This window comes from Carex rostrata, chromosome 7 (genome assembly GCF_964058835.1).
Source record: "Carex rostrata chromosome 7, lpCarRost1.2, whole genome shotgun sequence".
NCBI lineage: Eukaryota > Viridiplantae > Streptophyta > Magnoliopsida > Poales > Cyperaceae > Carex > Carex rostrata.
This window is the reverse complement of record NC_135924.1, coordinates 7,388,672-7,460,760: the sequence shown is the minus strand read 5'-3', so window position 1 is coordinate 7,460,760 and position 72,089 is coordinate 7,388,672. Positions and strand designations below refer to the sequence as shown.

At 33.5% G+C, this 72,089-nt stretch overlaps 5 protein-coding genes across 7 annotated transcripts; 1 reads left to right on the top strand and 4 right to left on the bottom strand.

Moving 5' to 3' along the window:
• Positions 1–13,016: 13,016 nt before the first annotated feature.
• On the top strand, positions 13,017–17,049 carry LOC144557406 (cytokinin dehydrogenase 3-like). Its single transcript, XM_078305973.1, has 5 exons — positions 13,017–13,733; positions 13,835–13,962; positions 14,058–14,318; positions 14,456–14,718; positions 16,519–17,049. Exons 1-5 carry the CDS (start codon positions 13,157–13,159, stop codon positions 16,850–16,852), a joined length of 1,563 nt encoding a protein of 520 aa, XP_078162099.1. The 5' UTR covers positions 13,017–13,156; the 3' UTR covers positions 16,853–17,049.
• A 5,650-nt stretch (positions 17,050–22,699) lies between these two features.
• LOC144556698 (uncharacterized) lies at positions 22,700–23,645 on the bottom strand. The gene has a single exon (XM_078305094.1). It carries the CDS (start codon positions 23,508–23,510, stop codon positions 22,938–22,940), a length of 573 nt encoding a protein of 190 aa, XP_078161220.1. The 5' UTR covers positions 23,511–23,645; the 3' UTR covers positions 22,700–22,937.
• A 1,142-nt stretch (positions 23,646–24,787) lies between these two features.
• THO1 (nuclear matrix protein-like protein) lies at positions 24,788–31,480 on the bottom strand. The gene is made up of 21 exons (XM_078304929.1): positions 31,296–31,480; positions 30,774–30,857; positions 30,585–30,659; positions 30,206–30,278; positions 29,968–30,113; positions 29,786–29,857; positions 29,603–29,675; positions 29,374–29,439; positions 29,225–29,271; positions 28,407–28,478; positions 28,195–28,323; positions 28,033–28,098; positions 27,608–27,649; positions 27,424–27,540; positions 27,251–27,333; positions 27,092–27,158; positions 26,848–26,919; positions 26,601–26,651; positions 26,434–26,493; positions 26,160–26,315; positions 24,788–25,267 (listed from the first exon to the last, which is right to left on the bottom strand). Exons 1-21 carry the CDS (start codon positions 31,404–31,406, stop codon positions 25,094–25,096), a joined length of 1,836 nt encoding a protein of 611 aa, XP_078161055.1. The 5' UTR covers positions 31,407–31,480; the 3' UTR covers positions 24,788–25,093.
• A 4,710-nt stretch (positions 31,481–36,190) lies between these two features.
• LOC144556862 (ADP-ribosylation factor GTPase-activating protein AGD4-like) lies at positions 36,191–44,119 on the bottom strand. 3 transcript variants are annotated; one of them, XM_078305340.1, is made up of 20 exons: positions 43,913–44,119; positions 43,629–43,705; positions 43,317–43,417; positions 43,085–43,155; positions 42,917–42,979; positions 42,733–42,777; positions 42,486–42,551; positions 42,042–42,089; positions 41,855–41,950; positions 41,718–41,759; positions 41,285–41,461; positions 40,487–40,603; positions 40,085–40,300; positions 39,067–39,153; positions 38,740–38,979; positions 38,521–38,645; positions 38,103–38,193; positions 37,606–38,021; positions 36,627–36,765; positions 36,191–36,425 (listed from the first exon to the last, which is right to left on the bottom strand). In XM_078305340.1, exons 1-19 carry the CDS (start codon positions 43,961–43,963, stop codon positions 36,633–36,635), a joined length of 2,262 nt encoding a protein of 753 aa, XP_078161466.1. In that variant the 5' UTR covers positions 43,964–44,119; the 3' UTR covers positions 36,191–36,425; positions 36,627–36,632. The 3 variants fall into 3 exon arrangements, with proteins under 3 accessions (XP_078161466.1, XP_078161468.1, XP_078161467.1); XM_078305342.1 differs by lacking the exon at positions 41,855–41,950; XM_078305341.1 differs by lacking the exon at positions 42,486–42,551 and having other exon boundaries at positions 43,913–44,106.
• A 15,959-nt stretch (positions 44,120–60,078) lies between these two features.
• LOC144557113 (uncharacterized) lies at positions 60,079–64,508 on the bottom strand. Its single transcript, XM_078305647.1, has 4 exons — positions 63,132–64,508; positions 62,962–62,992; positions 60,813–61,932; positions 60,079–60,557 (listed from the first exon to the last, which is right to left on the bottom strand). The coding sequence occupies exons 1-4, from the start codon at positions 64,506–64,508 to the stop codon at positions 60,137–60,139; spliced, it is 2,949 nt and encodes a 982-aa protein (XP_078161773.1). The 3' UTR covers positions 60,079–60,136.
• Between the last annotated feature and the right edge of the window lie 7,581 nt (positions 64,509–72,089).

Sequence of the window (72,089 nt, the reverse complement as noted above, 5' to 3'; positions counted from 1 at the left end):
TCCAAGTAAAATAAGCATTTTCTACTTAGCATTTAAGATTGAAAAAAGATATACTGAGATGCAGATGCATATGCTATTTTTCACAGAATATCAATGAAAATCAACCCGGGCCACCAGAGTTTTTATTTGAAATTGACCGATTAGGTTGATACAAAGATGTTTAGGCGATAAACTTAAAAAATTCAACACCTGACCGTCCAGATATTTGTTAATTGAAATATTATACTTATCCCTAATATTGTCGCACTTAAATTTCTCCATGTGTTTTTCGAATTCCCCAAAAACAAAAAATATATTTACATGTTTATTTTGATTCAAATGTCATTCTTTCAGAATTCTTTTTTCTTTGAGAAGAATCAAATCCGCTATTCGTATGATTTTCGTCTTCCCAACCATTTAAACAATTTTAATATTCAAGATTCGATGTTTCTCTTTTGAGACCCGAATCTGCTGTTATTTTGAAATCAGTGAAGGCATTTAAACAATTATCACGAAGAAAAATACTGTACATAAAAGATAAATACTAGCTACCCCAACCCTAGCACCGTACTTTTACTGTATTTGATTGGTACAGCTGTACATGTATTCCAAAATCTAGGTAGCATCGTGTAACTAATCAAGCAATTGCATCTCTCTGAGAAAAGAATCACATGCAGAAGCGGAATATAAACTTTTTTTTTTTTTTTGGATAAAAGTTAGACGTGAAGTCATCAGTTATTTATTATCTATAAATAATCGCGTTGATTGTTTTTTTTAGTTTTGAATATGTGATTTCTCATATGGAGAATATTTTCTTTGCCACTAGGTCAAATACAGGATATTTAAAAAAAAATTGATGAGGTTGAATTAATAAATGTTTTGTAAATTTGATAAGTAATATTTGATTTAATGACAAAGGTAATACCTTATGTGTGAGAGGTTGCAAGTTTGAAACTGGAGATAAGAAAAATCCTTGTAAATATTAGATAGTTGAATTATTGTTCAACATTTACTCAAAAAAAAAAAAATTGTAAATTTATTTTGCAAGTGAGGGTGAATATTATTAATTATTGTAAAGATTGCAAAATTTAAAAGAAAAAAAATAAGACATCAACAAAATAATTGAAAGCTGAGAGACTACAACCGGCTCAATTATTTTTTATATTCTTAATTTTCTGTTTTTGGATTTGCGCCTAATATTCTCACAAGCTTCTTCAGTAAACCATCAGCTTTGCAAGATAGGATTTAAAAATTGTGTCGAATTTATAATATTATCCATGTATATATGCTAGATTGTCACTTGGAAGTTTGCAATTATTCGTCTCATGCGTCTAATATATTTTGTAAATTTATTTATGTGTCCTTTTGAAATGTCAAGGAGTACTTTGTACAATTACGCTTCACCGTTGCAAATATTAATTACTAATTATATATACATCCGTTCATTCTTTGGTCATGCAAAGTCAATATTTAATTTAGAGATGGCTACGTACATTGCAATGTATAGCTTTCTTTTTATATTGCATTATAAATCACGTGATTCAAAGTGCAAATAACCGATCCAAACTGTTCATCTTGTTGTCCATATTAATATGTGTTTGGAGACCAAATTTTACATTTTTTTTGAATTTTTTTACTATTTTTTTAGATTTATTGAAAATCGCTGTTTTTTTATGGTCCAGATTTATCTGAAAACAGATATTTTCAATAAATCTAAAAAAATAGTAAAAAATTTTCAAAAAATGTAAAATTTGGTCTCCAAACACATATTAATATGGACAACAAGATGAACGGTTTGGATCGGTTATTTGGACTTTAAATCACGTGATTTATAGTCCAATGTACAAAGAAGACTATACATTGCAATGTACCATAGCCCATCTCTTTAATTTAAATAAATATCATAATTAGATCATATAGAGCATTCCAATCATTGTCATCAACTGATTGATGATGTTGATTTGTTTTTTCATAACATGAATTAATTACTAAAGTCCTGGACCAGGACCATCAATAAAATAAAATAGAACCATTGCAATATTTTTTTAGAGAGAAATTTAAAACTTAGTACCTGTGATGTGGGGACCACAGCTGGGGTATTGTGCCAACCATTTGAATTGGCATTGTCTGACGGGGGTCTAATGCCCCAAATTTCCTTTGGGCCAGCAACAAAATACCTCAAATCACACCGACCCCTCTTCTGTCATCTCAAATAGGAAAACAAATCATATTAAAATCAACAAGTGACTGTAAAAGAAAAAAATTACCCAGTTTTCATTTTCATCCCTGAAATTAGGAACTGTAAGATTGGGCTCCACAATCAGTTGCATAATAGAGGGAACGGAGAGAAAAAGAAAGAGAGACACGTAAGAGTTTAATTTCATTACATTTCGATTTGGGAGTGCAAAATCACTAATTTTATTTGCACATTTCACCTCTATTTTCTTTCACTTTCCGTCAAAATTTCGGTAACAATACAAATAATCATCATCTACTAGGTGCGGTCACACTCGCGCTTTCTTCTTCTCCTTACATTTTTTTAATAAAACTATTTTAGAATACATTCTAATGTAAAAAATGTGGTTGCAGAACAAAAAGGAACGGAGAGAAAAAGTAAGAGAGACACATAAGAGTTCAACTTTGCTATATTCCGAATTAAAAGTGAGCAAAATTGTTAATTTTATATGTACATCTCACCTCCATTTTTTTTTCAATCTCCCTTCAAATTTTCGGTATCAAAGCAAGTAATTATCATAAGTTAGATACAATAATACCCGCGCTTCCTTCTTATCTTTTTTTAATAAAGTTATTCTGAAGCACAGTCTAACATAAAGATTTATCCAATATTTCATACTAAATTTTTACATAGTGTACAAATTAATTTGAAGCGGCATGCTATTATTATGGAAGATTTTTATGATGTCTTAATTCTCAGTTCTTTCCAGCATTATTATATTAAAAACCTAAAAGAAACAATCCAAAGTGTTGGTTTGTTAACATCGTTATTGCATATAATGAATTTAGAATAAAGTTTGTAGGAAAATAACGAATAAATATTGAAAAAAGGAAGGATCTGGGAAATTCCATATCTCATCTCATATTCATTTTCTCTGGTGCAGCCGTAAATAAAAGAAAATTTGAGATCGATAATATTCTTGCCTTTGAAAATTGAAAACCGGAAATATTTTTCTGTCTCAAATCAAGTGAAAGTGAATCGACGAAAGAGAAAGAAAGTTGAAGAAGATATATAATACATTTTACAGACAAAAATAAATTCCAATCCGTTTAAAATTTGGGACATGACAATATTTTTTGTCTTTTACTAATTGGCACCGTCGAAGAACAAAATTATGATTGTATAAGATGGGATAAGAAATCACATTCTTCCTATTTCTATTTCTTGATATTTACTTGTAATTTGTTTAGAAAACTTAATTTTAAATTTATATTTTATCCCACGACTGAAATAATCAGGAACGATACAAACTTTCAAATTATAGAGATCAAATATATAAAATTTTCATACTGTGAATAAAAATCAATTTTACCCTATTGATAATATTTTACTCTAATTTATATAAAAAATAAGACATAAAAATAAAAATTTTGAAAAAAAAAAAAGATAGAGTTTAATTGACTGTATCCCTTCAACATAGCCTGATCATGGACTGAAATATAAACATATTACTATGTGTTAATATTTAACTTTATCATGTCAAATACTGAATTTAATCTCTCTATATATAATCTGGCTGCTTCTGGAATGGCAATTAGCAAGCAGAGAAAAAGAAAACGAGAATTAGAAGCAAAATGGAAACTATCCGATTCTACTTCTAGACATTTTTTAATAAAAATATAATGCACTTGGTGTACAGATGAACCTTATAGACCAGGCTTCACATGAATGCATTTTTTATTTTTTTATTTTTATTTTAAATAGAACTAATTTTATATATTTCAACCAAACAAGTATTATTGATTTGATTTTATAAACAAGTGCATAGAAGAACCAGATTATATACAGTTACGGATGAACCAATTGTAATAGTGTGTAGAAGAACCAAAATATTGCTCCTAAGGGTAGACTTTTTTTTTGTTTTTTTTGAAAACTTTCGCAGAAGTCGTGAGGGAGAATCGAATTCTCGACCTTTGGGTACAATAACTGTAAAACTTTTTCCTAATCAATTATGTTACCTCTCCTTTCTCCTAATATACATGCAGCATAAGAGTAGACTTATGTTGCATGTTTAAGTGTTGCAATATAGTCCGAGAAAACTCAAAATTTCATTCTATATGATTTTGCTTATAATATCATCTCAAATAATATACATATATTTGATTGAGTCATGAGAAGTGTCAGTGTGTCATCTCTGTGTGCACTCCTGAACATATCTTTGTTCAAAATTTGTAATTAGATTTAATATAGAACTAGTTGTTTGTGGCATGTGATCATAAAATACACGACCGTATCTTTGTGGATTTAAAAAAAATATTAAACGAGTTACTTTTACGAAAAATATTGTTTTTGAAAATACTTAATATATACACTGGAACTCTGAATATTATTATTATTACTATTATAATAATAATAAAATCATGATGAGGACGATGACAACGACGACGACGGTAATATAGATAACTATGATTATTATATATTAATATTGATAGGAAAATATATGGTAATAATAATATTAATATCATGAGTTGGACTACAATGCTTTGTGAAGTAAAGCGAGTGTTTTACTTCACACTCATATTTTGCGATTTTAAAGTTTAAAATGTCGATCCAAACCATTCAAGTTGATCTTCATATTAAATTGTGCATGCAGACCAAATTTTACATTTTTTTGGAATTTTTTACTATTTCTTTAGAATTTTGAAAATCGCTGTTTTGGATGATCCAGAATTTTCTGAAAAAAAAACGGTTTTAAAAAATTATAAAGAAATAGTAAAAAATTCTAAAGAAATAGTAAAAAATTCCCAAAAAATATAAAATTTGGTATCCAAGCACAATTTAATATGGAGATCAACTTGAATGGTTTAGATTGACGTTTTGAACTTTGTAATTGAAGATATAGATGTGAAGTAAAACATTAGCTTTACTTTGCGAAGTACCGTAGCCCAACTCATATCATTATTATTTTTATTATTATAATGTTATTAGTATGAAAAAGAGTTGGACTACGGTGAGTTGCGAAGTAAAGCGACTATTTTACTTCACGCTCATATTTTGCGATTTTAAAATTCAAATGTCGATCCGAACCGCTCAACATGATCTCCATATTGAAATGTGCTTGGAGACCAAATTTTACATTTTTTGGAATTTTTTTACTATTTATTAAGACACTTTGAAAATCACTGAACCAGCGGTCCAGAAATTTTTACTGTTTTTACTGTTCACCCTGATTTTCAGATTTTCAAAGTGGCTTAATAAATAGTAAAAAAATTCCAAAAAATGTAAAATTTGGTCTCCAAGCATATTTTAATATAGATTAAACATCTAACTGTTTGGATCGGCTATTTGAACTTTGAAAATGAAGATACTACGTGAAGTAAAAACGTGTGTTACTTCGCAACTCACCGTAGCCTTACTCTATGAAAAATATAATTTTTATAATTATATTTAAAGAGTCAATACTTCTTTCAAAGTAGATGTACCAAGCAGTCAAGCACCATTACAAAAAAAAAAATAGAATAAAAGTTGAAAAAGCGTTCTTCTAGATTATTTACTGCTTCCATCTTAGAGCCAATAATCACATATATTGATTGATCATACAGCACTAAAAATAAATCCTTCAGTGGACACGACATTCTAATAAAGTATCCCACCATAAAAATATATTTTAATCTATGATATAACCCTACTTTTCTATGTATGCATAAACCAGTCATTTGCTTGTAATACCTGGCCTCCTTTTTAACTTTTCTCCCCTAGGTAATTGAGTTCAGTTAAAATAATAAAATATTATTATTGCTTGTTTTGTGGCCCAAATATTCTACAACTTGTCGAAAGGAGAAAGTTGATTTAGTGCAAGATATCCTTTTGATATATCTAATATTTGTTGCATGTGGATATTCTATATCTAGATGTTATATTTATTCCTTTTAAATAATGACATGAAATCAATCAACACAGGTTCATTGATTATTCCGACAAATTGATGCCCACTTGAGAAATTATTTAATCATGAATTAAGAAATTATCCCAGTTAAGCATTATTGGTGCCTCAAAAATAAATCAAATAACCCTTGCAAGTTACATTTTTCTTGAAATTTTCAGGTGAAACAAACAAAGAGCATATCTGATTATTGATTTTGCATTGACAAGGACAGACTTGACTTTATGCTTATTTTACATTTTATATATCTAATCAGATTTCAGATCTCTTTGTAGATTTTATTCTATTTCTTAATATACCAGTGGCTTTGAAACCAAGAACTAAAAAGTAAAGTAAAAAATGATTCCCTATCCAGTGTTACAACCCTTGCTTGTTAAGCCTGCTGGTACATTTTTCTCAGAAGAGAACAAGTAACAATTCATTAGTGTTGCTGGAATATATCCATGCAAGATGCTTAACAGGTGTTAAAACATTTTAAGAGCAAGTAACATTTTTGTTGTCTTTTAATTTATCTTGTTTTATTGTTAGTTTGATATTGGTCCAGATCAGATCTAGATTTGTTCTGAGCACTTTCTCTATCTTGTTTTGCCATTTTAAGAGCAAGAGCAACCATGCACGCTTGATCCACAGCTCAATCATGCATCCATCTTTTTCTCTCAACAAAATTTGTCTATGCAAGAACTGTTGCCTGTAGCGTCACGACAAATTAATACGATTTCTATCTATTTTTATCACTATGAATTATTGTAGAATATTTATAGATCATTGAATTTTAGAAAGAAAAAAAAAAAAAAAAAAGGAAGATGGTAGGCGATTGCATAAAAGATCAGATTAAATTCCGACCACAAATCTATGAGAGATTTGCGTGGGCTTGGTGACATATGGTCAATCATCTGCAGTGAAAGTGGGCCATGGCCACAAATATTTTGTCTTCAAAAATCATAAAAAATTGGGAACAAAAAAATGAGGGTTATCATGATATTCATATTACAGATCTAGCCGTGCTAGGGATCCATATCTCTATTTTTAAAATTTAAATTGACAATTTTAACGGTTAAACATAATTTTGATATTATAATGTACTTGTAGATCAAATGTTATATTTTTTAATATATATATATTTTTTTTTTAGATAAGTAGAAAATTCTTATTTTTAGATAGTTCAGAAGTTTCAAATCAAGTGTTTGGCTACATATCTAAAAATTAATAAAGAATATCTAAAAAATATAAAATTTATTCTGTAAGTATAGTTTCATATAAAAATTATATTGAATAGTTCAAATCAACTGTTTGAACATTAATAATGGAAATATGAGTCCACAGCGCGTAGCCTCACTAATATATAATTTGGTCTCCAAGCACATATTAATATGGAGAACAAGATGAACGGTTTGGATCGGTCATTTGGACTTTGAATCGCTGATTTATAGTCCAATGCACAAAGGTGCCTATGCATTGCAATGCACCATAGTCCATCTCTCTCTCTCTTGGTGCATTGCAATGCATGGAGGGATTTGTGCATTGAACCATAAATCTAAAATTCAAAATCCAAATGGCCGATCCAATCCGTTCATCTTGTTCTCCATATTAATATGTGTTTGGAGACCAAATTTTATATTTTTCTGATTTTTTTTACTATTTATTAAGTATTTTACAAAATTGTTGATCCAACGGTGGCTGCTGATTTTACTGTTTTGTTAAGCCACCATTGGATCAACAATTTTGTAAAATACTTAATAAATAGTAGAAAAATTCAGAAAAATGTAAAATTTGGTCTCCAAGCACATATTAATATGGAGAACAATATGAATGGTTTGGATCGGTCATTTGGATTTTGAATTTTAGATTTATGGTCCAATGCACAAACTCCTCCATGCATTGCAATGCACCATAGCCCATCTCTCTCTCTCTCTCTCTCTCTATATATATATATATATATATATATATATATATATATATATATATATTGGAAGTAGAAAAATAAAAAAAATACCTTTCCTACGAATTTAGCAATTTTTTTCTCAGAAAATATTTGATTACAATTCCTATACTTGAAATAATAAGTACTAAAAAATGGGAATCCACTCATCCCTCCACCTTTTTGTTCTTAACTTTTAAAAAGTCCTAGTCACAACTCAAGACAACACATTTGCTTCTATTATAATTTTGGAATGTAACTGTGAATTATAATTGGTTCTCAATAATTTGCAGGTAAAATGTAGAGATCTCGATAAGCAGGGACGAGATCAAAGATTTGAAATTGAGGAGCTTCGTGTAATTTTATTTTATGAGAAAAAATAATAATAATATATTTATATAAAATTTAAAAAATTTAGAAGACAAAATTAAAAAAATCATCACAGGAATGTTTTTTCACCGTTTTTTTAATACCTACTTTTGCCCAGGTCAAATACTTGACTAAAATATTTATTTTTTAATCTTAAGAACTTCTAGTCAAACTAATATTTTAATTTAAACTTATTTTTTTATCAATACTATACTAGGTGTCAACAACGTGAAAAACATATTCAGCCTAACTTAATCAAAATCTTCTAGAAATCTAATGAGTTGACTTTATAAAAAGAAAAGCAGATGCTTGCAGGCTTGCAGCGATTGTCACCATCTCAGCTGATGCCAGAATTTTTCCATAGTAGTCACGACTCACGAGTCACGAGTAACAGAATAATATATATATTTCAATACCACAGAGAATACCACAGGGAGGAGGTCACATAAAAACAAGGGTAGTAAACGCGCCAGCGAGAAAGAGGGAGCGGGGAATTGATGAAAGGCGGCAGGATATGAGAAACCAAGGCATCCCTTTTGAACCAATCTCATTTAATAAGACAGAGAGAGATGGAGAGAGAGTTAAACAGAAACAGAGAGAACAGAGAAGGATTAAAGAGGAAGGTCACATGCATCACTTTTTGCCTGGATTTGCGGGCCCACAAGATTCGGTGTGGGCAGGAGTGCAGGACCTGGAATTAACTCTCCCCACCTACATCAGTTCTGGATACTCTCCAATCTTATATGTTCAATTGACTATTTTATACATTCTACGCCGTCTATTTTACATCGGACGGAACTAAATGAATGGTTATGGATTGATCTGCGCCGTTAATCTTAATTTGACGGTTCAGATTAAGAAGAGACTTAAATGAAATCCTTGTTTTCGAAGTGGAGACAAGAATCTTAATCCTCCGCTAAGAATTGTGATTACTCATGAGGCCTTGAGTCAGTGACCCGTGACAGACAATTCGTCAGGAAATTTGGAATACGGAAACCGTATCAGAGTAGAGTAAGTGCAACAGTCTCCTCGGCCAGAAAAGTGCACACATCCATACAGTGAAAGTGAGATCAGTTGATTTGCCATTGCTCGGTCAAGTATGAAGTAAAATCAAATTTAATGCGTTACCTTACAAAAGCAAGTCCAATTGGTTCGTTGGAGATGGGTCCCGGATCCCCTAAAGTAATTCGATCTTTGGGTTTTGAAGTCCGATTCAAATTCGTCGCTTAAGATTGTTTCGCGATTCGAATTTATCTTTGGAATGTGCGCGCTTCACTTCGGACGAAGTGAATTATCACAGATTCGAATCGGACGGTCTCGATTTAAAATCCAAAGATTGAGTTACTTCACTAGATCTGAACTAATCGAAGATGCCGTTGATAATTAAATTATAATATTTAAATGCTCCAATGAAGTTTGTTATAAATAGCGGCATGTATTATGAAGGCATGAAGCACATTGTAAACCTCTTTTGAAATATGAGATTATATATAGATACGACTTCAAAACACGAGTTATAAAATTGAATCATTCGATTTTTTTTATTTTTTTTTATTAAGAAGTGTATAATTAAAAAAAACATTTTGAAAAATGTTAAATGAGTCTTGGAATCTAGGAGGAGCTAGACTTGAAATTTCGGCTCTAACCATTTATTTTGATGCAGACGAGATAAAAATTAAATTTTTCCTTCGCCCGTCGTATGATCGATTTTCTGGTTTGAAGAAGAACAAAATTTTCAAATTTCGTCATAAACTCAATTTCTAAAAAAAAAAAAATCAGACATTCAGATAGAGGTCTTTGGACGGTCAGATTTTTAAAAAGCGGCACATGAATGATAAGAATCTCTAATAACGGCCATTGAAGGGTCAAAATATAATTGTGTTTTTTTGGGAGGTCGAAATTGGAACAGCGATTCAAACTTTTCTACTCTTTTTTTTCACATGAAAAAGTGTATGGATTGAAAATTTGAAATTCCAACCTTCCTAAATATTAATTTTTTTTCTTCAAATTATATTACAATTTTTTTAAATAAATATTTTGTTAGCTTTTGACTCGTTAAACCTGCCATAACAAAAGATGCTAACCACATCCTAAATATTAAATACTCACACCAACAAATGCAGACAAAAGTGAAGTAACAATGCGTCAAAATAAACTTTCAACGGAGTAATAAAAGCGCAACTAATAAGGTAAACTATCCAACTCAAAAACATTAATAATAACCACCATTACTAAGGGAGCACTGAACGCTGAATAAACATTTATTAACCCCCTCGGTATCAATATAACATTTTATGAGGGTTAAAGTGTAAGTGCGCCACATGTTTGTTAGAGCATTTACATCCCTGAAACTATTAAAGTTTCTAATATGATGTGGCAGTTTCTAATCCAGTTTCAGGGATGTGTAAGAGTTTCTTATTTAGAAACTATGCAGAAAAGTTTCTCATTAAGAAACTGTTTATAAACTCTATGTTGGTCAAATGATTAGCTCAAATTGTTTCTCTTTTTTAATTTGTTGCTAACGTGACTTAATAAAAACTCTAAAATGAGTTTTAGGGATGTGAGAGTTAAAAAACTTTAAAGACCATAATTTCTAAAAAGTAGTTAATAGTTATTTACAAATCATTTTGAGTTTTAGGGATGTAGATGCTCTTATAATGTCTGTCATTTAGTCACTAACACCTTGTTTAGATGGAGCATAGAGGAAGGGAGGGAATGGAAAGAAATTTTTTTTTTCTGTCGAATAGTGTTTGGTTGACAAAATTATATCGTAGGCGAAGGGTATAGGAGATGAAAGGTTTAACATTGTATCATTGTAATTAATATAATCGGTTTTTCTCCCAATTTGGGGTGTAATGGATGGAAATAAATTTTGTTGCAAATATTTTTAGAAAAAATAACACAGATGTCCAATTCTATATCTTACCAATATAATACTCATACAAATTTTTTATCACAAACCTACAACAGTCACCAAATTTCTTATTATTCTAAATTTTAATCAACCAAGCAAGAAATGAGACGGAAATGAAAGTTAAATTTATTTTATCTCATTAATCATTCAAATACAAAGAGTTTAAATATGTTAATCTTCCTTTATATTTAATTCCATTCCTTTCTATTCTTCACCTCCCCTTCCTTCCTCTACTCTCTATCCAAACAGGGTGTAAATATATCAATAAGTTTCCATCTTAAAGGAAAATCTAAAATTATTTCTAAAACATATGATACCGTACTTACAATACCGATCCATAGACGCTTGATAATAATAACAAAGTAAATAATAAAAAAAACAAATAATACTAAAAATGATGATTTAGCTTCTCAACCTTACAACTTCTTCTCAATTTTGCAAATCGAATTGTCCCATTCATCAAAAGATAAGTTCATTCAATGTAGATAGATTCTTAAAAAAATCTCAAAACCAATCAATCATTTTTTTTCTTCTCTAAATTTCTGTTTTTCTTCCTATTATTTTCTCCCAAAAAGTCATATTTTTCGATTTCTTCCTATCAAGCACAGGTATGGGAGGGGCAAAAGAAAAGTTGGTATGAACAACAAAATTCATTGTAGCATTGTGGCATGTGTGAAAACAGAGAAATGAGACAATATTTAGAGATTCGATAATGCCTTCGACACTACTCGCATCTAAAATTATTGAGAAAATGATGCTATAGTTTGAATTTTATAGGGAAATTAGTGTAACAGACCATAGATTTATGCTAAATATATAAAAGACGAAAAATTAGCATATATTTTTGTATATTTGAATGAAACTGTGATGTATACATATTTATATTATTCAGCATTTTCAAAAAAAGAAAAAAAAAACATAGGTAGAAATCAAATTACAAATTTACACGACAGTTCCGTGTCAAAAAAATTACAGAACTACCTACAAATCATCACCCTATTATATTGGAGAATCTGAACTGTTGATTCGAAGCAAGATCGGTGTCCAAAACAGCGGTTCGTGGAGGGCTGGAGGCATTTCAGACTCAAAATATATTATGTTCTCCTTTCCTCTTGAATCCGAACTCATATCCCCTAAAGTACCTCACATTTGACTCTGGATAAAGCTCCGTCCGATCTTCTTTAGGGTGAATAATCAGATGGCCAGGTTCAGATCGGACAGTCTGGATCTAAACCCAAATTTTGAGTTACTTTAGGGGATCCGTACTCGAATCTGACCTCTCACACGGATGCATACACAATAAACAGAGAGAGACAAATCAAAGCGAAAGGGTTCGGTTGGGTGAATGCGTATCCTCTGCATTAACTCAAAAGGGAATCTTTTGAGTTAATGAATCTGAACCGTCTCATTTTAAACGGAGCCAATCCGACACTGCTTATAACATAAGGGGGTTTTCAATATTAGTGCAGATTTAATCCACACGAATCTTAACACAAATTGGACGGTTGAAAATTCATTAACTTAAATGATTTCCTTTTGAGTTAATGCAGAGGATATGAATTCTCGATTGGGTTGGGTTTCGCTAGTCTCCCTCAACAGGTGGAAGCATATTAAAAAGGAGAGAGAATACGTATAGACGTATAGTCTAATATCACATCGGGATATAACTCCCCCTTTTTTAGGTACATTACATCCCCTTCTCTCTCTCTCCATCTTTCCCCATCGTCCCTCCGCTTTTATTTTTTCTCTCTCTCTTTCTCTACTAAAACACCAACCCATAAAAGCCTTCTCTTCTCGTGCCTATTCCTCTTCCCCTCCCCTTCTCTCTAACCAAGCACATGCTCTAGGCCTTCTCCAATGGAATTCATTTTCCTGTGCTCCAGAGTTAATGTACTAATCCTCCTCTTAACCCTATGCTCTCCTTACAAGTTCATCCAAAGCCCCATGGATTTTGGTCCCTTAAACCTCCTTCAAACTACCTATGAATCTTCTCGCGATTTTGGTCGGATTGTGTTTAATACTCCAGCAGCTGTTCTAAGGCCTCAATCCAAAACCGATATCTCTTTGCTTCTATCTTCTCTCTCTGCTTCTTCTCTGAGTAGAGTTACTGTCTCGGCTAGAGGTGCTGGGCATTCAATTCATGGCCAAGCACAAGCTGTAGATGGCATTGTGGTAGAGATGGAATCACTTCCTCTAGAAATGGACATTCATAACAGAGAAGGAAAGAATGAGATTTCTTTTATGGATGTGAGCAGTGGTGCCCTTTGGATAGAGGTTTTGAAAGAGAGCTTGAAGTTTGGCTTGGCGCCTAGGTCATGGACTGATTATTTGCACCTGACAGTTGGTGGGACCCTGTCAAATGCTGGAATCAGTGGCCAGACTTTCAAATTTGGGCCTCAAATTAGCAATGTTCTTCAACTAGAGGTTGTCACAGGTAATGGAACCTTGGATTAAAGAAGCGTTTTGTTTTTCTTAGATTTTGTAATTTTATGTGTAATTTAATGGATTATTTATGAAAAAAAATATCTTTTGAAGGGCAAGGAGAATTTGTGACATGCTCACGCTCCGAGAACTCAGAGTTGTTCTACTCTGTTCTTGGGGGACTAGGTCAATTTGGTATAATTACAAAGGCCAGAATTATACTTCAAAAAGCACCAGAGAAGGTAAACATATTTAATTAACAACATCACTTAGTTTTCTTCTTAATTTGTTGAGTATTACTGCACTGAGAATTTATTATTACGATCGTTATTTTTAGGTCAAATGGATCAGAGCCTTTTATAATGATTTTGATACCTTCACAAAGGATCAGGAGTTACTGGTCTCAATGCCAGACTCGGTGGATTATGTCGAGGGGTTTAAAGTTTTGAATGAGCAATCCCTACATAGCTCCTCTGTTGGATTTCCAGGAAATATCGGTTTTCTACCAGATTTTGGTACTAAAGAGAAGCCTAAGGTTTATTTCTGCATAGAGTTTGCGGTCCATGATTATCAGCTTGAGCACATAAATGTTGATGAGGTTTGTGCATTTAATAGCAAAATTTTATCATGTTTCATCACATATTGATATGAAATATGGGATTACACTGTTGGCATGTAAATATATTATTTTAAAAAAAAAATCTTGAAGCTACATGTGCATGTGCTCTGTTTCAGGTAGTAAGAGATATATCAAGACAAATGAGTTGCATGCAAGCACAGTTTTACAGTGTCGAAGTTTCATACTTTGATTTCCTTGATAGAGTTAGCATGGAAGAGATAAGCCTGAGGAAGAAAGGTTTGTGGGATGTGCACCATCCATGGCTTAACATGTTTGTGCCTAAATCTGGAATTGTAGAGTTCAAGGAGTTGCTCATGGAGTATATATCACCAGATGATTTCATGGGCTTAATTCTCATTTACCCTCTTCTCAGGGACAAGTAAGCAAGTTTTTTCTCTGGATATACTTTATTTTTTTAATTTAATTAATGTGGTTCAAATGGGCAATGTGGTGATTGGTGTGGTGGGTTGAGCACCATGGGTCATATGGTACAAAATTCCAACATAATAGTAACAAAAAACAAAACAAAATAAGCACTGGCCAGGTATTAATGTACTGAGTGGCTAGTATGGCTGCATCTACGGAGTGGTTATGGAGGCTTGGATCGATGCCATAAAATAAATTGGGTATACTTGTTACACCGGAAAAATGATTGCACCACAGCAGTAATCCGGAGTAAGAATTTTGCACTGAGGCATTGTTCCGGTGGTCCCTGTTTTTTGAAAATAAACTTGATTGCTTCCCTTTCCAGCAGAAAATAATAATTTATTTCTAAATAAAAAAAAATCACTGGCACTATTTCTTTTATAAGAAGCACAGCCTAGCAGACACATAAGGCACATATTATCACACTATTGAATTTCATAAAGGATAATGTCTATGACATAGAGCTATATCCTATTAGGTTCTGTTTCTTTTTCTATACTAGTCTGATATATAGAGAATATAAGAGAGATTGCTTAGCATGAAGCTATCAGTCTAGCAGTGCTGCAGCTGTAGGAGCAGTGCAATGCTGCCTTAATGAGTTTTTGTTTTTTTGGCATTAATGTGCCTTGTTATTTCTTGTAGATTTGTGGTTTTTGTAATTAGTCTTCCTATAGGAATAACTTCAACCTAGTAGTTGTAGTACATCTCCCAAATTTTAGTCTGCAAATCTGCATCAAGCTAACATTTTATTAATTTTTCTTTTATATTACATAAATGTTACATTGTTTTCCACTTCCCAGCCCTGGTAGCTGTAAATGATAATTTAGTTAGTTCCTTTCTTCCCCCTTTTTATGAAAAAAAACAGTACAACAGTATGTGAGGTAAAAGTTTCCACAGTAGGTTTTTTTTTTTTTTTTTTTGTAGCTTATATGAAATCGAATAAATCTTTGAAATTGATTTAAGATATTCATTTTAGAGAAATTTGATATTGAGAGATTGCTTGTCTCAGGGCATAGGTTCTTCTAGCATCCATCTAAAAAAGAATATAAAAAAGTCAACTAATGTAAGTTCCTTGGGGCAGCACATAATTGTGTTGACCTGACCTGATAGGGAAAGGAGCTTTGGTTTGCAAGAATAAATGCATCCCATTTTCTTTTGATTTAATCTAATCCTGTATTGTGTGCATGAACGCTTATAAATTATGCAAGTCAAATCATATTCATCATTTGACTTACGACTAATAAAAGGGGAAATGATTCGTTACGGTGATACTTTATAGAAAAATGGTCTACGTTTTTGCTTGATTACTCTATAAAACATTGTAATGAATTAGAGTTTTTCTCTTACTTATCGAGATGTTGATGCTTTCACAATCATAAAAAATTAATGTCAGCTATGTGTGCTGTTGCTCAATCTTTTTAACGGTTTGACTCCAATCAAGCTCAATGAATCTCAACAAGCTGATCATTTTTTGTATTATTATAGTTATACATTAAATGGACTCTACAAATTGGAAAACTCTACGAATTAGAGTTTTCCATTTTTGTTTTTATATAGTATGGTTCCGAACAATACCAGGTTGGGTTAATTGAACTAAAGCTCAGAAATTGGGGTTAATTATATAGCAAGAGTTTTTGTACAAATTGGAAAATTCACCCTATTGAAGAATTTACTATTGTGTTTTGATATTGTATTTTTCTTGGCTTATATCCAAAGAACTAGTTATCTGATTATAAATCAATTGTACATTCAGATGGGATGGGAACATGTCGGCGGTACTACCAGAGGTTGGATCAACTGATAGGTTTATGTATGTCGTAGGAGTGCTTCAATCAGCTAGTCCTGACACATGCAATCACCATTGCCTCCACAACTTGCTTCAGCATCAGCGCTTGTTTGCTCAGACCGCATGTGATAGAATCGGTGCCAAGCAATATTTAGGGCACCAACCATCACCGTTCCATTGGCGTCAGCATTTTAGCCAAAGGTGGGATCGGTTTGCCAGACGCAAGTCGCAGTTTGATCGGAATTACATCCTTGGCCCAGGTCAAGGCATTTTTACAAATCCTCAGTTTGCCTCCTCTTGATTTTTTCTTTTTCAGGTTGATATATGTTGAAATTTATAAATTGTTAATTAGTTTGGGAGGGGGTGGGTTCCTTGGCTAGTTCTTGTTCCGTGATCCTGATTTTGACACAGCTTTTGCACCACTATATATAAATATATATATATTTTTTTTGGACCCATTAAAAAAGATGGGTGTTGTTTTACAAAATTTTGTACAGCCGAAAGAGGAGCGCAGTAGAACTGTAGAACTATTGAAAGGAAAAGATAGCTCAATGCATGTGGCCTTTTTATGGGAAGAAGACAAAGAAGCTTAATTATTTTATTTCAAGTTGTTTATTTGTGCTCATGTGTAATTAGATATGCATTAACCATTTAACCTAACCTAGTGGATGTGGAGATAGCATATGGTGTCACATCTCGCTATATTCGAGGGGGACACGAGATCTATAGACTATAGACTATAGAGAGATGTGCATGCAAAAGTGGAAAAAAATCAATTCTTTTTTTTTACTGTTGAAATTTAAAAGTAACAAAAGAAAAGAAAAATATTCCCAGAGAGAGAGAGGGAGAGGTGATGGTACAATGTGCACTGTATGGGAGACCGAAAGGGTTTTAGATTTTGTTCGTACAGTGAGAAGATTTGTTCAGAAACTTTTGCTTTTTCCTTGGTTTTTGAAGTGTCGACATCTGTTGTTTTGTTTTTGCGTTGTTTGTTTGGTTGGAAATAAATCTGCTACGATCCTAAAAGAGATTGTAGGGTCCTACGATGCCAAATCCAACATTTTATTTGTTTTGATATTCGTGCAAAAAACCAACCTTTATGGAGAATTGGAGATTCGTAATACTTAAAAAAATGAAAGGTTGGATTTCGAATCGTAGGACCCCTACAATCCCTTAGGATCGTAGCAGATTTATTTCCTCGTTTGGTTGTGCTGAGACGATTGCCAGTAAATGGGTGTTTAATTTGCACCAAATTGGGACAGTTGTTAGGTTTATATGATTTGGAGAAGCATTGGATATAGGGGTGGAAACGTTTGGTGGGGATAATATCCGATTCAATACGAAAGATTTGATGTGAATATCGGATATTGAGTATCTTTGTGGATATGAATACATATATAGTTTTATATTTTAATTATTTGTATCAAAATAGTAAATATTATATAGTTTAATATATATTATAAACAAATTATGTTATTCACCAATAATTAGATAACTATTATGAATTTAATATTTTTAATAATATTTTAATATTTTTTTAATAAATAATCGATCCGTATTTGTATCCAGAAAATTAAAAAGAATTATAGATATGATTCTCCGTTTCTCTCCTAATTGGATAACTTTCCATAAAATTTTCTGGAAGTATACACAAGACCGGCAAATTTTCTTCAGACAATTTTGCCATGCCTGTAGCACAGTACCTTGTGTTTTTGGCGCCTTGCTTTTTTTATTTTAACCTCCTTTATTGTTTTTGTTTCTTTCTTATAAAGAATTGGATCATGGATTCATGGGTCAGGCAGCAGCCATTGATGGGCCTGTGGGGTGTTGTGTTGTCTACTAAGCCAAGGGACCCCTTATATTTACATAGGTATCATATTTCAATCACTCGGTTTAATATTCGCATCATATCTCATATTTTGCGTGACCTTTTAGAAAACCTCAACCGTTCAAAGGCGTTCTGCATGAATCTCAAAGCTCAAATAATATTGGCCTCTGCCCTACCCTCGAATAGGCACCAGACATGTTGGTCACGTAAAATATGAGATATCTCAGAGGATACACACTCCGTCGTTTGGAGCTCATTGTATTGTAGTCAGGGAGGATATGGATTCTAAACCAAGGTTCTAAATAGCGATTATAGCGGCATAGCGGGGAGACCAAAAAAAAAAGCTATTGCGAATAGCGTAGCTATAGCGGAAGCTATCACACATAGCGATTTTTCCTTTTCAAACTTTATATTCTATATTTCTACTAATTATTAACATAATCAATATTAGAGAATTGATGTAATAACTAAATGACAACTAATCTAAGTTTATACTTTTTATCAATTACGCAAATAAGAAGGAAAAAAAAATCTAAAAAGTAACATTATTTAATAGTTTATACTTCATGGTATTACATATTATAATAGACAAAGAGCAATTAATTTTATAAGGTAAATGAAGTCAATATACATATTTAAACATTTTATAATTATAATAATAATAATCAAAATCAACTTTCAATTGAAACGAATGATAATAATTTTACAAATGAATACTATAAAAAGAGTAACTAAATGAAGAATTAGTATTTGAATATTTCTCGATATAGAATGATATAATAAATCACAAATAAAAATAGAAACATATAGTTTGGTTTAGTATACTTATCGTAGAAGACCATGTAGCATTAGAAATAAGAATAGAAGTACAGAAGTCCATATAAATTGCAAAAAAAAAAACCCATGTAGCACAGCGGTAGCTATAGCGGGTCTCATATAGCGGTAATAGCGGTCGTAGCTGAGTTAGCGCAATTTTATCTCATAATTTAGCGTTTATGGTCCGGAAAAGCTATAGCGCCGCTATAGCTAGCTATTTAGAACCCTGATATAAACTCTACTATGGAGCGAGGCTGGTTCCATGTCTGGTTGGAACTTTTCAATTCATCCCAAGATTGATGTGCCCTTGATCCTCACAAATCTTAATAGTTAATAGAAATCAAATGGTTTCAATCAGGTAGATCCCCATCTAATCTGTACTTTTGGATAAAAATCCTAGTTATCGAGAATCAAAGACAGTCATATGAGCATCAGATCAAAATCAGTTTGATGTGAGTTCATAAATGTTTAATATGCATCAAGATTTCCATGGACAACTTTAAAATAGTGCGAATCAAGTGCAGATGAATCTTGATACGAATCGGACGACTCCGATCAGACATACATCACACTGAATTAAGTTTGATGCTCTTGGAACCAAAATCGTACCTTCTGAGTATTATAGAGGTAATGTTCCTTAGAGTTAGTGGATCCGGGTCGTTCTTTTAACCTAACACGACTCTTAAAGGGAATCTCTACAGTCTACATAGAAACCGAAATGAGTTTGACCCAACTAAAAATAAATATGAACTATAAAGTTGTGGATCCCACCGTATGGTATTATCATTATCATCATCATCCTATGTCTCCTGGAACCTGCCTCCACTCCTAGCTATGTTGGGGGAATTTTCAGATATCAACCCCGCCTAAAATTGATTTGGGGGCCTGGGCTTCAACTGCCGGTGTAATGATTATAAGCAATCCAGTTTGGTCCATCTAAATTTAGAACTTTTAATTAAGGGCTCAGTAGGGAATACCTTTGTAGGCTGCATCAACTTGCCTCAGAAATCAGAAGTATATATATATATGTTCAATCAATGTTCGCCACTTCGTCCACCGAATAAAATTGAAACAGGCTACGAGTTATTTCCACCAAAAGTATTTAATCCTAAATTGCAGATATGGCCTTGTTAAAGCCCAAAGCAACCTATCACGATACATCAAGTTGGCCTGTACATAGGGCCTTTAATCTGAATACAGTTACTTGGATCTTGCTTTCAAGGCGAGATCATATTAGTTTATCCAAAACAGTAATTTTGTATCTAAAAAACTAGCAGAAATATTACAAAAAATATAAAATTTTGTGTCCAAACACATTTTAATATGAAGATCATGTTGAGTGATTCAAATTGATTGTTAAAACTTTGAAAACAAAGAAAAATATGTGGAACATAATTAGAGCCCAAAATCAGTGATGCAGCTCTACTCTACTTAAATATTATACCAATACATTTTATTGCGTCCATCCATGTTTTGTATTTTTTAAATCTTAATCAAAATCAGTTAAAAGTTCTTTAGAGGTAAAAGATTGAACACTATAATATTCCATATTTTTTATCGGATATTAAATAGTAAATACTAAGGATTTTTCTTACCGTTTTGTATGAACTAGGCTGCTCATGAGAATAATTTGAATTCAACTCGCGAACTTCTGAGCTGAGTTGCTAATATAGTTCCCAGTCAAAAACTTCAATTTAGAATTAACTCGCAAGCAACTCGAGTCGAGACGAGTAGACTCGTAACTCATAATGTAGTACATAGTAAGACAATCTAATTTAATTCTAACAAAAGAACATCACATAATTTATCAAAATAATACACATTTAAACACAATACATAATGAGATAATAACCAATACATAATTAAAAATTTTGAAAATACCAAAATAGGACATAATTAAAAATTACCAAACAAATAAGATTTAATTGTTTGAGAAGTAATTGATTTTTTTTTTTAGTTTCGAGTAGTAATACAGTAGATTGTGAAAAACAGGTATAAAGTTTGGAAACGCATAAATTAGGAATATATGGATTAGAGTTCAATGTGAGTCCAACTGAGTTGATTCCGAACCGAGTTGGAGGTAACTTGGATTCGACTCATAAATCAATCGAGTCAGTAAACTCGAGATAGTTTCAACTCCAGTTATTAGTGAGTTAAATCCGAATTAATTCCAAACTGAGTTTCGAATCGTAAGCTTTTTGTGCACCCCTATTTGTACCCCACTTATAACACAACCCTCAAGGTAAAACCACACAATAGATTTATATATCCAAGAGCAAAACTTAAAACTTATTGCTTTGAAATAGAATTGGTAACTTGGCATGTAATTATTCCCAACTCACTATTTTTCAGCAATCAAAACAACCAGAAGGTCATTTCAGTTGAAAGTATCAAAAGGCTCAACCAGGTAACCAATCTGAAGTAACCAAACCAAATTACAACATGCATTTGATCCCCGAATCTATTAGGACAAAAATCAATTTAATCCCTATCCTATTCACATAATCATTTGTCCTGAAGCTATTTATTATGAAACAATACAGCCTCATCTGGCAACCATATAATTTACCATCAACCATGTAGCACGTTTAATTTTTTAACACGGTTGGAACATGTCTGCATAATTAAGGTAATCAATACAAGTTTTTTCTGAGAAAGATGGAAAGGAACATTTTGATAAAACAATTGGAAAACCGGCCTTTGGTCAAGTGGCAAAGGGAGGTCGCATGTTCGAAACCCGAAAAGGGCAATTCTTTATAGATATTAAATAGTTGATGGCTTGAGTCTTGACCTCCAACCTTTACTAAAAAAAAAAAAAAAACGATTGTTAAATGTAAAATTAACTCCAATCTCTCAAAGCCATCACTATTGTCAAAGAAACCTCACAAGGAGAACAATAGTCAACTAAAGTTTCCTTGCATAGTTATAACTTCCAACTTCCAATTGTTTTCCCTCCTTTTAGGATAGGATATTGTAACAAGAACAACAGAAATTAGATAATATTCAGAAAAAGAAAGTCAATTTTACCAACAAAGGTCAATATTTGAATATAATCATCTGAAATTGTTTCATCCACTAATCTTCCTTTATATAAAATACAGGGTAGAAAAGGCATTGAACAATTAACACTTTAAACAGACTAAGTTCTCTAGTTTGTTTGGAAAGTTTCTCATTCACCATGTTTTAACTATCTTTTCTGACATTGTCTAGCTTGAAGACTTAAACAACCATACTGTGAATATTAAGTTTAGTTAATTACAGATCACGTTGCTCTTATGTAAAAAGCTTCAAAGACCAAATTGATCTTTGATAGTGTAGCAGTGAAATTGATTTTCCAAATAGTTTAGGGAAATAGCAGTCTAGTTAATCAAGAACAGAAGGGCCAGAATATCAAATGGTAAGAACTATGAAGCAGCTGACATGGAAAGTTGTAGCTTGTATTATCCTAGATTAACGGAGAAACCTACAAGGAGGTTTACATACACTTACGGTTACAACAACATATAATATGAAATAAACTTCATTATATAAATTAAACTAATGATAGCATTAGACAGGTAAAACACAGTATGAATACCACCAGTCCATATCAAGGGTATCATAAAATGAACACCTTTTTCACGTAAAATCGAGTCAGAACTCAATTCCACATAATTAACACGCAAACTCACACAAAATATCATTATTTTGACCTAATAATCACACATGATCACTAACAACCCCCACCAGCAGAAATCCAAAACTAATTTTTCTCATACCCTTCTTTAGTTGCTCCGTCAGTCCCTGCCACAGGAACAGCCACATAGCCGCCTTTTTTTGGGCTAGGAATCTCATCATACTCGTCCTCCTCTTCCTCATCATCATAGTGGGAACCACCAATGATGACATGGCGGTTCGTCGCCACGGCAAAAAGGAAATACAAGGTGGCTGCAGTGAGGGCCCCGCAACCGACACCGAAGAGGAGACCAGCAGCAACAGCAAGGATGTCTCGGGCACGATCTTGGAGAGAGGAGGCGAGGGGGGTAATGGCGCGCTGGCTCGGGATCGGACGGTCCAGATGTGAGGGTTGGGGTAGGTGGCGAGATACGTGGAAGGGGGAGATGATGCGGTAAACGGCGATGAAGGTGGAGGGATGGCGAGCGGTTAAGGATCCGTCGGAGGAGGATTCAGAAGTTTCAGAGGAGAAGGAGGTGAAGGAGTAGGAGATGAGGAGGGTATTGCCGGGGTGGAAGGGGCGGCCGGGCCGGGCGGAGGTGGAGCCAGATAGAGAGAGAATGGTGGCGACGAGGAAGAGGAGTGAGGCAGCGGTGGCCATGGCAAGAATCGATCGGAATAGGAGAGAAGAGAAGAGAGGATAGGTGATTTGTCGGTGAGGGTTCGGAGGAAAAAAAGTTTGTCTGACTCGATTTGATTTGGGAAAGGCTATTTCTCTTTCTTCTTTGGTTACTTGGTTAATTAGGGTTCAACTTCTTGAGATTTTAAGTTATTGGTACCCTATGACTCTTCGTGTAAAAATTGGAGAGTGGGTCACAGGGTCAGTACTCAGTAACAGTAGTAATCTATTTAACTAGTGGGGACCATATTTCAGTTAATCAATACAGGAAAGTTGGGACACCGATGAGGAATCTTGCCCGAAATCATGGATGTTACGCTTCTACGGTTTATGATAAAAAATCTGAGCCGGGTCTATGGAGCAGTATATACTGTTCGATATAGTCGTCCCACAGAAGTTGACCCGGACAATTGGGGGTTATTTTATTTGCAGATTTAGTGAAGTTCAAGATTTCATACTTTTCCTCCTAGGTTTATTTATTACAAAGTCTACTGTAACAATAAAAGAAAGAAAATCTACCGAATCAAATTGTCGGTTGCGTTTCACGTTTCGGTAAGACTTTAACTAGAGCATGGCTTTTTTTTTTGGACATACAATGTCAATTGGTAGTTTCATCACATGTCTGCACATGATGATATAGTTACAGAGTTGAAATTAGCTATAGGCCTATAGTTATTGGAGGCTGCATGACGTTGCAATTTACACAGCACAGTTTACTTCTATAACACAGATAAATAATAGTTTCATCACAGCAGTAAACTTTATATAGGATCATGTACTTCCCTAATGTCTACCATCATTTCACAGAAAAAAAGGAAGAAATAAAACGAGAAGCTGAAATCATTTTTTTTTTTTCAATTGGACAACTATAGGAGTCGGGAGATGCTATTAAATTTGCATACGCACGGTGCATCTTCCCTATGGAAAAGGGGAAAAAGAAAAACAAAGAAAGCGCATTTAAAAAAGAAGCAGCAGCAAATATAGACAGGCACTGATGAGTGGATTTTGGAAATCTGGTGGTGCTGTGGTGCACAAAGAAAATATTAATCACCAATCACAACAGATTATAGTAGGGATGATGCTCATCCACTAGATGCCCATTCAAAATTGTCCTTTCTAACTTGTAATCATTTCCATTTCTCAGCACTAACAAACAAAATTTGAGTTAATTCCATGCTGGTGAGTCCCACCACATACAATTGCCATATCGTTATATCTACACAGCCAAACAATTGCAACATATTAGCACGATATCCATATGATTAAGATGGAAAGGATCAAATTAAAAGTAAACATAGTAGATACCCCCCACCTCCTAAATACTAATTTAGGTGCGATGATCATATAAGATTATTGAAATACAAACAGTTAAGCAAAATTAATCTAGAACAAAATAAGGCAGCTGGTCCCATAACAATATATTTTAAACTACTTCAAACTAGGAACGATGAATTTACAAAAGTATTCTGAAGTACCCTCTAAAACTTAAAAAAAAAAAAAAACCTAAACTACCAAACAGAAAGGGCCCTGCTTTTGCAAATCATTTTCAAAACTGATCCCAACTTCTAGACAACTTCAACTTTTATATTTGCTTCTAGTTCTGTTTCAGCTTCTTGTCTTGACTCCACCTCAGGAGGACTCTGCTTTTGCAATTCTGTTGGGTCAGAATCCATCAGTGCTTCTCCTTCCTCCAAGTCGCCGGCACTACCACCACCATCTGCTTCAATAGGTGTAGCAACCTATAAAGTACATTTTGAAGGAGATCCCCAAGTTTAGAATATACTCGAAAAGAAAAATATTCTTAATTACTACTACAAGTTTAGAACATACTTAAAAGGAGATCCCCAAGTTTAGTACAAGGCATCAAGACCCACTCAAAAAGAAATAATTAGAGGTGCCTAATCAGTACAATGCCAGTACATTTTCACACTGACAACATAGGGTTTTATGGTCTAAATTTTTCAACCCCAGGGACTTGCACTTGCTTCAAGCAAGAGTGCAGAGACCAACCTTCCATTAGAACTTAATAAATTTGTTGGTGAGGCGCCTGTCAAGTGCATCGATGATATGGTGCTGATGTGCACTCTAGTGATGACCTGGTGCTGCATGGCACTCAGGTCAATGGTGGTGATGTGTTGCAAGTCTTTCTTCTCTAATGGAAAGGGAGTATTACAAACTGGGGCCAAATTGGACCCAGTGTAAACTACTACTTGATACTTTGATTGAAAATAATTATCTTATTCTAAAGAACAAAGTAAGAGAAATAGATGGAAACTAAAAAGAAGGTTGCTAATATCACTCGTGAAAATTGCCTCTCGCCCAGTACAGGATTCACTCTTTTTTTTTTTGCTTTAAAATTCGTTCATGGTTCACTCTTTTCATTTAAAATTCGTACAGGGTTCACTCCTTTTTTGATTTAAAATTCGTACAGGGTTCACTCCTTTTTTGATTTAAAATTCGTACAGGGTTTACTCTTGAAATGTATAGAGTTCACCTAATTTTTGTGCGTCAAAAGTCATGCCAACTAAAAAAATGGGTGACCCTTTGAACTACCACTTGCATTATTTACTATTTTGGTTGCACTGGAATGTATTACATGCAAATACAAAAGAAAAAGTTGTGTTCATGAACCTGGGCCTCTTCGGGCTGAATTGTGGGACCTTTGGTTTCTTCCCTTTTTGCCCTCTTATTCTTCTCGGTGGTTCTAGCATGCAACTTGGCACGGACATCTGATGGTAACAACTCTGGTGGTACTACCCCTTCGATCCCAATTCCAAGATCAGAGTACTACAAATAATAACACAAATCATCATAAGACATGTTTGCTTAAACACGCATTCCCAGAAAAAATAATGTAATAGATATCAGCTTATTAAAAAATCGTAAAAATGCAACCAAAACACACCCGACAGAAACTTTCCAGATCTTGTCTTGCTGCAAATCGAAGCCCTTTCCAACAGTACACCTGTTTCAAGAGTCATAAGACATTGTACTTAACTTGTTAACCATCTTTTATGCTTGTAGCATGATGTAAAGACAAGGAATCTGACAATACAAAATTTTATAACTTACTCGGTTGTTCTTATGGTGATATTCAGCTTCAATCCCGGAAGCTGGATCCATCTGATTACCACAAAGGAGGAGTAATATATAATAATGATTCTAGAAATAAACATAGTCCTTTGTTATTATTATTTTTTATTTGGAAAGATGCATCTGCTACAAACTTGACTGGCTGTACCAGTCTGGAAAAATGTGAGCGCTGGACAGGTGTATGTCAAGTACAGTTTAGTATGTACTGGTACTTGGATATACTTACGTCTTCTGCGAGTGGCTTCCAGTATTCATTAATTGATGGCATGCTGACGCGCTCAGGGTCTGTCAGAGCATTCTACAACATAAATAAAGTTGTCAGAATTAGATATATGCAATTGACCTTTCATGCGATATAAATATTAAAGAAATTGCACCGGAAGCTTGCTTTAACATCACAATATTAGTTACCAAAGCAATTTCCAGCATCAAGCTTAAAAAATAAAAACAGAAGGGCAGGAATTGCTTACAGGATTTTGATCGGACCATTTCCAGAGCTGGCTTAGCTCCTTGTTTCCCAATCTCCATCTAGGTTTGCTACAAAAGCAATATTTTGCAAGATAATTGACAAATTTATGGTCTAAAGAAAAGTGGCTACATTACATTCAGAACTAAATCAAATGCCATACCGTTTTCTCACACCATCTTGAATTGCTTTTTTCTCAGTAGGTTGTTTCTCAAAAGGTAGACAGCCATCTCGTTTCCACCAAACCTATACATCCAACTTATGAATTCCACCTCTAAAGTAAACACCTTATACCTTAAAGCAAGAATGAAAACTTATATTAAAAAACATGCTTACCCAATTTCTCTCTCGCTCTAATATATGTTCAATGCTCTGGAGAAATTCCTTCCCTTTTGGTGGAATGATCTCTAAAAGTCTCTTAACCCGCTCTTCACACAACTTAATTTCTTCTTTCTGAAAAAGGAAGATTAGTGTCATTTCTAGTAAAAATTTGAGGAAGAAATAAGATACAGATACTAACCATGCTCTCTGAGGGGCTGTCTTTCTCACTCTTTCCAGGTGCCTGAAAAAAGTTTGTTAATCTCAAATGGAACTATTAAAGAATATATGGATATGAATATTGACATATCTTTCCATACTCCTGCAGCAAGAAAATCATGCATGTCCCTAGGAAACATATCAAGTATTTCTTTCTGCTAAAAGTACATCCTTTTCTATTAGACTAAAATGATGCTCAAGTAACCATCCTAGGCAGCTGATTGGAATCTTTACATCAAAATCAGTAGAGCAGTATTTCTAATATTTTCCACGATTAAAAATACATACAAGAAAAATTCTCTTTTATTTTACAGGTAAACAAGAATTATTGCAAAAAGCTGTAACATTGGGGCAAATTTAGAAGGAGATTATGAACTGCGATATTGGTTTTATAAGAGAGTATATGACCTTCAGATAGTCAAATAAAATCAGACACTGAAGAAGGACATGGCGACGAAAACTAGGGTCCTTCAGCTGGCAAAAAAAATATCACAGAGTAAACAAACCTATGTGAGAAACTTTTCAATGTCTTCTTATCTGAATAATATCAAGCGTTTTACAAATATGAACCTCAAGCCCCATAAGGTTACTGCTAGTAAGGTACTTAATGCTAAAAGTAGCTTCTTCCTCTTGTTCAAGATTATTGGCCTTCCCTTCATCCTCAGTAAGAGGTTGCGCTTCAAATGTATCCAATACAACCTAAAAATTCAAAAACAATATTTTGTTTGCGTAATGATACATGACAAATTAAAAATAGAGTGTTGTACTAGGATTATACATACCGCTAAGTTGCCAGCAAATTTTTGCCATTTGGGTTGACTCAATGTAGTTTGAGCTGGGTTGCTGAAATGTTCCTGCATGAACAATGATTAGATTATTTATTTGTCTTATTATTTGCTTATTATTTACAATAAGTTTCATGAATATTTAACATAAGTTTTTTCAAAGAACTTAACAAACCATCTATGGACTCCATAACAACCCAGCAATAATAAAATTAAACACTGCTTAACACTCTACGCAATCACACCTATCAAGCCCACAAAATACAGAGCATAGAAAGAAGATACAGATCTTAAGCATAGAACACAAATAGTGAACAATATTTCAAGCTCGGTTCACAACCATAATCAGATCATGCCAAACTATTATTTTTTATTTATCTCTGTCTATTTCTATCATTTGTATATGAGGAAATGTAAGCTCCTGCAAAACCCTCCATAATTTTAAACTTCATTGGCTTAATTGTTCCAATAACATAGAACTATTTGGTCATAAAAAAGGGCTTTAAAAACTGCTCAAACAGAGAATTCATTATATCTGTACAAAAAAAAAAAATACTGAACACATTTCAAGCTCGGTTCACAACCATAGTCAGATCAAGCCAAACTATTATTTTTTATTTATCTGTCTATTTCTATCATTTTTTTCTGAGGAAATGTAAGCTCTTGCAAAGCCCTCCACAATTTTAAACTTCATTGGCTTACTTATTCCAATAACAGAGAACTATTTGGTCATAAAAGGGCTTTAAAAACTGTTCAAACGGAGAATTCATTATATCTGTACAAAAAAAATCAACTTCATGATGCAGAAACCATACCTGCAGACTCCACAAGGTTTTGTAGAATTTAAAATCAATAGGCACCCCTAAATTTATTAAAATAAAAAATAATTTAATCCGATGAGAAACAAAAATACAAAGCATTTCTTCTGACAATAGGTGAGATGAAATTAAAGATGTAATAATACCTTCAGATGCCTCCTTCTCATACTTGGTTTCATTCGAAGTATTAAAAACTCCCTTGATATTCACAGCTGCAAAATTGATAAAGATAAAACTCAACAATAACAACAACAACCAAGCCTTTAGTCCCAAACAAGTTGGGGTAGGCTAGAAATGAAACCCAATTGATGAAGATAAAACTCCAAGTAATAAAATATACTAGTTATATGCAAGAAAGATGGAGGTTGTATTTACCTGATCGTTCTGACAAAGGGAAAAAATGGGCGAGAAACATAAGAATTCGACCACATAAAACAACATCATTTGCCTGGAAGTTAAGTAAAAATAAAAATAATATAATGGCACACTAGTTGAGTAGCATGTTTGATCTTAACAAAATTTCTCTTCAAGATGTCCAAATTTTTAAAAAAAGCACACCTTTGAGAGTCTCCTAAGCAGCTGGTTACAAGTCCTTAGCATAACTAACTTTCCGCGACCAAAAAGCTCTTGCTAAAAAGAGAAAGAGAGAGAGAGAAATTAAGTTAGCTAAGCAAGTGGTTTCAAAACAGATAGCAGGCACCTACATACTTGGTGAGTACAATTTACCACTCAGAACACACCTTGCCCAAAATATCTTGTTTGCTTTCTATATATGCAAACACTTCTTTGCAATCCTTTATAGTTGACATCTCCGTCAAATCCTCTAACAACTGAAAAATCATGCCTCCTTCCACATGGCCTCTTTCACATAAATAAAGCACAATATCTGGAAAGAAAAAGAACAAACAGAAAATTGTCATAACCTAAATCAGGATTTTGAAATGAGCATGGACTTAAAGTGACAAAATGAGAAAGTACCAAGAAGGTGAGGTATTTGACCACCATTTTGACTGCGTTGCATCATCCTCTGACCTGATTGAACTGCCGATGACTAACCAAGGAAATTAGATTGTTCAAAAAAAAAATTTAGTCCATTTTGACATAGTAATGCTGTTAGTGGCAACCAGTTGAATGGTAGCGCCTCCTATCCTTAGGATTCATTTGAAATATTGAAATCACATTGCAAAAAGACAATAAACACCAATTTGTGGTTTGCTTTCTTTGTTTCAGATATGCAATGAATAGTAACCGGCACACTGTATTCACATAATTTGTTTTCCAGGACAAATAAATGCATATATGCAATTTGATTGAGATTTAAATGAAAAGGGAAGAACAAAAGAGATTAAAAGCTTACAACTAATTCTTGGAGCAAGGTTCTAAGAGCATTTTCCAACGATTGGTTTTCATCCAGGACCAGTACCGTTTGTTTCTATCAATTTAAAGCATAGCAAAAATTTGAAAGTTAATTACAGCACAAATAATATTACGATCATGGTGATAATAAAATTACACAACACCAAAACAACATAATCTAGGTAGTTACCTGAGGCTTAATAGCTTCCTGCACTGCTCGAAGTGCAAAATTTTCTGGAGGTTCATCTTTCATAAGCACATCTGTAAACACCCCCTGAGATATTTAAGAAGTCAATGTGTTACCAGAGAAGAACAGATGCTAAGTTTCTATAAGCACATGTAAAAATCACGTGAAACCAACATGAAAGTACATGAACATCAGAATTCAATAATCTTAAACCTATCTTAACTGAAGAGAAACCTTAAGCCCAGAGAATTTGATAGCAGTGAATAGTAAATATATAAGCTTCCTCCTCTGATTTTGTGTGATTCCATGTGGCTTCGAAGTTAAGCTAGGAATTACAAGATTGGCCACGAATTGCAGGAGACACTCACTCCGAAAGAAACAATCCAGGTGTTATTCCTACCTAATTCCCTAACCTACTAACTGCCAATCGCTTCCACAAAAGTTCCGATTGGGCTTTCTTTTCATAACCAACAATGAAGAGGGGAGAGAGAGAGAGAGAGAGAGAGGGTTGAATAAGCATAGTACAATGATTCGGTCGCGATCGGCGTGGGACGAAACAGGGAGGGGAGAACGATCCTTGGAGTGGTGGTGAAGAAGGATGCGAAGTCCCGGAGCGCCAGAAGTCGCCTCTGCCATTGCCGGAGTAAGTTGCGATAGAATAGAGTTCCGACTGTGACGAGTTCCGACGAGGTTTAATCAGTATTCCTATTCTGGCTGCTTCGTTCGGAAGATTAATTGGGCTTTATGGGCCAAGATATTTGGGCCGCTAGAATTTGAATAGAGCAGGTTTAATGAGATTCTTGTAAATCGGTGTTCCTTGAGAAACTGCTCCAGGAAGTCCAATCATAATTCCGACCAATCTCATCCGAGATGGTATAAATGGACTCCTCCAATATTCATGCTAGAGCAGATCGGACGGTTTAGATCCAAACTCAAAAGACCCAATGTTGCTACAAAAAGCAGACAAATTCTGCATAAACAAACGTTCAGCAAATCAGATTCAATCTCTTTGGGCGTGAAAATTATCCTTTATTTTTAATGATCTTGGCCATTTTTATTAATACCTTAAAAAAAAGAGATTTTTTTTTAAAACTGCCTCCGCATTATGTTTTTTTTTTTAAAACTACCTCTGTATTATGTTTCTTTTTTTTTAAACTGCCCCGACCGCCAGGTCCACGGGCTGCCCAGATCTTCTAGTAGACCACCTGGGCCAGAGGCGGCCCGCTAGATGTCACAATCTAACCATATGATACTCATAAATATATCAAATGTCTTATTTTTTGACATACAAGAAAACTTTTTATTCACAAAATTATTTAAATCAAAATATTAAGATCTAAAAAAAAAAGCACCGCCCGGCCCCCAGGCGGTCTGGTCCCTAGCAGACCGCCCCTGACCCGGACGGTCTACTAGAGAATCTGGGCCGCCTGTGGGCCTGGCGGTCGGGGCAGTTTAAAAAAGAAGAAGAATGAGGGGGCAGTTTTAAAAAAATCTTTTTTTTTTAGGGTATTGGCGGAAGATCATGCAAGGAGTTACTGGTTCAAATTTCGGCTGAAAATTTAGTTATATAAATATTCGAATTTGAAAATTTAATCCTCATTTTATCTAAAAGAAAATCTCTTTAGACTTGTGACGAATGTTCTCATATAACTGCCCATAATTATTTGGTGTATAAATAATACTATTAAAAAAATCTTCTTTTCCTTTCCTATTAAAAGAAAAGTTGTCGGTCCATTAATTATAGGGTTTATTTTAGCCTAGTGATCTACTTATCCAGAATACACCAAAAACCAATCCAATTATAAAATAGAATAGAGAGTGTAGAGTTTCGAAGAAGAGAAAATGGCAAATCAAATCAAGGCATAAGGTACATGGACAAATTTTAAGACGTGATTTGAGAAAATGGTGATTTGTAAAATTTAATGCGGAATTTGGTGTGGTCTTCTTCAAAATTTTGGTTTCTAGTCTGTAAAATTGCTTGTTGAGTTTAGTTGATGTTTAGCTGCTTGCTTGCTCCCCTGTTTCCTCTGTTTTGGCATTTTCCTTTTTTTGTCAGTTGCCATAATTAAATAAGCTCAAACAGTGGCTGTTAGAAAACAGCAATCTTCCAAGTAAAAAAAATTTTTTAGGCCCTTTGAATATCTTATTTTTTAATGAGTATAAAATCCATAAACTTCATCCCACCACAATCGTATTCAGAAAATATCATAAATTCACTTTTGATTTATATTTTACAATATATCAACTTGTCAAATCCACCACACCCTGTATCGATCATTGCCACGTGTGATGGGGCCTAACAGTTTATTTGTGTCATGATTTATACTGATTTTTTTTGTTTCCATAGGAATAAAACCATGCAAAAACAATTGAATGATCGATCCAATAGTGAAAGGTGACAGGAAAGAGCACGTCTCATCTCATTTTGAAGATGCCAGTTAAGTTTTGTTACACTTGGGGTAGCCCCAAGCTAATTACACAGTAAGAAATACATAAACCCAGAATCCATATCCAGTAATGTAAATCCAAACATACATTTCCTCTTATTTTACATATTTAAACTGAAGAAAATGGCAAAGGGCACTGCAAGCAATATATCCATCCCTAATTGAACCGATGAATTCCATAGACCTAAAACCTATATGAACTACACATATGAAGAAATTAAATCCCAACCAGCTAGCTATATATATTACACATGAATCAACTAAATCAACCGCTAATTAACCTTCAAAAAAATAAGTTGCGTGGTTGAGCACCGCATTGACCAAAGCAGTTGTTTGGGGAAACGAATGAACTACAAGGGAAAGCCAAAGCAAGATGATTCCCTCAAGAAAAATTGCAAAGGCCAAATAGATATTCTGTTGAGTTTAACGCTTGAGATCAGAGAGTTTTTATATGATGAAATATTGTGTCTATTTCTTATTTTGCTTTCTCTGTGTACACGGCTTATATAGCCAGAGTTATAACGGTAAAAAATTATAACGGTACAGTCTCTAAAAAAAGGAAAAAATAAATTGAATCTCCTTAAATGTGAGCTCTTTATTTTTCCTAAAAAGTGCCTATGACGAAAATACCCTCACGGGTCTGAGGCCTTTATTTCTCAACATATTCTTACTGTAACTAGCTGAGCAATGGTGAGTTTCTTTCAAAACAATTGATGCTCCAGTGAACACCAGGAACAAACCCAAATGACGAAGCTTCTTGCGCATCATGTTAAGACTTAAGATCATAATCATCACACTCATCAGGAGAGAAAACCGGAACATTTTCATGGGCCACCATAGATTAATTCCAACTTCGACAGTACTTGATTTCTTTAAAATTTGGAGAGTGAACTAGCAAGAAGAGCTGGTGGAGCGGAGAGCAAATATTTATATATGATAATGTTGGTTGAGGTGCGCCATAGATTAGATCTCCGAATGCAGTTCTTGATTTCTTTAAAATTTGGAGAGTGTGATGGTGATAAACTAGGAGAGCTGGATATATAGGAGAGCGAGTAATATAAGCCTGAAGAGATGCATGGGTATTTATAGGTGTGCAAACCAAAAGGAAATTTCCTGTGAATGTTAACTGAATGCTATGAAACTTTTCCTTTTCAGTCCTTTGCAAAATTGAGAATCAGGATGAGGATTCTTTGAAAATTATTCCAAAAAATTTCAAAGGACTGAAGAAAAATAAGTATGAGGAGTTTTGAAAAAAAATATATATATAAATTTCAAGAGACTGAAGAATTATATTCAAAGGGCCGAAGAACTTTTTCAAGGGATTTGCAATGTTGTTGTGAATCCTTTTAAAAAATTATAGGTCTCATTCCCAACATTGCAAAACCTTTGAAAAATTCTTCAGTCTCTTGATTTTTATTTTTTTCAAAAGATCCTTATCCTAATTCTCAATTTTCGAAAGGACTGCATAAGCGAAATTTTCTTTCCATTATGGAACTTACCTGGAAATTTTCATCATAGGCTTTTGGTTGATCCATGTGTAAAAGCTAGTTGGGAAATTATACGAGGGATTAGGGATTGCTCATGTGTACAATCAAATATTGATTTTTGTATGCATGTATTGTTCATAATATAAAATCTGATTATGGGATCATTTTATCAGTTAGAAAATTTATAATTAAATTATTTATGCAAGAAAATGTATTAATGATGTCTTACGCCGATATAAAGTTGTAAGTCAAATCTGTAGAAACTTTAAAATAAAATTATTTATGCAAAATAGTTGTAAGTCTCTTTTGAATTGTTTTTTTTTTTAATTATTTTAAGTTTTCAGAAATAGAAAATTTCCTAGTTTTTAGTGTTGTTTGGTATTGTCGAAATTATTTCATCTCCGAAGCCGTTCCCAGATTTACCTTAAAAAATTTCATCAAAAATATAAAACTTAAGATTAAGTTTTAATGGTTTGATTGGATAACCAATTAAATTTCGATTCAAATTTCATCTTCATCATATCTTAATAATGAAAAACTATATACAATTTTATAAGTTTGGACAATAATATCGAAGACATTGAATAAATTTACTTGAAAGTTAGATTTACGCTAAAATCACCGTTTGACTATGATGTGTAACATTATGAGTTGTAAGTTCATGAAATATTGATTCTTTATTTTCAAACTCTTGATCAGTTTGTATGGCTAAAATATATACTCAATTAGCATTATATACATAGCTTTAAAATATTTCAAAATACAATACTAAGAAAGATGCCAAAAAGAAAAGAAAGCTTACTAAATTGCAATTTACATAATTTTAGCAAGCAAATATATAAACAATTCTAGCGTATATTTAACTTTTTATATTACGTTTAAATTAGATGTGTTCTCTATCATCTATGACGTATATTAAATTTACATAATTTTAGCAATCAAATATATAAACAATTCTAGCGTATATTTAACTTTTTATATTACGTTTAAATTAGATGTGTTCTCTATCATCTATGATGTATATTAAATTCAAGTAATTGATACTTCAATCGTTCATTAATCAAAAGATCGTTGGAAATTTCAAATCTATCCGTAAATGATAAAACATTCGGATTACCTTTTTTTTTCGTACTTGAATTCTCTATAATATATATCACATTTAACTTGTTGGATTTCAGTTTTCAAATCTATTTTTGACTATTTTCAGTAACTATCAAATTAAGATAGTTCCAAGGGATTTTAATCTGTTAACTTGTATATGGCTGAAATTTGTCTAACTACTGAATGCTACTACAGTTCAAAATTTTCAAAATTGCTTACTCAACACACAAAAGGCTTTCGAAAATCATGCTTACTAAAACATTATCTCTGTACAAGAAGTCACAAATTCAAAATCCAATACCTCATCTCATGCTCAAGACAGTCTTCACTCTTACCAGCATTTGGGACACAATTAGATTTGAAGAATAACAGAAGGCACGATCGGTCAACAGTTCACCTATCATGCATTTCTTTGAAATTTTTTCTTTTTAATGTTTGTTTATGCAAATAAACTACAATTTCACTGCTATATATTAAACAAAAAACCTTCATAAATTACTGAAGACATTCAGTTCAAAAGAGGCACTTTGCGATGCAATAGAATCATAAAGAAGAAACCACAAAATTGTTGGTTCTGAGCAGAGTGCCTTTTTATGTGTTGGAAGAAAAGTTCAAATCCCCTGAAAAAATAAAGAGCAGAAATAAATTAATAATCTTTTCTATAACATCATGTAGGCCTATTTTATCCCGAAACAACTAAACAAAAATGAATAGTAAAGTGACCAGTGAAAAGCAGAGGGGAAGAAAAGAAACAACCACGACCCACTACTGTTGTAGAAAATATATATTAATAAAAATATTAAGGATAAGAAATATCATACCAATTTTCAATTTCGATATGTATTGCCAGAATCATTAACAAACAATATGAATAACTCATCATCAGTAATTGCACCCAAATCCATTCTTCTTTCCAATGCAGTCAGGCCACCTCCATCTGTAATTGTTGTTCTCGCACCCCTATAGCCAAATATAAAAATATTCAGATTGCCTTAAGCAAAAAATAAAAAGAAAAAAGAAATATCATTATGACCAACATAATTTGAAACTGACCTGAACCCAGAACCTAACCCATTTGTCACTTGACAAGTTGACATTACCAAGTAAAAGTCTCAGCTTCGAATTAAGTGCAACTTTTCAATAAGTATATTGAAAAAAGAACCAACAGGTAGCCAGAATTAAACTTAAATGACAATAAAAGATGACCTATTATGCTCACCCCAATGGGTAACAGGGGGTGTAGTTTTTTTTTTTTTGTTTGAAGCCCGTAGGCGCTTTATTATCAAACAAGTAGCATTACAAGCCCTACCTTGGCAGGGGTTTAACTACAACATTTGTACATGTTTTCAAAGAAAAAACTACCCTGCACTAGCTCTGTATTCTCATTATCTACTGCAACTGAGAGAAGGTTGGAAAGGTGAAGCCAACATAGTGAGCTTGTTCCTTTCGTGCCCAATTAACAGGGGGTGTAGTTTCTGACTTAAAGAAATACCATAAAACCTGACCCCCACTTAGGGGGCCAACCAAGGCCCAATTTTGAAAATAAATAACTTAGCCCATGTATTTTTGGGCTATTATCTACCCCTGGTGAACAAGTTTGCCTACCCTCGAGTCAAATTCATTTTCTTCCCAGCCCAATATTTTTTTTTGCCCCCACTGCTACTCCTGTTTGGTTTGGAGGGTAAAGTTTAACCCTGATCCCCTTCCAGAACAAACACCAGAGATGTTTAACATTCTGCCCCCAATTCAGTTTAATTTCAGAAAATTGCCTTAATTGCTAGAATAAAGTACAAAACTTGCCTCTTAAGGAGATACTTTGCAAGATCATCTTTTTCAATCAGCGCACTATGGTGCAGGGCTGTCCTGCCATGAAAATCCTGAGCATTGATATCTGCACCAAACTGCAACAGTAGCTCAGCCATTGTTGTGTTCCCAGTCTGGCATGCAAAGTGCAACAGGGAACAGCCTTGGAAGCATTCCATGATATTTTGACAGTTTGATAGGTCATTCTGCCTATACTCTCTAGATTTTGAACCCGGCATCTCAAAAATGTGAAACATATTGTTGCTGATGATGTCATCATACCGGATGTTGGGGTTGATGCTTGATTTTATCAGTAGGCGGTATGTTTCTTTTATATCGTTAGATTTAATTGCTTCCCATAAGTTGATAAAAGATTCATCAGTCTCTTGGATGAGAAAGCTCCGATCAGCATACTACAAGGTTAGATAATAATTAGTATGATACTATGATTGAACGACCGGTTGTAAGAATATGGAAGGGGTGCAGTTCAAAACCTTGGATTGGATATATTTTTCCTTTCTTGAAAAAGAATCGTTTGGATTAGGCTTTCCAATTGGCCAAATGCATTTATCTGATTCATCCATCCTGAAAAACTTGAATTTCTGTCATGGCATATCAAATAAAAGTTCTATTTCGTTGGACCGAACTAGTTGAAATTGATATATCATATGACTTTCTATGAAGCAGTGAATAGCTAAATGAGGTTAGCCTTCTTTTGGTCCATGAAGTATTGCACTCGTTTCAGTTAGGCATCTAAAGTTTATTGGTTGAATTAGCCCCTTAGACTATTGTACTTGATTCAATAATGGACTTAACTGCTGTAAATAATGGACCACAATGTACCAGTTACAGGTATAGAATTGAAAATGACAAGAACAGATAAGTTGAAACACACGATGTTACAAAGCGTACCCCTCATTCTGATCGTGAAGAAGCAATTCATCCCACACGGAATTGCTGAATGTATTACCAAGACTTTGGAATAGGTCAATGACTACGGGGTCCCATACCTTCACATCAAGTGTTAATGACCTCACCTATTTCAGAAAAAAAAAAAAATTCATTCCATTCATATGTCAAATATGTCCAGTTAGACACCAGAACGGTATTATTTCAACAACAAAATTTTACCTTTGAAATATGGACCCCAAGATTCCTGTGGGCCCCAGAGCACTCTATGCAGACAAGAATACCAAGGTTCAGGGATGCCCATTCGGGGCTAGGGGCTTCACATTCAGCACATTTCTCATTTCCAGGAATACCCCTCATGATGTTGATAACTTTATTGTATGCTTCCTCAACAACTGATGAATCTGAGTCTTTTCCCATGGTGATGGTACCATCTCCTATTTCTGAACCTCCTGATGAAATCTGATAAGTGGCAGATAGAGCCATTGTTTCAGAATTTGTCTCATTAAATGTCACAAGTTTTGTTATATGCTTTAGTTAGCTTATAACCTGTCCTGAGGATACCGAGTTAAGAAGAGAAGTTATTGCTCCAGTTATTTTCTCGATCCAGTCCATTCGATCTGCTTCATTTTCAGCCTACAAAAGAAGCAAGAAACGGATTAAATTAGAGCCATATATAGATTTAACTAATCAATGTGATTCCTGTCCCAAATTCTCCCATTCCTAGATTTTTGTTGTTGAATACTTTGGACTAGAAAGAACAATCCTGCAAAAGTCAATATTTATATAATTTTTTAGAAAATGTAGTAATTTAGTTTGGATATTTTTTACTTATTAAAGGGTTAGGAAAGAAAAGGAAAAGCTTCAATTTCCAAAATAAGACAAGCAAAACTTTTCTAAACATATTTTGTTTAAAAGTTCAAATCCAAAAGATGCTACAGTAAAATAACTCAAATGAACTGCAGAAGTCCATAATAATACAAGAGAGGAGATTCATGTTTAGATATCACCATTAAAAGTATAATAGTTTATTATTAAAAATGCTACTGTTTCAAAGAGCTTACCCTATTGAAATGCAGAAACCTGTGGGGCTACATGAATAGAGTTTGTGTTTCAGAGAAGTAAAAAATTAAGAGTGAGGCTAGTGTACTATGCATAGTGTAGATTGGTCTGTACTATGGATCAATATCTTCGTTTAAAGTTTAAATAGTCGATCTGAACCATTCAACATGATCTCCATATGAAAATGTACTTGCACACAAAACTTTACATTTTTAGAATCTTTTTACTATTATTTTAGGAAGGTATAAAATCACTACTTTTATATGGTCTAGAATGTTTAGATCAAGTGATTTTCTACCTATCTAAAAAAAATAGTAAAAAAATTGTAAAAATTGTAAAATTTGATCTAAAAGTACATTTTCTTATGGAGATCACGTTGAACTGTTGAGATCAACTGTTTGGACTTTGAAAACGGAGATACTGATCCATAGTACGGACCAATCTGCGCTATGCATACTACTGTAGCCTCACTCATAAATAAATGCATCTATGTTCTCTTTCCTACCTGCAAAGTGAATGTCTTTACTGGCGAAATCAGTCTGAAGGAAAATCGAAGATTTGATTGTTCAGAATCAAGCTTTATTGTTGCTATTCTAAGGTCAACTGTTTGGTACCCAAGGTGGTCTTCTCCCTTCGATGGTGACTTTTGGTTTGAAATTTTAAACCTACCAAACATTCCAGAGCCTTCTGACGAACCATTTGATTGCTGAGATTGACCTCCCTTAAAAAATATTACAATGGAATGATTTAAAAATAAAAAAACGAAAATTAGCAACTAGTTGTGTTGACTTGAAAAACAAATTTATGCATTAGCATTCTATTACTATTCTGGCTGGAACTTGCTGAGTTTTCATAATATTCCATTTCCTGTTTTGTCCATAATTTAAAACGTCTAAGCCTCACTCACCTTGTTTCTATAATAAAACAATGTGCCATGGCTATCAAGAACAAAAAAACGCCTTCTCCAATCTGCTCTTAAGTTTGACGATCGTTTGAGTAGATAACCTTGTTTGATAATTTGAACCTGAAAATAAATTTAAATCATTAAAAAGTATTAGATAAAGACGGCTTAATATACTTCTTATATGACACACAGGACAGCCATTCAACGTTCACATCTTTTGCATTTGAGCATCCAAAATTTAAAATTTGTACAGTATTGCATTATCAAGATATTTCAGAAAAGCCCCTACTGTTCATAGTTTGCCAGAAAACTAAACATTATTGAAAAAATATGTCCCACTGTTTGCTAGATCTTAGTTAGTATGTAAAATGACAAAAGTAGGTAATTCTAATAAGTAAATTTGTATTTCTTACTGCATTGTTCTAAAATATGAGTGCTCATCATTTCTAGTTATGTTAATTCATTCCATTTATATTAAAAGCTACTAGAGACACATTAATAGCAGGTAATGCTTTGATTTTTTAAGAAGAGCATCTTCAAACACACAGCAAAATCTTCTATTAATTTCACAATCATGGGGTGGCTCTTTTGCAAATGTCCCTTGTGCATTAAGTACTCCAACCTCACAGATACTGATAAAGAGTAGTCAGGATAAGAAACAATGCTCTTGTTACTATTTTTAGAAATCTATATAAGAGTGAAGAAGGAAAAAAAAAAAATCAAATTTAGGTCAATTGCAGTGCATTAAATATTGGTAAGTTCCAACCAATATTACAGATACTTCACGACCTCAATTCTTACCTCACCATTTGAAGCAGGTGTCCCAATCAGACGCATGTCACTCGTAGAAGTGCCTCTGCTACTGAAAAATCTTGAATTAGCCAGTTCATCTTGAATCCTGAACTCCTGTATTCTCTTGGCTAGTTTGTCTTGCTTGCCAGCCATTGCCTCTCTCGATTGCATACAATATGTCAGTACCTGAACAGCAGAGAATTGATTTTCATTATTTTAGTCATTTAATTGACTTTTAGTTGAGATCATTTGAGCTGGACTGAGAGATCTATTGGTAGAATTGAGTAGTCTTAAGTGCAGTATTTACTAAGTAGCGAACCTTGGTAGAGAATTTATATTCATGCAGATAACATTTTTTGGGCATTTACTAAGTACGACTTTGTGACATTGGTTTAATATACACAAGAAAATAACCTCTTTTTTGTGAAGGTCAGAGCATTACCTGTTCAACAAAACTTTCCAATTTGCTCAGCATCTCATACCCCTGTATCACATGAAAAGGAAGCATAAGAAAGGTATACAAAAAAAATGAATAAATCAATATACAAAGTACAAACTAATAAGAACGCAACTATTTGCCTGCTTAAAGTATCTCAAGTGGGCATCCACAACAGAACTGGTAGCTTCTAGAAACTCGTACTTCTTCTTTGCCTCAATATTCGCAAGAGCAGTGACCTGAAATCCTTAAGACGAGGAAATATGTAATTGTACTGAGAGACAGGCAGCTCATAACTTGATAGTTAAAAAAACATCCATAAAAACTTACTAGATTGAACCGACATCTCTCAAAAGTTGACTTTGAGTTCTGCAGATCCTGTTTTAAGAAAAAAAAGAGTATGGCGCTCGTGAAAAATAAACTTAGCTGGCAATTATCAAGGTATTGCATCTACCCCCTTCAAAAGCAACAAATATCATGCATGCCCCAGAAAGACAGAAGTATTCCCATACAAAACATTAAATTTCCATGACCATCCCTTCCCAATATACATAAAATGTACAAAAGTAGCCCCTTTCTTTTTACCTGCCCATCCCTTCAATATTCGATGAAATGACAAAAAAAAAAGGGTTAATTTGGCATTTAAAAGGAAAGGAATAAGAATTGGATGAATGCTTTATATATAGAGGGGCATATGAAATAATCATGTCGCACGGGTGCTAAGTTATTCCGATGTTTTGTAGTAGAATACATATTCTTAAAATGAAGTTATACCTCTTCTAGGTCAGCAACAACCTCTGGTTTTGTACCTTTCTTTACTGACATGCATCTTTCACGTGCCTATAAAGACATTTAATTAGTTTTTTGATATTACTAGTAACCAATCTCCATCCTAATTGCAAATCCAGAGTTTCCATAAAATGACTTTGTATAATTTTTTTTAGTTTTCTTTGAAGGTGAAAAAACCATCAAACATCTCTTCTACTGGTGATGTTGATGGTAATATTTTATATTATATTACCTGGTCATACTCAATTGTAGCTTTGTCCAAGCGCTGACGACAATCCTACATTCATGAAAACAATCATTGTAATACTTTAAGGAAATAACATTAGAAACAAAGATAGATAACACTTCATATAACATACTAGATAATTAATTTAAACTAATCAGTAAGACAAATTGCAATTTAACAGGAGATTGACCTTCACATTTTGCAGATCTACATTGATGAATTGTGAAAGACGAGCACTTAGCATATGATCAACCTATTGAATGAATTGATAGCAGCACCATGTTACACTTAAAAGAGGTGTCAAGAATTTTTTTTTCAAATAATTATAATATAAATATAAAAAACTGTCAACATTTACCTGAGAGCATAAAAGATCCTTGTAAGTGCCGAGTTCCTTAAAGAAAGCCGTGAATTTGGCCAATACCGGCCCTGTTAAAAAGTGGACAAAAATAGCCTTCCTAAGATAATTAATCACTTGGTATAAATAATGAAAAAAAAAACACAATAACTTCAAATAAATTTCAAACTAAAAACAAAAACATAAGCTAACTGGAAGAGATCTGGCAAAACAAAAAGATAAAATGAATAACCTCCAACTGCAACACTAAGATGATCATCTTTCCCCGCCCCAAATGCTTCTAAACTCCCAGCAAAGGAGAGGTCTCCTTTGTAAGCATCACCCAATAATTTCCTGTTAATAATAAAAAAAATTACCTAAAGAACAAAGTACTCAGTGATATGTATGGTTGATTGTAAATCTGTGTGCTGGTATGTAAGTTTCGGTGATTTCTAATAGAATCTCGTGGTGCTGTCACCATTATATTAAAAAAAAGAACAAATAAGTTCAAGGAAATATTGACATCATCAAATAAATAATTGCATAGCAAAATACAAAAACTCACATTAATCCCTTGCTTCCATCTTGCAGGATTTCACAACGGTCTTTCAACTCGTCTACCGATGCTTCCATTGAAGAAACCTTTAGATCAAACAAACATAGATTAAAATTTTAAAATCAAACTATGAAGCACCTGAGTAGAGACAACTTAATTCGAGTCAATCGCCTTTCTACAGATCAGCATTTCAAGTTGATACTCTCTTTCTTGGTCAAATCCTATTAATCTATGTTAAATTAAATCAGGCTCCTTAAGATCTCTCTTAAAATTGATCAAAACTGAATACACACCTTCTTCCTGAACATTGGAGAATCTTCCAAATTCGCAAAAACCTCCTCCATTCTCTCTCCCTTTGCCTCTCTCTCTCTCTGCGATCAAATACAGACTATAGAGAAGAAACTAAAGCGAATCTAGATCGTTTCGTTTCCTTCTTCCTTTGACAAAAAGAATCGAAGGAACGAAGTACAGGGGATCCAGCAGCTGTTAAGACTTTTGTTGCTTCTTCGAGCTGAATACAGTGAAAGCAACGCTGCGCCGAGGAATCTCGAACGTTGGATCTTTAGAGTAAATGAGAGATGGATATCAAGCGGGACCCGAAAAAGGCCACTAGGCCACGTAGCACGCGAATTGAGATCACCTAAAGTAACTCTAATTTTTGAGTTTAGATCTGGCCCGTCAGATCTTCTTTGGCACGAATATTAAAGGAACTCGTGCGTTCCACCTAGGACCGGATTGGCCAGGAATTATGATCGAACGGACTAGATCTAAACTCAAAATTTAAGTTACTTTTCAGAGAATCCGGACTCCTTAGCACGCACGGTCAGATAAGGAAAGGGATGAACAGTCAACGGTTAGTGGGGTTAGTTTCCGTTTTTCATGCTGACGGAGACTACTAAATCTTGGAATTGGATTTCGCCAAATTATTTTCGACAAATGAAGATTTTAACAGAGAATTTTTGACTTCTTACAGCGAAAATACAGTAGAATGAAAACCGCGTTGCAAATAGTTCGTGCGCTGCTTGAAGTCAAGATTGCTCTGTTAAAATCTTTACCCCATTTTTTTTTATCATTTATACAGATCTCTGTAAATCTAAACTAACGTGTGAATTTTAACGCTAATTGAATGATTTTGATCTGATTCATGTCAATTTTAGCGCTAATCAAATGATTCTGATCTGATTTTAGATAAGACCTTGTTAGAACTCTTTAGACAAGAGTGAAGAGCCCCTCCCCTAATCTTACCAGGGAAAACTAATAATGGCGTTACTGAATTAGTAAAATGATTTCAGAAATGTTTTTCGAATTGAACGCGAAACATGCGATTTAAAAAAAGTTTTGTAAGGATAAATTATCGGCAGAATTAGGGTTGAAAACGGAGCGGATAGTGATAAAATTATATTCATATTTACATTTGAATGAGCGGATACGGATACGAATACGAATACGGACAGTAAACGGATGTCAAAATGAAAAATCAAATCCACCTGAAACGAATATGGATACGAAGCAGATAATTTACAGATACGGATTTGAATATGAATACAAGACGAATAATTGTCGGATAATTGATGTATATAAACTTTTAAGATACAAATATTAATAAAAAAAATTAATTATAAAAATTAATTATAATGTTGAAGAGATAGGAGATGTTCTATTGATATATTATATATAAAAATAAAAAATAGTAACAAAAGATAAAGTGGTGTAGCGGTTTGATACTTCATCATAAAGTCTTGACACTTGAGGACAAGGGATTGAATCCCAGTAGAGCTAATTATTTTAGCGCTTAGTTATGAGGATAGCGGGTCCGAAGCTTGAGGATAGCAGGTCCGATCACGTTCTGGACCGATTATGTTTTGGATGGTTCGGATATCTGTTCCGTTTAAAACTTTCTATTCGTATTTGAATCTGGATATTCTGTGGATATTTGATAATTATCCGGATCCGTTTAATTCGGATTCGAAATGGATATCCGTCGGGTAATCCAACTTCGTTTACACCCCTAGGCAGAAAGCAAGAATACAGAAAATAATTCTCTTATGACAGGATGGAATCTTGTTATAAAGAGAGACAAAGTATTAAAAAAATCGAAATGTGGTAGTACAGAAATCAAAATACATAACGCACTTCGGTGAAAATTTATTGACAGAACTTCAACATTAAAAGATATTTAAAGTGGACCACTTTGACGTATCCGCCTTGTTAAAATTTATGCAGCGTAAAAAAGTAAAAAAAAAAAAAAAAGTACAAAATTATAAATTCTTTTTTTTTTCTCTTTATGGTATAAATCATGATTGTTAAAATAACGACGTACAGAAAATACGACCACTATAAATGCATTGTAAGTTCATGCAAGTTTTTTTTCCCAACAATTTGTTTTTGCCATAATAATCACACTACAATTTACTAAATTTATTTCTGATCATGCAAACTAAAATAAATGATAAGTTAGCTATACAAAATTTTAGGAGAACCTTAAGTGGGGGGACATTACAAGAATATTACAAGGAAATACTTTGTGTTATCAGAAATTTAACACTCACACACAACACTGGTCAGATCACATGGAGATGGGAAAATAATAAACAAAATTTAGTTAGATCTTTATACAAGTTTTTAAACTTTAGGGGGTTAAATGTATAAATCCTCTGATTTGGAAAATTTACAGTTAGATCTTTATTTATCTTAAGTTTAAAAAAAAAAATTTTTTTTTTTTTTTGGGGGGGGGGTTTCAAATGTATAATTCCTCTGATCTGGTGGAAATTGAAGATTTTCCCCAAAATCAGAATGTTTATGTGGGTACTAGTTAGTGTTTGGTAAATGCCTCCGGGGGCCCAACCCGGACTTGCCCGTGCCACGGGTATGCACGGGTACGCGGGTACATGGGCACAGGTATTAAACGGGCCGGACCCGATTTTTTGGAAAAATACCCGTGAGAACCCGGACCCCCGTACCCGTAACCCGTACCCGTGAGCCCGTGGCAGATTTTTTTTTTTTTTTTTACTTTTAGTCTAAAATTCAAAATTTAAATCCAAATTCCCTCCATTTCTGTTTTTTAAATACTGTTTTTTAATTTCTGTTTTTTAAATTTTGTTTTTCTTATTTCTGTTTCTTATTTCTGTTTTTTTATTTCTGTTTTTCAAATTCTGTTTTTTATTTCTGTTTTTTATTTCTGTTTTTCATATTTCTGTTTTTTATTTCTGTTTTTCTTATTTCTGAATTTTATTTCTGTTTTTTTATTTCTGTTTTTCTTATTTCTGTTTTTTATTTCTGTTTTTCTCATTTCTGAATTTTATTTCTGTTTATTTTATTTCTGTTTATTTTATTTCTGTTTTTTTATTTCTGTTTTTTTAAATTCTGTTTTTTAAATAAGAAATAAGAAAAGCAGAAATAAGATAAACAGAAATAAAAAACAGAAATAAGAAAAACAGAAATAAGAAAAACAGAAATAAAAAAAACAGAAATAAAAAAACATAAATAAAAAACATAAATAAGAAAAACAGAAAAAAAAACAGAAAAGAAAAAACAGAAAAAAACAGAAAAAAAAAAAAAACCGGATCCAGACCGGACCGCCCGGCCCCCCGTACCTGGACCGTCCTGCCCCCGAACTCGTGACGGGCACGGGTATTAAACGGGCAGGGCAGGATTTTTGAAAAAAAAACCCGTGATGCCCGGCCCGTTTACCAAACACTAGTACTAGTTAAAAAAAGAATTATAACAAAAACAACCCTAGCTTGCATTCCTCTGCAGGCCGTGTGGAACCCTGCGTACAGATGGACAGATGGTGTCAGAACAATTAAGGTAATGAAGAGAACTGAAGACCTAGCTGTTATTAGCTATTTAACTAAAATATAATTGATTATTAGGTTATATTTTGTGGTATGTATGGATGTATGTATTGACAGTATTGTACATGGATGGTCTCACCTGATATAATACTTAGTTGGTTTTTGAGTGCTGCTAGGAGAACGGGTCATTGCTATCAGGATAACTAGCCTGATCAATGAGTAACTTGGTGTTTCAGCTAATTAATAAAACGCCTAGTAGTTTAAAAAAGTAATAATACCATAAAATTTCCAGAGTACAGTGATAATTATCAGATATCAATTTCATAATTACGGAATATTATGACATACCACGACAACCAATACAAAATGTTTTGTTTGATTCAAATATAATATGTAACCTAAGTAAAAAAAATTAAGAGTGAGGCTATGGTACTTTGCAATGTACGGATCGTTCCGTACATTGAATTCACATCTCTGTCTTCAAAGTTCAAATAGTCGATCTGAACTGTTCAACATTATTATCATATGAAAATATACTTGGAGGTCAAATTTTACATTTTTTGAATTTTCTTTTACTATTTTCTGAGATAATTAGAAAATAACTTGATCTAAAAATTATGACCATCTGAAAGTAGTGATTTTCTACCTACCAAAAAAATAGTCAAAAAGTTTCAAAAAATATAAAATATGGTATCCAAGTATATTTTCATATGATAATAACGTTGAACAGCTCAGATTGACTATTTGAACTTTGAAGATGGAGGTATAAATCCAATGCATAGAACGATCCGCGTGTTGCAAAGTACCATAGCCTCACTAAAAAATTAAATTTGTCTTTGATAACAATCATTTTATTTTTGTTGTAATGATAAATTCAATGCTTTCGACTACTAATTTGGTGGGTTTTGACAAAAAAAAATTAAAATTATATATTTTTTTATCCATGCAGTAATTGCAAAATAGTAATCTTAATCATATCCTAACAACACATTCAAAATTCAATTACGGTGATTTCTTTTCGTAGTAGTTGAAAATGAGCAGCAGTCCTATTCAATTAAGCTATATGCCAAAAATGGAATTTCCTGGGACAAATAAAAAACGGTGGTAAGAGATTCGGCAAATCTAATTTCAAAATTAGAAGCTGTTCTATTCAATTAAGCAATGATGGATGAAAGTTCGATTTTGCTTTAAGGGTGTGCTTGTTTGTTATGAAATTGTGCGGTATGTATAAACTCACTGTTTAATTTATGAGAATTCATATTCACAGACATACACGGTAATGATACTGAGAATATATTGAAATAAATGTTCGGTTTTTTTTAAGGACATTAATAAAAATGGCCGCTGAAAAATTAGTTATGAGAAATTTCGATTTTTTTCGTAAAACTGTGTATATCTATTTAAAGTTTGTCATTTTTAGCCAGTGACAAATATATTTTTTGGCAGTCTCTGCCGGGTAGTGATTTGCTAACGGGTAGGACGGGTAATTTTTTCAAAACTTCTATCCGGTCCGTTTATTACCCGTACCCGTTGTGGGTTGACGGGTCCGGGTACCTCGGGTACGGGTCCGGTCCGCCCTGTTTTTTTTTTTTTTTTTTTTTTCTGTTTTTATAATTCCTAAATAAATAAAATTTCTAGACTATTGAGATGTTATGAAACTGATATTATGTGCAGCGCAAAATACAAATTAAAACCCTCTGTCAGCTTAAAGTTTTTGTAGATGTATATATATATTTTTTTAAGAAAGTGGGGTAAAAATTGTATGGTAGTGATGCACTTCTTTAGCAAAAATTCAAATTTTTTTGAAATGAAACGGGTCGGGTACGGGTATGTGGGCAGACGGGTACGGGTGGGCGGGTACGGATAGGCGGGTAGACGGGTACGGGTACAACGGGTTTTTTTTCAAATTAGATTGTCCGGTCCGTTTATTACCCGTACCCGTCTACCCGTTTGCACCCGGGCAACGGGTATGGGTAGCTCGGGTAACGGGTATGGGCCGGACAAAACGGGTTGAACCCGTTAGGGGTTTAGCAAACCACTACTGCCGGGGCAATAAGAAAAAAGTCAATTTTTTTTTAATTATAACAATAATGTAAGTTGGATCGTGGTATAAAAGCAAACTTGTAGTTCCGGACTGGACCTAAAATATCCCACCAGGCCGAACTTCGTATTAAATTAGGCATTCCGGGCCCAATGAGAAAAACTTGTTTTATCGGGAAAATATAAAAACATGAATATTTCCAAAAAAATTTCAGCCATGAATTTAAATCAACAAAAATTTAAACCCTTACCATAAAATCAAAACCAACGTAGAATAACTGGATAATTAAAATTCACAAGAAAATTGACTTAATTTCTTGTCTTGCACCGGCCTCTACCAACAAAATATAAACAAATTCAGAAAAAAAAAAAATCAGTATTGATTTTCATCCATTGGATGTTGTCAATAACTTATCATTTGATAAGTTAACGCCTGAATTAATTATAACCGTCAGATTTGATAATATGGTTTAACTACGCCAATATGATATTTTCTCCTTTACAAAACAAAAAATGTTGCAAATAAAAAGCCGGGCTAAAAATAAACAAGGCACCAAATAAATTTTTCTCCAGTGCATCCTTGTACTTTTAAATATCTCTCTCTCTTTTTTTTTTCTTTTTTTTTTTGAAAATTTAGTAGTGGCTACCAAGGTGTATTAAATAAAGTGTATAACAGCACATAAACCTTATCAGCTGATCCCCCCCACCACCACATGTTGTTGCTTTGCCCTTGCAACGTTTAAGCCGTATCTCTGTATGCCCTGTGCCCTTGTCCGCCAGCATCTTTTGCAAACAAGATAATTAATATAAAACGATTTTAGAGATAAACCCTAGCTGCTGCAGCTTTAAATGTCTTTATAATGTAAAGGTGCACTTCTGACATGAGAAAATGATATGATAACGATAAGCAATAATTTTATTTAGAATTTTTTTTTTTTTTTTAAGGTTCGTTGGCGAGGTGCCGCCAACAATAATATTTATAAAAAAGGAAAGTTTATTTACAAAATAGAAACAAAACTCACTCCCCCGTACGGCCGTACCTCCACTGTATACAATATTTAGAATCATTGCTAGGCCGTAAAGCGTGAAACAAGGTGTGAAAAGCTTAACTTGATATTATATTAATTACCATGTAGTGTGTTTTATCTTTATGTCAGTGCACATTTTCATTACCATCTTCCTTTTTCTTCTTTCATTTTCCTTCCAACTGAGCTTACTTTATTTATTGTCAGCAATGATTGTTCTATTCCCAATATCCTTTTTCTGCCTCCGCCCCTGAACTGAGTAGTGGGAATATGAAGTTTGGCATCATGACAGTCGACTTCTGATTCGTGCTGGCAGCTTCCCTAAGGTGCCAACCCAGATCTATCAAGATTCACAAATTTGATTGAAAGCTCTCTTAGTACAAATTGGAGGGACCCATAGAAGGATCAGCTACACTTATTTGCAAATTATGATATATAGTCCAAATTTTCTGGTAAAGGCGCAAGAGGCATTGATCCAGATGACACTTCTCTACTGGTTTTGTTTGAACACCTCCACTGAGATGATGATCAGGATTTCAGGATTGTCATTTTTTACCACACAGCTCATACGTACCAATCAACGACATTATTATTAAGCAATATGCCAAGACCTTATAATTAAGTAACACATGCAATTATAAAATGCTTTCATTGGGGAATTCTGATCCAGTGCAATACCTGACTGAGTATAATGAGATCTGAGTCGTCAGTCTTAATCCGGTACGTGTTGGTATAAAATTTTCAAAATATTCGGATAGTTAATTAGAAATTAATTAAAATAAATCAAATTGAAATAGAGTTACCCGAATCGTGTATGAAACACTTTCCTTAAGCGTATTCCGTCTCATCGTACAAGATGGAACCGCAACCAAGATAATCTGGAGTTGTTGCTTCTTAGGCACGCCATGGAAGCAACTTACAATAACTCTGCAATATCCAGCATAGATCAGAATTTGATAAAATTGAGATAAAATGGAAAAAGGGAGAATAAATGATATAGATTCATTTTTCTGGGGGCAAATCAAGAAAGAGATTGTATTTCTTTATTTCTTCTCACTTCCTCAAACAGAGAGAAGATGGTACAATATATAATAAAAGAAATGGTGTGAGGGTTTATGAAGTTTAATGACCATAATGAGAATTCAACACACAAACGAAAATGAATCATTATTGAGGAATAAATATGAACTGTCCATAATTAATAAAATATCATTTTCAGTTTAATCCTCAAATATTTTAATATCGCAAATGGAGATTTGAGCAAATATATTGAACTGCAAATTTTGAGTTTTCAAACTAAAGTTCTAACAATCCCCCACAAAACTCAAAATTTAAGAATATCAAATGGAAGATTATACAGAAGCAAATTGCTGGATATTAATATTGTGCATCGATGAAGTAGTTTAGAAACTTTGAACTTCATTTAGTATCGATAGCTTTAATTTGGAGGAAACATAGTGAACTATGTCTTGAACTCGTTCATTTTATCCAAAATTCAACTACCACACACACCATATGGAGCTTCTCGTCACGGTATGCACATTAATGGCCTTATGCAAGTCTTGGATTTTTCACGAGAGTCTTAAAGGCTTACCCATGCCTCGCACCGCGGCCGTTACATATACTCTCATATAAGTGAGTTACCTATCAAGGATATGTGTAGATTCATATAGGCCGTTACAGATACTCTCATGATCAACTAAATGAACATTTTTTATTTCATATAATCTCATTTTTGTTTTCTCATCAAACTTATCATTATATCATTTTGCTCATTAAATAAAGGACATGTATTTAATCTTTATGTATGTTTATATGATATGTATCCATATCGTAGGGTTAATATAATATTTCTTCAAATATTTAAACCCCCACATTTTCAATACACTAAATTTAAAATTAGTTTTCTTGATAAATTCAATTCAATGAAATTCAAGCATTAAAACTGATCATTAATTATTTCATTAAAGTTTCTTTTTTCCTTTTAATTTACGGTAAAAAAGAAAATAATACACATACTGAGTAATTGAGGCCATGTGAATTTGGTTGATAAAAATATTTTAATTTATTGATTCTAGTTATTTAATTCCATACTGCTAAATAAAACAAATTAGATCTCAACAATCTAAAATATTAATAAAGGAATATTGTTGAAATTTTTTTTAGAAAAATAAAAATGAAAATAAAGAAACTATAAGTTCTTAACAAAATTCCGAAGTCTGAATTTGGTAGGCTGAAATAATTTTATTTCTAATAACTAAATTGAAGAAAAAAAGAAGATTATTTCCCTTATAATTTTTTATATTAAAAAAAATCAGTTATTGTAGAAAATTGAATGTTTTAGTGTTCTTGCATGTGTATGAGATAAAATATTATCTATAATTACTTTTACTAGAGTGTAAAAGATCATACAACTTGATATCTCCACATTTATTCAAGTCATCACGACAAATTTGATATAATGTGATTCAGTTATAAATTGTTGGTTATATATATATATATATATAGAGGTTGGCTAAGATCAAAGTGGTAGTTCCTGAGCTTTGGTGCTACCAATTCGTTTTTCAATTTTCAAAGTTCAAAACGTCGATCCTAACCGTTCAAGTTGTTCTCCATATTAAATTGTGCTTGGAGACCAAATTTTACATTTTTCTAATTTTTTTTACTATTTATTAAGCCACTTTGAAAATCGCTGATCCAATGATGGCTTAACAAAACAGTAAAATAAGAAGTCACCGTTGAATCAGCTGTTTTCAAAGTGGCTTAATAAATAGTAAAAAAATTCAGAAAAATGTAAAATTAAACCCGGCCCACAAATTTCTTGGTACACCGAACTAATTATTGCTTTGTTTTTATTTCCGGTCATAGTAAAGGTGATAATTTATTCAACCAAAACCGAAAAATAATAATGGAAATGATTCATTCATTAATTATTTTTTAATTAATCAAGACCGTTATAAATATTTCATAATTACAAAGATTTCATGGACATTTAATTAGGGCCTTTCAGTTTTCTTAGTCATAATTATATTAACCGGTTATACAATATAAGAGTTAATGATTATGACAACGGTTTGATACTCTGATCAATTATATTCTTACGTTATTAATTTTTACTATTTTATTTAATAATAATTTTTCAACGATAACCCAAAAAATTAATTTGTCGATGGTCTTAAATTTATTTTTATTACAAATAGGTCCATTATTAAATATTTACCAGAAATTGTATTCTTCTTTTTTCAGAAAAGTAATTCATAAATCCAATTAACTAAAAAGTATGATTTATATTGTAATCTGATAGTATGATTTATATTGTTCAATACCTCTAATTAGATCTTTAAAGTATATTTCTGAAATACTAAACACGGAGAAATATATCAAAATTATTATTATTATTATTTTTTTTGAAATCATATCAAAATTATTTAAGACCGGTAGAAGTCGAATTGTCAATTCAATCAACAATACAACATCTAATATATAATTTGACCGAAACAGTCAAATCATAATTCTTGATAGATCGTCTTATTAGATCATGAAATCTATTGTTTCTAAATGACTCTATATCTATCAATAGTAAGTTTGATTTACTATAGATTTTACAAGATCACAACCCCTTTGATTAGCAATAAATATTCTAGGCTACCTGCTATTTTAATTGAAAATTAAATCTTTGTAAGTTTCTCTTACGACTTTAACTATAAAAATAATTAAAGCAGAATTTGTATATACACTGGATATTGGATATTGCTCTGATTATAATGACAAATTATTTTCCAAAAATCACAATCATATTTAGAAATTAAATTAACTAATTTAATTTCATGATGCACTCAGTCAATCAAATATTCATTATTATATATAGATTGATTAAAGTTGTTAATAACTAAGGTTCGAGGGTGTTCGGCAAGTTGGTTAGGCTTAAATTTTAAGCTCCACTAAGGAAGAGGTGTTTGGCAAGATAAATTTAAGAAAGTGAGTCTTTAGCTTTCTTAAGGAGGCTCAATGCCTTAAGCCATGTAGAATGGTGGTTTAAAAATTGGGACAAGCTTAAGAAAGTGGGCAAAATGAGGCTTAAGAAAAGGATTTTAAGCTTTGCAAAGGAGCAAGTATTTGGCAAGCTTAAGATTCCTTAGTCCCTTAAGGAGCTCTAAGGAGCTCTAAGGAGGGTGCGCCGAACACTACCCAATAGTAATTTTATTCTGTTTTTTCAGAAGATAATTTTTAAATCTAATTAATTGATCTCAAAATAGCAAATCAGATTTTTAAATTTTATTTCAACTTCTAATTTTTTTTATTTAATTTTTTACTGATCAATTATTTATAATATAATCGTAAATACATCAATTACCAGTACTATGTAACTGATGTTACGGGTCAATTTCTTTCTAATGTTAGACAAAACTGATATAAGATGATACAATTATATGAGTAGAACTAGGGTGTTCTTAAGCTTATCAAAGTGTTTGGTGAGCTTAACTTCAAAATCCATCAAATCGGTTTCAAATGATGAATCCGAACCGTTGGAATCCGCTTACCTTACGAGTGATGCGTCTACATGTGAGAATTTTAAACATTCGAATTAATTTAGTATAAAGTCAATAGGTCAAAACTAGAAGGCTAATAAATTAATTTTAGTGCATTCATTTTTTGAACGTTTTTTGACCGCTTGACTTTATAATAAATTAATTCGAATGTTTAAAATTTTCACATGTAGATGCATCACTTGTAAGGTAGGCGGGTTTCAACGGTTCGGATTCGTCATTTGAAACCGATTTGATGGATTTTGGAGTTAAGCTCACCAAACACTTTGGTGAGGTTAAGAACACCTTAGTTCTACTCCAATTATATAAAACAGATTCAATCTAAAATTTTTGATCGAAGTGGTCAATATATTATACTCTCATATTAATTAAATTAATGATTTGTGTAAATAAATTATTAGACCAACTAATTGCAGAATACTAAGAAATCTACACATCCAATTTCAGAGTTTCAAATTTACTTTAATCACTATCCGAATTCGGATATACAATTAAGATTGTTGTGTTGGGTTTTGGGTAACCAAAACCCGTTTAGGCTTAAGCTGCGGAATGACCGTAGAACAATAATTTCTACGGCCAACTTAAGCTCAGGATTAAACGGGGTATGTCAGGAAACTTTCCAAGGCGGTCCACCTTCAGTATTCCTTTGGCATCAAAACCCAATTTAATCCTTTTACAGATCTACTCCATGATTGATTTCTAAAACTTTAATCTACTTACCAATTAAATAGATTAATATAACATATTTATACCTTATTTCCAAATCACAGTTGGAATGCAGACTGAGCGAGTAGAGCTACATCACGAAAATGATTCTCCTCGGAGCACCAAACGTATGGTGCCTCTATAGGTTATCCACCAGGACTAATCAGAGAGCGATTTATTTCTTTTGCCAGAAATACCGTAAACCACGGAATTCTGCAAAAACACTATTCACAGGGAAAAGACGAAAACCTGTAAACACGAATTTTCGGTTACTCAGTTTCACAAATAAGCAAAACTAAAATACCGCAAAATTCGGGAAAACACTATTCATCAATCCCGTAAATATACTTCACAACAATCCGCAAGATTATACGTCAACTACGTATAATTTTCTTTTCTCAACCGAAATACTATTTGGGAGAGAAACTGAGAAACAGAGAAAATACCGATTCGATTCGACACGAAATGATACGAGTGAATTAGTGGTTTTTCTCTCTACCCCTCCACCCCTATTTATAGGGTTTAGGATCGATTGCCAAAAGACTGAAATACCCTCGGGTGGATAAGGATGATGACATGTCATGATGACGTGTCATGCGGATAAGGATGACATGTGAAAAGACAAAAATGCCCTTGGCCGAAATCAATATCCATATAATTATTCTGAACAATTATATTTCTTGCGGTTGTTGTTTCGGTAACTTTTATACAACGTACCGTGTACGTGTATAAATTAACCGTTGTTTTTGCTTGTCATCTTATATGACATTTATAATTTAATTATAACACGTATAATTAATTATAACTATCTTACTATTGATCATAACCAATTTATAATCAATCACAATAAGATTCTCCGATTAACTCCTATATGGTGTGACCCAATAGGATCTGTGTTATGTTGGTAAATAGAATTAAAACTGTTTTAACTTCTATAATCATGAGAGACATCTGGCAAAACGCATCATGACCATCCAATTACACAGATGATGCTGTACAGTACAATATCACGATCCAGTAAACAATTTACTTGTGTCAGTTCTTTTGTCACATAGCTATCAGATCAGTTTCAAGGTAGATGTGTGTCATCCTTGCTAATTTAATCTTTTCTTGATCTTGAGCAGATTATCAAATATAATTACTCTTGTAATTATACCGCATGCAGATAATCTAACTCTACCAAGGGGCCCAGTGATGCTATAGCTCGTACAAAATACGAGGGACAATAGTACTTTTGGTAAACCATCACTTCCTCAGCATAAGTTATGTATGCCGAAGAGCTACCGTTATAGCTACTTTTTACAGATAGTGTTAGGTAACAGTCACAGATACATCTCTTATGTAGGAAAAATGAATACATCATACTTTAGAACTTAACACTGAATGAAAGCATTAATGACATGAACACAATTCCGTATAATGTTTCATTCGGGGTCTGTCAGATATCATGTTTCTGGAACATATATCTATGTGATTAAAATAACAACTCCTTGTCTATGGTCTGTAAAACTTGACCATCATTTAATTCACATACTAACCTTATCGTGGTAATTAGTGTTCCTGCTAATTACCTTGGTCAGTGACTTTTTAGAGTATATATCATCTATATAATGAAGTTTCACAATTCCAGTCATGAACTCGAAATGATTTATAAATACAATAATACTCAAGGCAACAAAATGATATTAATCATCCAATTCATGAACAAAGCTTTATGATAAATTATCGTATTATTGACTTCTAGATTATTACACTAACATGTTGGTATAAAATTTTCAGAATATTCGGATAGTTAGAAATTAATTAAAATAAATTAAATTGAAATAGAGTTACCCGGATCGTGTACGAAATACTTTCCTTAAGCGTATTTCGTCTCATCGTACAAGATGGAACCGCAACTAAGATAATCCGGAGTTGTTGCTTCTTAGGCACGCCATGGAAGCAACTGACGATAACTCCGCAATATCCAGCATAGATCGAAATTTGATAAAATTGAGATAAAATGGAAAAAGGGAGAATAAATGATATAGATTCATTTTTCTGAGGGCAAATCAAGAAAGAGATTATATATATTTTTTATTTCTTCTCACTTCCTCAAAAAGAGAGAAGATGGTACAATATATAATAAAAGAAATGGTGCGAGGGTTGAGTAGAACTAGGGTGCTCTTAAGCTCACCAAAGTTTTGGTAAGCTTAACTCTAAAACTCATCAAATCGATTTCAAATGACGAATCCGAATCGTTGAAACCCGCCTACCTTATGTGTGATGCATCTACATGTGAAATTTTTAAATATTCGAATTAATTTAGTATAAAGTCAAGCGGTCAAAATTAGAAGGTTAATAAATTAATTTTAGTGCATTCATTTTTTGAACGTTTTTGACCGCTTGACTTTATACTAAATTAATTCGAATGTTTAAAAATTTCACATGTAGATGAATCACACGTAAGGTAGGCGAGTTTGAACGGTTCAAATTCGTTATTTCAAATCGATTTGATGAGTTTTAGAGTTAAGCTCACCAAAACTTTGGTGAGCTTAAGAGCACCCTAGTTCTACTCGCGAGGGTTTATTAAGTTTAATGACCATAATGAGAATTCAACACACAAACGGAAATGAATCATTATTGAGGAATAAATATGACACTAAATATCAAAACTGTTCATAATTAATAAAATATCATTTTCAGTTTAATCCTCAAATATTTTAATATCGCAAATGGAGATTTGAGCAAATATATTGAACTGCAAATTTTGAGTTTTCAAACTAAAGTTCCAACAGTACGAATCTCAAAACAGACCTTCTGTACTGTATTACTTTTGACCTGGCTGGAAGTATTGTACTCAGTTCGGTATCTGAGAGGATTCAGAGTTTCAGACTCTTCATTGGAACTAGTATAGCCTCTGGAATCAAGATATGTTTTCAACAACTTTAAAATGAAAGAAAGAGTAAGAGGAATTGTAGAAGTGTCATACTCAATGAGTATGGTGTGAATCGCATGGATGCATTTTGTGTATTCATAATTATTTTTATTTCTATTAGTCAAGTGCCCGTGCGTTGTAACGGGATTGAAATATTATTTTGATCACTTTCTTCATATGCGATTAATTTTTATAAAATGAACGTATATGCAATTATTTGAATTATTTGAAAGTACTACATTATATCGCTTTGAAAGAAGCATTCAAGCATGAATTTGAATTATTTGAATAGCATATATATCGCTTTGAAACAAGCATTCAAACATGAATTTGAAAAACAAACAAGTATCATTGAGAACCATGCAGACAAAATATCAAAATAAATATATACTGGAGAATGATAATATCATATTTATGTTTTCTTTTTTGTTTTTATTTTTATTTTTTCATTCCATTTCGTTGTTTCTATTATTGGTTTATATTTTTCATTATGTTATATTCTGTTCTCTTCTGTTGTAATGTTTTGTTTTTTTTTTCATTATGTATCGTTCTGTATTTTCTCATTCCATTTACTATCCCTATTCACTTCTTGAAAGGCAAATACGGATTTGTCAGGAGCAAAATTCAATTTTAAGTATAGGGGAGCTAACTGAGAGCACACATCATATATTTTTTAAAAAGAATCTCTATAACACAAGATTATAAGATTTTTCACTATTGAAATTCATAAAAATAAAATAAATCAGTAATATAAATAGAAATGACATGTCTATAATGTAAAACATAACATATTAATATTTTCTTTATTAAGATTTTGACCTGTGATTTTTTTTAAAAATCATATTCGTAATAATTTCATCTGAGCAAATTATATACAAATTATACTTTCATACAAATTGTACACAAAAGAATTTGCGTGACCTACGTGTCCCCTGAGAAGAGTGCGGATCCCCTAAGATATCTCATATTTGCGTGACCTACGTGTCCGGTTTCTATTCGGGGATAGCGCGGGGGCCAGTATTGTTTGAGCTTTGCGAATTGTGCAGAACGTCTTTGAACGGTTGAGATTTTCCAAAAAAGTCACACAAAATATGAGATATCTCAGAGGATGTGAATTTGGAAGAAAACACGTAGTCACGTGGAGGAGTGCGTATCCTCTGAGATATCTCAACTTTTGCGTGACCGACGTGTCCGGTGCCTATTCGGGGGTGATGTATGGGGTCAGTATTATCTCTGCTTTGAGATTCATGCAGAACTGTTGAATTTAACAGTTGAGATCAGAGAGCTTTTTTATGATGAAAAATATTGTATATATCATATATGCTTTATCTGTGTACATGGCTTATATAGCCAGAGTTGTAACGGTAAAAAATCCTAACGGTACAGTCCCTAAAATAGGAATAAATAAATTGAAGCTCCTTAAATGTGAGCTCTTTATTTTTCCTAGAAAGTGCCTATGACGAAAATACCCTCACGGGTCTGAGGCCTTTTATTTCTCAACACTCCCCCTCAAGCTAGGATTATAGAGATCATATAATCCTAGCTTGCATGAAATATTCTCGAAAACCTTAGAGCTTAATCCTTTCGTAAATATATCCGCTAATTGATCTTCACTCTTGACAAATGGAGTTTCGATTTCTTGAGTTTGAATTTTTTCTCGAATGTAGTGGCAATCCACTTCAATGTGTTTGGTACGCTCGTGAAAGATTGGATTTGCCGCAATGTGTCTTGCCGCTTGATTGTCACAAAACATTTGCATTGGTTCATTAGCCTTCACATTCAAGTCGGTCAACACTTGCTTAATCCATGTCAATTCACTTGCGGTTGATGCCATGGCTCGATATTCTGCTTCTGCACTTGATCGCGCCACGATATTTTGCTTCTTGCTCTTCCATGTGACTAAATTTCCCCCTACAAATGTGCAAAAACCGGTGGTCGATTTTCTATCGAAGCTACCGGCCCAATCTGCATCGGAATAGCCACATATTGCATTAGTACCATTTTTCCTCATCCAAATTCCCTTTCCGGGAGAACTTTTTAGATACCTTAATATTCTATCAATGGTATCTAAGTGAGGTGTTCTTGGTGCATGCATAAACTTGCTAATTTGACTCACGGCAAAAGCAAGATCCGGTCTAGTTACGGTTAAATAAATTAATTTTCCTACGAGTCTTTGAAATTGGTTGATATCACTTAATGGTTCACCATCTTCGGTATTGAGCTTTATATTGGTGTCAATTGGTGTGATAGCCGGTTTACACCCTATTTTTCCGGTTTCTTTGAGCAAATCAATAACATATTTTCTTTGTGATAAAAATAACCCCTTTGTGGAGTGGGCAATTTCTATCCCAAGAAAATATTTTAATTTGCCCAAATCCTTTATTTCAAATTTTTGTTTTAAGTTTCTTTTAACATCTTCAATTTCATTTTGGTTATCTCCGGTTATAATTATGTCATCGACATAAACCAAAACCACAGTGGTACCGTTAGAATTATGGTTGGTAAACAAGGATGAATCGGCTAGACTCATTTTGAAATTACAAGATAATAAGAAATGATTAAGTTTACCGTACCATGCCCTTGGAGATTGTTTTAGTCCATAGATTGATTTTTTTAACCTACAAACAAGGTTAGAAATTCCTTCCTTTTTGTGACCGGGAGGTAATGACATATAAACTTCTTCCTCGAGCGTCCCTTGGAGGAATGCATTTTTTACATCCATTTGGTGTAAACTCCAATTTTTATTAACCGCAATGGAAAAAAGAATTCTCACCGTATTCATTTTGGCTACAGGTGCAAAAGTTTCATGATAATCGATACCGTATGTTTGGGTATAACCTTTGGCTACTAGTCTAGCCTTGTACCGTTCAATGGTGCCATCACAATTGTATTTAATTTTGTACACCCATTTACACCCAACCGATTTCTTATTTTTTGGTAATTCACACAATTCCCAAGTTTGGTTTTTTATTAAGGCATGTAGTTCTTCTTCCATTGCTTTACACCAATTTGGATCCAATTTTGCTATTTCATAATTGGTTGGTTCTTCTATTTTTGATAAAGAGTTTAAGAATGCATAATGATCATGAGAAATATTATTGTAGGAAATATAATCTTGTATAGGATATTGTACCGAATATGTGACAAAATCCCTCAATCTTGTTGAAGGTTGAATTTGTCGGCTAGATCTTCTCAATGGTATTTCTTCTACTTGGACTTCTTCATAATCCTCACTTTCTTCGGTTTCTTCCAATAATTGCTCATCTCCTTCGGATTCTTGATTACCTATCTCAACATTTTCAAAAAGATTTTCTCTTCTTTCGAGATTAGTAACACAAGGTATAACAAACTCATTTGAAAATGATTTATTAGAGTGGTTTTCTTCATTTTTATTATAAAATGATTCGTTCTCAAAAAAAGTTACATCTCTTGAGATGTAGAGTTTTCTTGTTTTCGGATCATAACACTTAAACCCCTTTTTTTCAAGAGAGTAACCAACAAAAAAGGTTTTTATTGAGGTGAAATCCAATTTATCTATTTTATTTTTATGAACAAAACAAGTGCAACCAAAAACTTTCAAATGATCAATATTCGGTTTTTTATTATAAAGTATTTCAATAGGACATTTAAAATCTAGAATGGCACTAGGTAACCTATTTATCAAATAGGTTGCGGTGAGGACGGCTTCCGACCAAAAAATCTTTGGAACATTATTTTGAAATAAAAGTGTTCTTGTCATCTCAAGTAGATGACGGTTTTTTCTCTCGGAAATACCATTTTGTTGGGGGGTATAAACGCAAGAAGTTTGATGAATAATACCTTTTTGTTTTATAAAATTTAAGAAATTTTGATTTACAAATTCCGTTCCATTGTCCGTTCTAAAAGTTTTGATTTTTTTATTAAATTGAGTTTCTACAAAACTTACAAATGTTTGAAAGTGAAAGAAAACTTCACTTTTATTTTTCATCAAATATATCCAAGTTGTTCTTGAAAAATCATCAATAAATATAACGTAATATCTAAAGTCATTATAAGAATTTACGGGAGCGGGTCCCCACACATCGGAGTGAACTAGCTCAAAAATTTCATTACTCTTAGAATTTGAATTACAAAAAGGAAGTTTTGTATGCTTGGCAAGCTTACAAACTTCACACTTGCTACAATCAATATTAGTAAAATTAAACATATGTTTAAGTATCTTGTCGGAAGGATGCCCCACCCGCTTGTGCCAAAGTTCACTTAAATCTTCATTTTTCCTAGTGTTGAAAATAAACTTGTTGCTATTCAAAAAATATAGTCCATTTTCTAGGAAACCTTCACCAATCTTCTCCTTGGTGAAAAGATCCTGAAAAATAACATTTTTTTCTTTAAAAATAATCTCACAATTCAATTCTTTAGTTAGCTTACTAATAGATAATAAATTGACGGAGCAATTTTCAACAAAAAAAAGCATCTTGAAAAATTCTTTTTGGAAAAATGCTAACCATGCCCCACCCTTTAATTTTGATTTTCTCATTGTTGGCAACAGTAAAGAATTGTTCACCATTGATTGGACGATAATTCTTTAACAAACTTTGGTTCCCGGTCATATGATCGGTAGCACCGGAATCAAGGACCCATTTGGTACATTCTTGAGGTGCATTTTTGGTTGAAAAACCTATAGCTAAGCATTTGTTTTTAAAACTATCCTTATGAATCTGTTCACTGTGTATAGGCTTTTCTATACCGAAATTAAATTTTACATTTTCTGGGCTGGTTACATTTCCTGGGCTGGTTTTAAGTTTAGAGTTTAAAAGAATTTGAATTGGACCTTGGCCCATTTTCTGGCCCAGCAGCGAAGCCAACATCGACTCCAGTCGGTCGAGTCGGTCATCCCGATCATTCTCGTTCCGACTTGGTCCAGTCGCTTCGCCCAGGCTTTTAGACCCCTCGTCTCCATTTCCTCCCTTCGTTGAGATCAGACCTCTCCTCTCCCCCTCTTTCGGATCTAGGGTTTTGAACTTCTTCTTCGCCGCCTCTGGATTCCGATCATTCCTCTTAGGTCGGAGGTGAGGATGAAGCACCCAGCATTTCTCTTGAGTATGCCCATCCCGTTTACAGTGCGAGCATTTCTCACTCTCCCCCTTACCCCTTCCTTTGGCGCTGAGGTACTGGGCTGAGAAGGCATGAGCCTCCGGCTTTGGGTTCAAGTCGGAGGTCTTCATTGCAACTCGCCTTGTTGCCTCTTGCCGAATACGGGCGGTGACATCATCAAATGTCAGTTTCTCTTTGGAGAGGAGGATCTGAGCTCTAACAGCTTCATAACTTGAATCAAGAGCTGCCAGAAATGTATAAATTTTATCCATTTCTTCCCGTTCTCGGAGCACATTAAGGTCAGTGGTTGGTGGTCTGTACAATTTGAGCTCTTCGTATTTGGCTGTTACAAGTTCGATTAATTCTGGTATGTCTCTTGATTCTTGAGTAATTTTGACGATTTCGGTTTTTAGTTGATAGATTTGAGAATGACTTGTTTGATCACTAAACTGCTTCTCAATGGCTTGCCATAGCTCTGCTGCTGTCTCACAAGCCCAGAAGGAAGTGGTTAGTCGTGAATCAATCGAATTGGTGATTAATGTCATTGCTTGACTATCTATCACATCCCATTCTTCTTGATCATCCTCCCCCTGAGTGGGTCTTATTTTGCTGCCATTGACATACCCGAGCAATCTTTTTGCTTTGAGAGTAACTCTGGCTGCTTTGGCCCACTGTATATAGTTTTTTCCATCCAAAGGGATATTGGTTAATTTTTGAGATGAATTGAAATCGGCTTGATGCCTGATTATTGTGGTGGTTTCCCTTGGATCTGGAAGGATTTCTGCCATTTTGACAGTGCCCTTTTTTTGAATTTTACTTGGTTGAGGGATCTTGAAGAGATTTTGCGGAAGCCTTAGTTTGGATCAGAAATGCTCTGATACCATGTTGAATTTAACAGTTGAGATCAGAGAGCTTTTTTATGATGAAAAATATTGTATATATCATATATGCTTTATCTGTGTACATGGCTTATATAGCCAGAGTTGTAACGGTAAAAAATCCTAACGGTACAGTCCCTAAAAAGGTAACAGTACAGTCCCTAAAACAGGAATAAATAAATTGAAGCTCCTTAAATGTGAGCTCTTTATTTTTCCTAGAAAGTGCCTATGACGAAAATACCCTCACGGGTCTGAGGCCTTTTATTTCTCAACAAGAACGTAGTTAAACGGTTGGGATTTTCCATAAAGTCACGCAAAGTTTGAGATATCTCAGAGGATATGAATTCCACGTGGAGAAGGCAAAGGAAAACGCGTGTTCTTCTATGTGTCTGTGGCTTTTCATGTAATGGATATGTCGTTAATTAAATTTAGATTTCTACACGCTTGACAACATGAAACATATGCATATAATCAAAATTATTTATTAAAGACTGAGATTGAGATGAATTTTGATCAGTAGCTGAGATTCAGAGAATCAATGGCTGAGATTTGATATGGGTGAATAGGTGCTTGGAGCCCAAAATTTTCAACGTGCTATTTAGTATGGAGGATTTTGTTCTTATACGTTAAATATTAACTTTATTCTTACCATGCTCTTACTCATTAAGATTAACGTACCGTAACGAATGATTGATGAATAGTTAGAGAATCAGGTTGTGGAGCCATGTATTTGGATGCTCAAAGGCTTGGTTTTTTTGCATCAATGCTCAAGTTTAAAAACATATTTCATTGGAGTGTTGGCTGGGAAATAGGGAATGGAAGGTCGATATCGTTTTGGTACGATAATTGGCAGAGTAGGCTGATCAGATTTTTTAAAAATGGGTTGCACCTTTAAATCAGTGTGCATCTTTTAGAAGTTTGGAGCAACTTATTGATTCCTATTCGGACAGTTCTGAATAGGTCTTGTTTTACTGATGACAATGATGTTTTGCGATGGAGATGGACAGGTAATGGGGAATACACGCCTGGCAGGGTCGGTGTATAAAGTCTGTCGGGGTGGCAGATCAGATGGGGACATATGTTGATTTGGAGATGTCATGCTCCAATCAACGTTAAGATTTTCGTTTATTTGGTGCTTAAAGAAAGAATCTTAACTCATGATATCATGATATGATGGAGATATGAATTGTGACATGCAATGTGTGGTTTGCTCTACATATTTGATCCAAACTCCTTTACACCTTTTATTTCTATGTCCTTAATTATGCCAAACAGGTTTGGAACGCGGCGTCAAGATGGTGTAAACAAAATTGCTCAAGTGGAGGATACGGTTATGGAAACATGAAGTCTAGAAGATTATGCGCCTCGCATGACAAGAAGAGAAGAGGCGATTGAGTGGGCTACGCGGTTCATTTTTGCACAACGTGGTGGCTTTGGAGATAATGGAATCAAAGAGGAAAGCGATCTCTTGCTGAAGTGCTGCACGGGTGAAATGCTGCACACAAGACCTGTGCGGGGGTAAAAGATAGGGGAAATTATAAGAATGGAAGGGTATTCGTGAGGATAAAAGTGACTATCCACGAGGGTATACCAATATAATAGTGTTTTTTTTTTCTATAAGCGACGGTATACCGACATTATCCCTTGCGGATACCCATGCAATGAACATACACGTCCACGTTTACCCCTAGCAGCAGCTCATTTTAGTACCGTGTTTTATTACCAGACCAACATCAAACTGTTTTTTATGAACAAATTCTCATCATATGTTTTGTAAGACTCATGAACAGTGCAAACGTCAGATCCAAGAGAGAGATGCATGAAATTTTTCTTTGCCTATCTTAAGTGTGCCATTTCTTCCGTTCTCTACGTGCAACATAATAAGCATAAAAAAAGGTCCATATACAAGGTTATCTATATATATATATATGATGATGAACAAAATAAGCTATACATAAGGTTAACTAATACTAAAAAATAATAACACATAAAATGGAACAGAGGTTGCACAGCTGGCGCTATGCATAATCTTGGAGAATTAAGAGACGAAGTGGTGCAAATTAAATGAACGTGTCCTCATAAGTCCAGCCATGCAATCTCCCCTGCTTTGCGAAAGAGTCTGCCCCCCTCATTTTTTGTCCTTGGAATGCTTAGTAGGCATTAATATTTGTTGACATTAACTTTCATAATTACCTAAATTGACATTTACTGTTCAATCAAATATTGAAAACAACACAAAAAAAAATCTGAATTGAACACCTAAATATCCAATCGTACGTTATCAATTTAAATCAAATTTAGCATGAATTACACTAAAACCCTGCTTCGAAAATATTTATATTTCAGTTTATACTTTGCTTTTGAACTTTTAATCTCGCTTTATAATTTATATAGTTAAAACAGAAGGGAGGGAACCTAGAGAATTTTGAGTTTTAAATAGCCATTTGTTAATAAATATGAAGGAAAGATATCTTATTTGACATTATTTTCTTTCAAAAATAGTGACTTTAAATGCTTACTAATAATTTCATTGATTAAATAGTTGGATGACTTGACTTTTATTTTAAAAAAAATTTATTATAAAATATATAATAAAATTACATAGTAATCATTAGATTTTAAAAATGTATGGAGTTAATTGACTCCCAATTTACTCCATATCCCTCCGCCTATGCTTATACACTTCAGTGGAATTGTACGTTAATGGGTCGAGCTAGACTAAGCTTGGGTTCAGCTCGTGTCAGAACGAGTCGAGTCCGAGTTGACTAGGTTTTAGCCTAGCTAATTATGCACCGAGTCAAGCCAGCTTGTTTGTGTTATGATCAGCAGTACATAGATCAAAGTATTTTGTCAATTTAATGATGTAAATCACTCATAAATTACAAGCCAGGAAAAGCATTTCATCTTTTTCTTGTAACGAGTTTCATTCTCTCATAATAAATACAAACAAAAATAATAAAAAGGTCTGCAAATTAAATAGTTTTTTTTTCCTTTCATAACGAGATGAGAAAAGAGAGAAACCAAGTAATCAAACTCGAGCCGAGTTGAATCAAACTTGAATTTACTAATAATAAGCCAAATTAAACAAGCTAATAACGATCCTTTTGTTTGAATTATTCTCAAACGAGCTTCTGAGATACAAACCTTTTTGTCTGCCAAATGCGGAAGAGTCACAATCTCTTACCTCTGTTTTTCTTGGAGAAACTTGATAATAGCTATCCGTTGTAAGATCAAATGACATTTAATAATTTCTAGATATATTCTTTTATTCTCGTATATTTTTTTAAACTACTTTAATTTTTTAATTCTATTTGTATATACTCTTAATCACTTTATTATTTTATTTCTCATTTTGCTTCATGATCGGATCTACTTTTTTGACTGCGTCGTGCTTCGATGACCAAATCTACTCAGCGTTGTGCTATGATTGAGATGGAAACTCTACCCTTTGAGTTTTGACAATATCACATTTTCGGTTCCGATCGACTCCGGCCTACTTATATACACTCCTAATTATTCTAATACCTTAATCCTCATCTCGCTCTACGACTAGATTTGTTTCTTCGGTCACCGCCATGTTCTGACAACTGAATATACATATCGTCGCTCTCCGATCGAGATAGAGACTTTATGCTTCCAGTTTCGACGATAACAAGTTCTCGGCTCCGGCCCTTCTCTCTCCTTCATTCTCCTCTCCGTTAGAGGAAGTAGAACCGAAAGAGAAGGCGTGTTATGTCAAAAATGAAATAGGTGGAATTGTGCGAAAAAGGAGGAGCCGGCTGGCAAAACCTAAGTTTTTTAATCGCCCAAAATAAAAAATCGACTATTGATAAGTTTCTTCGAGTTGAGCATTCTGATGTTTTAAAAAAAAAGATATTTCAGAAAATATCTCTTGATTTATTTTTTTGTTGTCATTTGCAAAGGTATTTCCTTTTATTAATAAATTTGAAGAAAGAAACAACATTTCCCGTGATTTATTTTTTGTTGCCATTTGTAAGTTGTAACGATTTTTCCTTTTTCATAGAAGCAAAATTAGTTAATAAATATTGATTTTTTCATAAATAAATTATCCTTAGCAACACTACATGGATAAATTATTAGTATCAACTAAAAATAAAAGAGGAGGGTTCAATGTCTCTATGTTTTTAATTTCTAATAACAAAATTTTAAAAAACTTATATATGAAAATAAAACCGTTACATGTGATTTATATTACTTTCTTTATATGCACATAAAAAAATTATCACTTCGTTATTATGTTTTTTTATGAATCGATAAGTTGAAAAATTAACGTCCAAAATTTATCTAGATTAATGTATTTTTGCAAGCTCTTGATACCGATCAAAATAAAATCGAAATATCATAATCTTTTATATGTATATAGAGATGATATAGATCAAATATAATGATTTTATTTTAATATTTGAGTTTTAAATTTTAAGTTATTAACATTTAAAAAATAAAGACATGAGGGAGACTAAAAAAATAAAGACATTTGAGCCATCCTCAAAATAAAATTACTTAAATATATTGGCTTTTTCTAAAATAAACTATCTATAGTAACACACAAGCAGATTGCTAGTGTTAATTTTTTTAAAGATAACATTACAGAAGTTATAGGATATTGATTATGTCTTATTCAAATTTAACAATTATGAATATTTGTGAAAAATAAAAGTTCAAAAACCTATTTCCAACAAATCAATAATCTAGAGGTCTCATATAAAAAATTCATATCACCTAAGATAACATAATATTTTTGTTTCAGATAGTTTGATCGGAATTTGCATGAATATTAAAAGAATCTCATATATTTTACTTTAAACTGAATTGATTCGAATTTTAATCGAACAGTCCGGATCTAAACAGAAATATCATGGTACAGATCATGATATGGCTCATATCAGTGCCCATTTAAGTTTTTCATGTGAACGCAACTATAATAAAAGAACAATTGCAAACAAAGTGGGAACATATGAGTGTCTGGGCATAGTGAAAAAGCGATCTCGCGTTCATGTGTTGTAACTGTCGAGTAAATCCGATATAATATTACTTAAATAACTTGCCCTCCAACCGAAAAAGTTCCAATCCAATTTTAAAAACGTGATGTCCGGCCCAAAAACAAATACCAATCCCACCAGCAACAGAGAATCATCTCCGGCCCGCCACGTATCCCACTACTAACCCTCCTTTCAAAAAAACTCACCTCCTTGTCCTTTCTTTATCGCTATTTTCGAGGCTTGTGTCTTTGTTGATAGGGCCACCTGGATATATGAATTCAGATCAACTGAATACTGAAGTAACTTTAATTTTTAGATTTTAGACTGCGATTGAGAATCCGCGACAATTTATTTTGAAGTGGAGCATACACATTCTGAACGATGGATTTAAATTGAACAGTCTCGATTCAAAATATAATAATTGGATTACTTTAGGAGATCCGGATACAACGAGTCACCGACCCGAAAAAAACAAGGCCCAAATGAAAGCAGAATTGGTCTCAAATTTTTTGAACCGTGAGATATTATTTGAGTAATAGTTGGAGAGCAAGTTATTTAGCTATTTAATATTTAAAAAAAATTATTATTGATGCGTCCAAAGGGTATGGTGCAAAGTTTCAGTACAATGATGTACTTTTTAAACCTTTAACACACGTTTGAGTTAAATTGCAAGTGCACAATTCTATCAAAGTAGTATTTGAGGTGTCGAACCGCAGGGAGTACGATAAAAACTTAGTTTAAACTTTAGTAATAAATTTCAGAAAATAAAATAAAGTAAAGTGCAATAAAAGTAAATTGGGGGGGTTTTGTTCTAACAATTCCTAAGGTTGGGTTCAATACCCAAAAGAAAGGAGTTTGAAACAATAATTGTAAATAAAAGTAAAAGAAATGAATTGATTTGCTTTCAAGATTTAGAGATCTAGGGGTCTTTGGTCTACAATCCCTTGCTAACTCTATTTATTCGGTATTTGTTTGAATTCATGTATGATTTGATGAGGTTTCTAACCTAAAGTGTTAAAAAGGGTCACGGTCGTGAATTAATAACGTGCCTAGATAATTTCGGACTTCACGGTCGTTCTTCACCCTAATTATCTAGACCCATTAAGCTCTTGTTAGCCTATATTGACTAATTACTTAATCAATATAGGTGTCCTAAGTAGGGGTTTAACTTCACGGTCGTTCTTCACCAAACCCTAACCCTTAATTTCTATAGTTCCGGTTATAGGTATCAAAGTATGGTCGCTTCTAACCTAAAACCTAAGATATTTGTGTTCATAATTTGGTACTCTCCTCTCATCCTAACTTCTTTGGATCTTTTGCTTAACAAATCGATTCCAAAGCGGGACTACAGCGATTTCAAGTACTAAACTATGTAATCAACACAAATGATAAATCACAGAAATTAACAATCAAATCCCATAAAACAATCATAATAGAAACAAATAACCGAATAAAATAGAATCAAACAAGTTCATGCATTGACCTAAACCCCTAGAGAGAGAACTACTCCGTCATGGAGAGATCCATTACAAAAATTGGCAAAGTAAGAAGAAATGAAATAAAGAAAGTAATTACACCCTTTGACAAATTAAAAACCTCTATCTTGCCGACTTCTTGCTCAGGAAACCCTTCTTCTCCTTGCTTGAAAGCTTTCCTTTTCTCCATAATTTATCGCTAAGTATTGTGTATAGAGAGAAAATGAAAGAGGAAGAGATGATGTGTGAGATGGGAAGAGATGCCTTGAATGGAGAATAAACCCCCTCTTTTATAGCCAAGGATCATGCCCAATTAAGAGGCTAGGAAGTGTAGTTAGTGAGTGTTATATTTGGATTGTTTTCCAGGATTGTATTGTCCACATTTGGCTGTAAAAACGTGTCCTTGGTGCGCCAAAAATAGAAACCGTGCAATTTTGGCTGTCTGCGAGTTTTGTGCGTCCAAATGACTCCAAATTTCCTTTTTTAGTTTCTCATGTTGTAGATCTTCTTCCTAGCTTTCCAAAAAGTGGTCGCAAGCCTAAATCGGAGTTACGAGTCAAAAGTTATGGCTATCTTAAAATCAGGCTCCAGTTATGCGTTCTGCTACAGTACGGACCAGGCCACCCGCACTGCTACAGTACCATCCGCACTGGGATCCGCACTGCGTCTTCACCATCTGCTACAGTGCTACAGTGCGTCCGCGCTGCTACAGTATCATCCGCACTAGGATCCGCACTGCGTCTGAACCACCCGCACTGCGGTTGCATCGAGATCCGCACTAGGCTCGGACTTTTCCTGTGCGACCAGAGTGCGGCTGCATCGCGATCCGTGCGTCCGCATCGATATCCGTGCATCCGCACGGATTTTGATGTATAGCTTATTATATCTTTTTAAAATTGGCGCGCGTCCAGAAATCCATCTAAGTACTTATTTTGGCCATATCACAAACCGTGTGTCCGCAATGAGCAGTTTCCTTCGGTTTTCTTCATTTTTCTTCATTTCCTACAAATTAAAAC

Coding starts and splice junctions, on each gene's coding strand:
- LOC144557406 (XM_078305973.1), top strand. CDS start 13,157: ATGGAATTCATTTTCCTGTGCTCCAGAGTTAATGTACTAATCCTCCTC. Junction 13,963..14,057: donor TTCAAAAAGCACCAGAGAAG/GTAAACATATTT, acceptor CGTTATTTTTAG/GTCAAATGGATCAGAGCCTT. Junction 14,319..14,455: donor AGCACATAAATGTTGATGAG/GTTTGTGCATTT, acceptor GCTCTGTTTCAG/GTAGTAAGAGATATATCAAG.
- LOC144556698 (XM_078305094.1), bottom strand. CDS start 23,510: ATGGCCACCGCTGCCTCACTCCTCTTCCTCGTCGCCACCATTCTCTCT.
- THO1 (XM_078304929.1), bottom strand. CDS start 31,406: ATGGCAGAGGCGACTTCTGGCGCTCCGGGACTTCGCATCCTTCTTCAC. Junction 30,114..30,205: donor TCAAATACCTCACCTTCTTG/GTACTTTCTCAT, acceptor TTTTCTTTCCAG/ATATTGTGCTTTATTTATGT. Junction 29,440..29,602: donor CCCTTTGTCAGAACGATCAG/GTAAATACAACC, acceptor TCAATTTTGCAG/CTGTGAATATCAAGGGAGTT.
- LOC144556862 (XM_078305340.1), bottom strand. CDS start 43,963: ATGGAGGAGGTTTTTGCGAATTTGGAAGATTCTCCAATGTTCAGGAAG. Junction 41,760..41,854: donor ACTTGAGATACTTTAAGCAG/GCAAATAGTTGC, acceptor CATGTGATACAG/GGGTATGAGATGCTGAGCAA. Junction 40,604..41,284: donor CACCTGCTTCAAATGGTGAG/GTAAGAATTGAG, acceptor ATTTATTTTCAG/GTTCAAATTATCAAACAAGG.
- LOC144557113 (XM_078305647.1), bottom strand. CDS start 64,508: ATGGCAGAAATCCTTCCAGATCCAAGGGAAACCACCACAATAATCAGG. Junction 62,993..63,131: donor AAATTAAAGGGTGGGGCATG/GTTAGCATTTTT, acceptor GTTATTTTTCAG/GATCTTTTCACCAAGGAGAA. Junction 61,933..62,961: donor CAAGGAGAAGATTGGTGAAG/GTTTCCTAGAAA, acceptor ATGTTGAGATAG/GTAATCAAGAATCCGAAGGA.